Source organism: Bacillus rossius, chromosome 1, assembly GCF_032445375.1.
Source record: "Bacillus rossius redtenbacheri isolate Brsri chromosome 1, Brsri_v3, whole genome shotgun sequence".
In the NCBI taxonomy this organism is placed as follows: Eukaryota; Metazoa; Arthropoda; class Insecta; order Phasmatodea; family Bacillidae; genus Bacillus; species Bacillus rossius.
Window position 1 is genome coordinate 143,424,131 of NC_086330.1, and position 72,089 is coordinate 143,496,219.

The window sequence follows — 72,089 nt, forward strand, 5'->3', positions numbered from 1 at the left end:
AATATTTTTGGCCACGGCCCTGCCGAAGGACTCCGAGGTCCTGCTATAGAGGGTGGTCCACGACCTTGAACTTCTGTGCCGCGCCTAGTCTCCATGGCGACCGCGGACGGGGGTCGCCGATCAGAGCTCCTCGCGGTCCGGTGGGCGCGGCGGTCTCCGGGAATAGCCGCGGGGAGGCCGTGCGCGGGGAGGGCAGGCCGCTAGCCCGCCGGCGTCAAAGAACACGGATGTCTCCCGTCTTACGTCTCGTTGACAGCGAGCTATTGATATTGTACCACTAACGCACATAATTGGGAAACAACAAAAAAACACGTGTCTATTCAAAATAATTTTTAATGGTCATACACCACTCGTTGTTACAGAAAAAAAAGTCTCGAGTATCTACAGCAAAGATAAATACACAAACACACAAAGAGCAAGCTAATATCAGCCGATTTTGAAATTTTATCTGCTTAAACATAACACAGAGATTTTCGTGGACGGAATTTTGTCGGAAAGAAAAATACAGAACATACGAACGCAGTGGGCTGACAACGAAGATAGAGTTGACACAAGAAAAGTAAATACAGAAAGAAAGAAAAACAACCATTGGCCACGTAGTGACGCAGAGACGAACCCAGCCATGAATATAAAATTATACCTAGTACTATGGGCGATAGAACGACGACAGCACAGGAGAAATGTGTAGGCTTTCGATGACAAAACAGATGCTGCATTCCGTTAACTAACTCTGCACATTTTCCATTGCTAGGGGAAGCGTATGAGGTGCTGGTGGATTGCTGGAATTACATTTTATGTACTTTTACATAAGATTACTTTGGAAACCAGTTGCCAATAAATATTTTGTAATACTACAAGAAATGTATTGTAACTTTGTACAGAAAATGCATATGGTTATTATTGCCTATTTGAAGTGCTTTTGCCAAATAATATTAAATATTTATTACGGATATTTATGCATAATTTTATATTTAAATTGATATTCCATTCAAGAATTTTTTTCAAACCATGGAAAATATAATCGAATATTAAAATATTTGACTTTATTCTATTGCATCGCGTTTGTTATGTGTGCTGTTAATACTGTAAATGTATTAAGGGATCGGGTTAGTAATAACTGTGACTATCGGAGGTAGTACTGGAAACAAGTCAAAGCTTAAATTCATGGGTAAGAAACTAAACCCAGGATTACTGCGTACACTATTTTGTAGTGATACAGTTTGTTTTCATGTAAATGTAGAAATTTATAAATATATGCAAGTTTACATGAATATTTATGTTCCATTTACAAGAAAAATCACACTGTGACGCACGACCATGGACATCTCGCTTCCCACTAGGAAAACGTCTATATTCAACCCATTCGGAAGTCGACCCCGGAACGCCGTGGTGGGTGTCGAATACCCTGTTACCCTTGACATTTATATAATTTTACAAATCACGTATTTTAAAACCTCAGAAAAAAGTTTTGCAAAATTTTTATACTAATGTTAGGTTTTTGTGTCGCAAGTAACATGGTTTGAGATTTTATTTGTATTACTTGTTATTTTTTTCTCTTCAAATATTTTAAGTATGAGTAAGTCGATTAAAATTCCATTGAAATTTGTTATCCTGTCTTTGATAAAAAGAGAAGCATTTTATACAAAGAAACTAAAATATTTATCATCCGCGTGTTAAAAATACAAGATTATTGTAGGTATTAACTAGTAATGGGGCAAATCCTAATTTTTTTGAATCCAAGTCCCGAATTTGAATCCCAGAGAGTACCTCAAATATACCCTTCGAATTCGAATCTAGGTGTCAAGTGTCAAAAATAAAATATTGTACAATAAATAAAAAATTCTAAGTATGGTGTGGAAACATACTACTCATTAAATGTTTGTTTCAATAACTAAATTTCCTCAAGCAATACATTCTATAATTTTATCTATATAATTACTTATTAAAAGTAAAAAATATTGGGTAGTGGTAAAATGATAGGTAAGAAGAAAACAATTGCCTTAGTGAATTTCAGATGTCATGTGTTGAATTTTTTAAATTTACTTTATTTCCTATATTATTTGTCTTGGAATATTTTTTATTTGAGTAAAGAATCCTTAGAATACTAAAGATTTGATGGGATTTGAGGATTTGAATGTTTGACTGGCCGATTTGTTTTACCAAAATTATTATTTTTTTCTCTCGAGGAATTACGGTAATCAATGTCATCACTAAGGAAGTTTCGTAACTGTACTGGGTAGGTACTCGGATTGGATACTGTAAACTCATTTAACATTTGGCGTTGTCATCGACTGTTTATTTTTCGAGATTGTCGTCAGGTTGCTATCGTCCGCATTATTATATGGCGTAATTCGGTTTGATGACATCGTACGCTATACTCCCACATTATGTAAATTCGTATCTCATCTCTCATGCATGGAAGGCGAATAGGTAATTAATAGCAAAACAGCATTTTGCAGTTGAACGACCTGGCTTGTTAATTAACTTCTTATGAAGCAATAACGATGCAAAACGTTTTCAATGTCACCACATGGCATTGGACTGCGGGGGAAAGAAAGGTGAATACGAATATTACCAATTAACTTTTAACACGTGAAATGTCAACTGTCTGATGTCTAATACACTTAGATACCTGAAAAATTCGCACTATTTTCTTTGGCATAAACGTGTGCGTAATCAAGTCGATGTCATGCGTTCAATGGCTGCTGGCACATTTCACCCTCTCTCCAGGTCGTAATTTCGTCTGACCCAAAGTGACCTAATTTTATCTGATGACAAAATGGTTCGGGGACGCAGATATTTCGTTTGTTAGGCTGCCTATGATAAAAGCGTCACGACCACAAAACCCACTTTTTGAAATCCGCTTAATTGATTCCCTTGTTTCTCGTCATTCTGTTCGTGAAACAATCCCCGAGCGCATACGTAATTAACGAAGCGCAAGAAAATTATCCCAATTAAATTTTTGGTAGTTATCTGTGATGAATGAGCACACAAAGAGGTAAAGTGAAAATATGCCTCGGCCGGACCGAATTAATGTAAACAGCAGAAGCCTTCATGTGAGTATAGGGATGTGTGTGTATGTGTGTATGTGTGTGGAAGGAAAGGGGGTGGGGAGAGAGTAACTTTGGAAACAGGAAAGTGTTGGTGGAGGAGAAAATGTGTGCGTATTTATGCGTGTGCCACAGCTTTACGTTTTCTAATTTTTTGTTTTTAAAAACTTACGTTAAAAATAATTATTTTACGAAATGATCAAAGTCATTGCTGGTGATGATGTAACATTTTTCTTCTTTGATAAAAAAAACATAAATCAAATAAATTTGATGAACAAAGGAATTGTAACATTACATTTGTAGTTATAAAATTGTTTCGTGTATGATATATATATATAATTACTATAAAAATATCGGAAAAACCTTTCGCGTGAATCTATCACGTGATTTCTTGCACCATAGTTAACAAAATATATCGTCGCTTTTACTGGCACATTCATTTACTGAGATGAGCGACTCAGTCTCATGGAAAGACAATTTTTCTACGCCACACGATCCCACCAGTAGGCTCAGGGGACGGGACTTCTTCGAATGTTATATTGGAGGTACGAACCACTTGGCCCCGACACGTGATTCACGCTCGGTGTTGGACTAAACCCGTGAGCCGTGACGCATCAGCGGTCAAGGCCATCTACGACTCCCAAGATCATGGACGTGTAATTGTTTGGTAGAAATGTCTAACGCAAAGTTATATTCTACTGTTGACCATCATGTTTTTGATGTGTAACATCTTAGCTCTCGGTATACGACATTTGGTATAAGTAATTTCGTGAACGCGACGGAAGTCGAATGGAAAGGAAATGTGTGACCACGGTGCTGCCATGGCGCGAACCATAGTTCACAAAGCCAAGGGGAAACTTTATAGTATTAACTGTTTAGTGTATTTTAACAAGATTGGCAGCATTTTGACATAATTACTTTTCGGAAATCAGGTCAAAAGCCGGGGTGTAACATTATTTTTTTTCCAAGTCTTTCTCTCTTGTATCGGAGCCGTTTCATTTTATAGTTTAAAATTTCGGTCTGCTAATGGAATGATTCGATAGTCGACGTAGCTGCTCCGACAGCGGACTATAGCGGTAGGTGCGGTAACTACGTGTGATTCTCGTCCATAAATGTAGTTGAAAACACAATTTGCTTATATTTATCACGCTCAGCATTATTTTAAAGAATTATACGTTAAAATTCATGAACGAGTTTCTTATTATAAGTGTGTTTCGAACATGATAACACAAGAATTTGCTCGTTACCGAGGTAGGTAGTTTCATATTTCTTTGAGTACTGAAAGACTCGCTCACATATTTTTTAAATTTAAATTTTGTTATTTACAGACAAATCTATAGAAAATTAGTTTTCAATTGAATGAAAAAAACAATATTATTTTTTTACGTAGGTATTTCTTGCCATAAAAACGTGTGTGGCAGGTGACAATGCTAAAGAAAGAAAATTTCAACCAGGCATTACTCAAAAGTAATGTATGCGATTATTTTATTGGCGTGAATATGTCTTATAAGTAGGGATGCCAGTTTGAAAATTCGAGTGTAACGATAATATGATAATTCTAGAAACGTTATAAAATATAAACCAGGATTAGTATATTGGATACTAGCGTTGTCCGGACAGAACAAGGGGTGAAAGGGAATTTTTTCGAAATCAGATGTAGACAGTACCTAATTTTCTTCTTAATTTGAATGTCAAGTGTGCAAATTATATCACTTGCAGATCCCGGCAGACGTTGTTCTTCCAGTGTTGTCTAATAATTGGTAGTTTTTATGTAATCTTGACTCTATAAAGCACTATAGAAAAACGTGGAAAAATAAAAAATTACTGATAGTGAAAAGATTCCATTATCTAGCTAATGATCAGCATGCGTTGCAATGACTCATCCAATTTTTTTTTTTGTAATTTGTTTGAAATAGGTACACACATACAAAGCATCGCGCTATCTCTCTAAATCTATATCTTTATCTCTCTTCATCTCTATCTACATATATATTTCTCTCTATCTCTACACTATCTATATCTCCCAATATCTCTCTATCTGTCCTCTATATACCAATCTCTATACCTCTATACAGCCAAGCCTCTATATAGCTCTATATTTATATCTATATATCTCATTATCTAACTCAATTTCATTCTCTATACCTCGCTCTAACTCCATCTATCTCTCTCTATCTCACTCTATATCTATCACTATATCTCACTCTGTCTCTATTTTATATTAATTCAATTCAATTGTGTCTTGCGCGTGCACTCATACAACGAAAACAGACGACCTGCCGCCAAACAATACGAATTGAACACATTTGTTGAAACGACCTCAGGCTACCCATTGTTTATGTCACGCACGAACTGAAATGTCGCAGTTTCTATGTAATTCATTTCAATTCTGTAATGTGTGCGCACTCAATCATCAAAAACACACGAAATGCCGCTAAACTAAAAGAAATACAGGAAAGACCCGTCACCATTTTTGCCCTTACCGAGGATTTCAATGATCATGATGTGGGTTTTAGTTAAAATTTTAATTAAACATATTTTATTAATTAAAATTTCTAAGAATTTTTTGGATGATAATTAAGGTTTTTCAATAAGGTATACATTATGTCATAATTCAAGAAGACATAATCCAAGATGGCGGAAAGTTCTAAACCACAAGCTGGCAGAATCAAAAATGGCGTTAACCAAAAGGTAGAATTGACGTCATATTCCAAAATGGCGGAATACAAGATACCGCCCGGGGTCAAGGTCAAAGTCAAAGGTCCTTCCAGAGACTTACTGGAGGCTGGTAAATGGGAAATTTGAGCCTCTTTGGGAAGCCATTTAGTTCTTTTAAGGCAAAAACATTTTAAGGTGTTTAGAAATTTTTCTTAGAAAATGGAAAATTTTTAACTATCTCATTTTTTGAGATTTTTTGGTACAAGTTGTCCTAAAACCGGGAAATTTTAAGTAATTTTATCGAATAGTGGATACATTTTGATGAATTTCGAGTCGGTTTTGGTGAAATTGGGCAATTTTGATGGTCACGGTGAAGGTCAAGGTCAAGGGTCAAATTCAATATCATCCAATATGGCTGCCGTGAAGTCATAATCCAAGATGGCGAACATTGGCTCCAGTTCCACACTCTGTACCCCTTTACCGGCTATTATAATATACTGCTAATGAAGTAGATTTATAAAGACATTTTTCACGTGTAGATACAGTTCCCGAATATATTTGCTCATTGGACTTAAAAGCTTACCTGTCAATTCAGAGTGGAATTAAATTCAGCCGCCAGAAATAAATTTTCAAATAACTATAAATTAAAATATTATGTTTAGTAAAACTATATGATAGTATTATCAAGAATCGTTAAGATTTGCTAAAGTGATATTCAGTCCTGTGTCATTTGTGGATTTGATAAAGATTATTATTTATTTAATATTATGGTAATTTTTATATACTTGCAAGAATTTTAATGACCTTTAAATCTTACTACGTTGATCGATACGGAAAGAACCAAGACAAAATTCTTCAAAACGATATTTTTATCTATTTGTTTGGTATGAATTGCATACCCTGTACCACCTGTTTTTTTGTCGTACACACTCACTCTTTCAATCATTTTGTCAATACGTCAGTGCGGAACTGAAAAACAGGAAATGGAAGAGTAAGGAGATCGTTTAACGCCTATGAAGTGCTTCGGCACTCAGGAAGTGTAACTCTTGGAAATACGCAGGATTCAATTCACATATGAATGAGAACATCGATGAACGTTGCGACGCCCTGTATTTCACAGGCAGGAACTAGCCGAGTGAACGCGGTATTCCAACTTCAGGGAAAAGCGGGGAAGCCCAGAGAAGATTGAGGTCGCAGGGACGAAAACGCGGAAGGGAAGAGAATAAATGGAATGAATGACATAATGCAAGGAAATGAGTTACACTTTAATAACACATCGTTTCTGCGGCTTCCGCGTCATTCCATCCTCTGACAGTTGAAAGAGAATTTTGAATGCCTATATGCATATACGGTTCCTGTAAATGTTAACTCTTCATGGTTTATTTCGTATTATATGTATTCAACATTTCCACATTACGAGTTTTTATATGTAAATAAATATGCCTATAGCGTAATTTTAAAGAAAAGTAAGTTTGAGAATTTGTAAGCACTGAATTTTAAACTAATAGGAAATAGTTTCAGATACATAAAAAAGGGTGCTTATACTTACGTACGCGCGTTAGAAGTTGGCGTATTAAAAAAAACTGACTTTAATTTTGAATGCAAATAGAAATAAATAATAAAATGACTTTGAGTAATATTATAACTTTCGTTGGGAAAGTATAAATTGAATCAAATTAAAAATTTTAATAAATACTTAGTATGTAATATTTATATCAACACGTGTATAAAATAAATTATTTAATTTAGTAAAATTATCGAGGTACATTTTATTAATAGTGAAAAAATCAATAAATATGCTAAATATTTATTCTAATATCAACGTTTTAACTACAAATTAAATAATAATGAAATAATTTATATATTCGTGAACATAACCTCACAACACACCCATGAAAATGGTCAGGAGACTAATAAACCTTTCACAGACACATCCTGCCAGCGACCATGGAAGCTTAAAAGCAACCTGACATCGTTATACATAAAAGAACTTAACCTCACATAAATAAACTTGAAAACAGGCTTGGAAAAAATTATAAACATAATTTCTATCACTAATAGTCACAATAAATAAATGTTTTTAACTTTATCGACCAGTATTCAATATCAATCACTAAAGTGATTTATATTTAAAGTGATTTATGATGGAAAAGCACATTTATAATTTTTACGTACCCCTTTTTCCAACATATCAATTTTTGTTGCAAGCTGCACGTGCATCATAAAAAATCATTTATATCATTTTTTATAACGCGTCTAAGGAATTATATCCTTACCTCACTTATATAAATACCCTTGAAAATTAACTTGAATCAATTTCTATCACTAATATTAACAATAAAATTTTTTTTAAAGTTATGGACCAGTATTCAATATCAATTACTAAAGTATAAGATTTAAAAGCACACACTCTCGCACACATACATATATACATATATAGTATGTAGACTTTTTCCATCCTATGAAATTTCAATTGCATGGTGCACGCGCAATTAAAAATTCACGCTCATCAGTTTTTTTTCATAACGCCCCTAAAGAAGTATAATTTCAAAAGAATTTGGATTTGTTGAATGATGTACCTAAAGTAACCAAATTTAATGATTATTGGTTTACCGTATTTAAAGTACTTGTAGTGTGAACAGAGCATCGTTACATAGTGTTTCAGAAGATTACTTTACTGTTAACGTCAGAGAAAAATACGAGGGCTGTTTTTTTTTCCAACCTCCGAAAGGCTATATAAAAAAAGGAAATTTACGTAACATAGTAATTCTACCACCAAAAGTACAGTAGGGTCTTACTTATTTTAATACATAAAAGCCAAAACTATCGAGGCATTTGTCATATCGTAACACAAGCTTATCTATGCATGTTTCGAAGAAGTTAGCCGCCAGTGAATAGAGATAACAGGACAAGTGCTTTGATCTCCCGCTCCCTCACGACACCACCGTAAGGCGGGTGGACTAATTGTGCGGAGTATTGTACCTCATTAATTATATTCTTGCGATAATTCTTGACGCGGGAGCCAGTGCGCCGCGCGATTAGTCACCCGCAACAAACACACGTCTCGTTGCCAGGCGACGGTAAAGGTAGACAAACCACACGTGTCTGAACCTCTGTGATAAGGCCTATTATCACAGTAGTTAATACAATGCAACGAATAAATGTGACGTATCAACTAACAATATTCTGCTCTTACCTTTATAGCTATTCGCTTCCTTCATTTTCATTCCGTGATCAGCCAATGTTTACAATACGCCACTCCATCTACCACATCAGAAACAGCTCTGGTGAGAAAAACAAGAAATTTCAGCACTATTTAACCTCACACTACCAGATCGCGCTGGTGTGTCATTTCATTTCAGATACACATTTAGAAAGCAGATGCGGGAATTACATTAACAGGTGTATTAATTAATTAAATTAAACAGAAGTAAATTAATAAAGCAATTATTTTTTACTTTTAATCGCTTCTTTATTAAAACAATGTTATTTTAAATTCGGTTATTTTTTGTTAAAATACTATTTATTTTGCGCCAAAACCCAAGTGACCCAAGCCGTTATTATTTGAACAATGTGGTACGCGAATGTTTTTAAATTTAATTTCAGGCTATTCAAAATTTAATTTAATGTAGTTAACATGTCTTTCGATATAAATTAGTTTTGTAAATTGATTTAAACGGGGAAAAGTTTTTTGATTTAAATGGTAGTCAGTTATCATTTAACCAATAGAAAAACTACCTTATTATTTTGATTAACATGCAATCTTATGGAAAAACATATTTGATTAGAGCTGTTTTAATGAGCGCTCTGTTTTATTGAAATGGATTAGAATTGGAGCGTTACTTCGAGAGGCGGTTGTATACAAAAATCAAGCCATTTCATTGAAACATTTTGTAAACTGTGGTTAGCTTTAAAATTCTTTGTACCATATTTTGATTCTTGGTTCAAAACTAAACTTGAATTTCATTGTTGTGTTTTATTTTTAGGGCATAGTAGAAAATCAGAGAGGCACGAAGAACTGGCAGAACCAATTTCCTCCAAACCGTCGAATAAACAGGATGAGATTAAGCCTACAACTTCCTCTTCCTTGTCTACTAGTTCTCAATCTACTTTAAGTAAAACAGACCTGATTAGTAGTGAGGTGCCGGTGCCAGCAATTTTGTGTCAAGATCGTGACTTTGGATATCTTTTGGACAGTGAAAGTGTTTCAATTTCACTATCAAATGAAGACATATACCAATGGATGAAGAACTCGTGGATACCTCCAACTGACTACAACTTTCATTTGATTCTTGAGGGAAAAAAGAGTATGTCGTTTCAGTATAACTGGTTGAAACTCTATCCATGGCTCGCGTATAGCAAAAAGCTTAACGGAGGATTGTGTAAAAGTTGCGTACTCTTTGGACGATCTGAGGGTGGTGCGAATTATGTTCATTTAGGTAAACTGGTTGTAGAGCCTTTAAGTACTTTCAAAAAGGCAACAGAAACTTTAAAACATCATTCGAACACCAAATACCATAGAGCAAATGTAGTAGCAAGCCAAAATTATGTAATGGTGATGGAGGGAAAATCTCATGATGTGATTTGTCAAATCAGAAGTGCAGAAAAGGCTCTTATCAAAGAAAACAAAAAGAAATTGATACCTATCATAAAAACGGTAATTTTTGTGGTGTCCAAAATATTCCTCTTAGAGGACACAGGGATGATGGAGACTTATAAACAGAGCAGTCGTCCTATGGAGAAGGGAATTTTAGGGCTTTATTGAAGTTTCGAGTAGATGCTGGAGACAAGGACCTATTGTCACACATAGTCATGTAGCAAAAACAGCACCTATATAAGCAAGACCACTCAAAACGATATAATTCAGTGTTGTGGTAAGGTAATAACAGACACAATTTAGCTAACATCAAGAATGCAGTATATTTTAGCTTGATTGTTGATGAAACAACAGATAATTCTATTAAGGAACACGTGTCTGTCTGTATTCGCTATTACGACCTTGCTACTTATTCCATTAAAGAAGACTTTATAAGGTTTGTTGACGTTGTAGACCTCACTGGCGAAAACATTTGCCGTACAGTATTAAGAGAACTTGCCAAATTGAACCTGGACATTCGTAAATGTCGTGGACAAGCATTTGACGGCGGGTCAAATATGAGTGGAAAGTTTAAAGGCGTTCAGGCTAGAATAATGCAGCTAGAGCCGCTGGCCCTCTACAGCCCAGCATAAGGAATGCTGTAGGGGTGATTTCTTCAGTAGCAAACTTTTTTCGTGAATCCGCTGGGAGAATTCATGCATTAGACCAAGAAATGGGAGACAGGCTGAAGAAAGGGAAACATACTCTCAAGGAACTGTGTGAAACAAGATGGATTGAACGGCATGATGCTGTACTTACCTTTATAGAGGCTCTCCCTGTCCTACCGTCAGCACTACAAGCAATAGCCCAAAAATAATCTCAAGGGAGCAATGCATTTGCATTGTTACATTGCATGCTATCATCGGAGTTTATCATCTCTGTTGTTGTTCTAGGCGATATTTTAGGGATCACTTTATCCCTGTCTCGAAAGTTACAGGTTGAGTACATGGACGTATTCAGAGCAATGCAACTAGTCAATGACACAATATCAAGCATCCAAGAGCACCGACATCACAGCAACAAAAAGTTTAAAACTATCTTCGAAAAATGTGAAGAGCTAGCTCATGATCTAGGGACTAATATTAAAAAGCCAAGGGTAGTGAAATTGCAACGAAACCGATCAAATGTTGAGGCAGAGTCTGATGAAGAGTATTTTCGAATCAGTATTTACGTACCATTCTTAGATTATCTAATCTGTGAACTCTCTTCCAGATTTCCAAAATCACAAATGACGCGAATTTCCGAACTAAACAAACTTATGTCACCAGACTTTGGAGAGACTTCGAAGAGTCTGTTCTGCGTGGAGTTCAGCTTTACCGGGATGATTTACCGTGTTTTTCTGTTGTGAAGGGAGAGCTGAATATTTGGAAACAAATGTGGTTATCTAAGCCCGATGATATGCCAAAACATCCTGCTCAAGCATACAAACTGGCAACAGATTTGCCAAATCTAAGAGTACTTTTTCAGATCATCTGCACTCTCCCAGTCACATCCAGTACAGCAGAACGTTCATTCTCAACACTAAGATGACTTAAAACTTACCTAAGAGCCACAATGACTGAAGAGAGGTTAAACGGACTAGCACTACTACACATACACCAAGATCTTGTATCTTTGAAGACAGCTGAGGAAGTTCTTGAGGTGTTTGCCAGAAAGCATAAAAGAAAACTATCCCTAAGACTAGATTAAATTACTATGTAAGAATTAAACTACTCTTGTATAATTTATTGATGTCCTTATAATTTTATTAAACATATAAGTTTTATCAAACTAAATGGTATTTATATGGCTACCCGTTAACATTAAAAGAAAATTCTGTTGGAGCTTCACCGGTCGCCGGTTTATTTTTTGGAGGGGGGGGGGGAAATCCAGACTCCCAGTACCCCCCCTCCCCCAGAAGTCAATCTTGTATCCGCCCCTGCCATAGAGTAAAGCAGTTCATAGAGCGGTAATATTTCAGTATTCATAAAATGAACACATGAAAATCTCGTCAAATAGAAAATACTTAAATCGTGAATAAACAGTTTTGAATTGACCACTGTTACTCGTTACGTCACAATACGATTATTATTAGTTTAAGAATATGATATATGATAGGGTACGTGACATGAAAATACTTAATTTTCATATAGACGGAGATGAAAATTTTGGTACGAGTTAAATTTTCAATGCTAATCGACGTTTTCATTTCAATCATTAAATTTTGAGGAGGGGACGGTAAATTGTATTTAGTGTGAATTGACTTGTTACGTGAAATTTGTGAATTTTGTCTAGAGAAACAAATAAGAAAATAGTTTTTTTTAGATTTTTTTTTAACTTATCTTGGTTTATGCTGTTTTAATTTGCTTTTAGATCCTTACTTTGAGTTTCTTAACAGTTTTCTGATGATTTGATTTCTCTACCTGTAGTCCAGAAGAAAAATAGGTTGATAAATAATAAAAAAAAATTAGAGAAGAGAGCAGTTGCGAAATCATAGTAAACGGAGAGACAATTCCGCTGTGAAAATTATTTCGTTTTGATTCCGGTTGCGTTCATACGCGTAGTCCGTGTTGAATATGGATTCCCGATGTTGTCGGAGGGGGGAGGGGATGTGGTGTTGTGTCAGTTAGCGTTGCGTCCGTAGCCGCAGGGAACAAATAGAGCGGAAGTAACGCGATCACCTATAAACCGGCCAGTCTTGGGCACGGGTGCGTGAAGGCAAATGTCCGCCTCAGTTCATAGGCCCGTGTCCGGTCGATGGCCAAAGGTGTTAAGTTGGCAACGCCGATCGGACATGGAGGACAGTTTAAAGAACGATCACAGTCGCACGAGACTAGGCTGAAATGTGGACAAGGGATTTTTTTTTTTATGAACACCAATATTGTAATACAATACCCCGTTGAAATATAATTCATAATCAAAACGGTAAATTATTGTTATTCATTGCTTATCAAACTTTGTGCTGCTCTTTGAATTTGTAAAAGTTTACTTGGCTTTAATCAGGAGAGTACGCACAATTAAACGATTATTCTAATATACGATTTTTTTTATTTAACTACATACAAGTGTTATTACACTATTTGGAACAATGTTAAATTACCCACTATTATTAAAATAAGTTTCAAAAACTTACAAGAAATATAGCGTGAGCCTAAAATCACCAAGTCACTTTTGTCAGAATTGCTGGGAATGTTCTGATAAAAATATTGTGAGATTATGTTCAGGAATTTGACTTGGACCACTTAACCCTGGGGGGGGGGGGAAATAAAGTTAAATATTCCCTACATGAAATTGAAGCAAATCACTCTAATGTCAAAGGATAAAATCTCTTAATTCTTTAATAAAACATACCAATAATATAGGGAAATTTCATGACATGCAATAGTAAACTCTGAGAAGTTTTGAAAAACAATTAGCAATGTATTTCATTTCTCACTAATATTCTATTGCAATTTGGCATCATGCAATGAAAAGAAGAATCCTGACTTGGTGTTTCGTAAAACGTGCTATGTTTCAAACTGATGGTTACCAACATAGATTAACTTTTCTTTCAGACTACTGACAAACAGCCTAGTAAATAAAAGCCGTCCCCATTTTCACCCTTTTGGTCTGAGATTGTTTGTGCTTCACCGCATTTTTCCGTCAGTATATTTTGTACATTAAACTGGAAGTAATTTAAGTTAAATTACTTTAGTAACCGTGTTCATAAACTGTGTATGTATAAGGTAAGATGCCCGAAGTTCGTCCCCTGACCTAATATCGTCCCCCATGGTTTCCGGACTAGTAAGAGCCGCATTCAATCGGCAGTCGATGGAACTCGGAGAGAACAGCGCAGTAGACATCTAGTAAGGCGCGCAAGCGGGTCGCTTTCTGCGCTGTGTAGTAATTTAAGTTTATATTTTATAGCAAAGAGAAAAACCTGTTAATTGTACTTTGTTCAAGGACATTTTCCATTGAAAGGTAAGTTATTTTTTTCGCTTCAACATAGAAATGTATCACTTATAACCTCTATTTTCATATTCATGTGCCATTTCGTTCTGTTCGTGCCATTTTGAAAGACTCGACCTGTCCAATTTCCGTCCCAATGCACAGTGCCTAATGTCGTCCAGGGGACGAAATTTAGACCAGTTTTTCAAAGGCTGTTAAAAAATAAATCCAGTGTCATCACACAGACCTATGTTCCAGCATAAGATTTATAAATAATTATTAATTACACATCATTTAATGGGCTTTTGAAGAAATATTAATTTCCAACTTTTTTTTAAATGTTATTAAACAGCACAGAGCTGCATTTTTTATATAGAACAATGTGAATTTCTTTACAAGCTATAAGGTTTTTACATACATAATTATAATTTTGTATTCTGTAATCTGTTAATAGACAGCTGCATTGTATTATTAGGGGGAAAATATCTCTTATATTAACGGTTGTTTATTTGCTTTTCATTGTATGTCCTTACACAGCTTGAATTGCGATTTGTGGCCTATTTCATACATTTCAGATGGGAAAACGGAAAACATGGAATAAAGACTCTATGATCGCTGCAGTGAAAGCTGTAAAAGAGAAGACTATGGGCTATAAAACAGCATCTAAGTTTTTTAATGTTCCAAGAGCGACGCTGAAAGATTATGTCAAATCAGAGCTGTCTGCTGAGGAATGTGTACAAAAGAAAGTTGGAAGACACCCAGTGCTACCAGAGGCAATGGAAAAATTGTTAGTCCAATACTGCTTGGAGATGGAAAACAACTACTATGGATTGACGGTCAGTGATCTGAGGAGAATGGCTTATCAGTTAGCACTAAAGAATAATCTACCACATCCCTTTTCAAATGAGACAAAGAGCGCAGGGTTGAAATGGAAGAGACTTTTCTTTAAAAGGAACCCATGCCTTACAATAAGGCGACCTCAGAATTTATCAATCGCAAGAATCCAAGGTTTCAAAAAAGAAAACGTAGACACTTTCTTCTGCATTTTGAAAAAAGAGCTGGAAAAAATATATTGTGATGGAACAAGAATTTTTAATGTAGACGAGACAGGTATTTCCATCGTCCAGCACAAGGCAAGTAGAATTGTAACAGCAAAAGGAAAGAAGCAAGTGCATTAGCTTTCTTCAGCCGAACGAGGAGCGACAATAACTGCTATAACATGAATGTCTGCTGCAGGGCAGTATGTCCCACCACTGCTTATATTCCCCAAAAAAAACTGGCAAATTGAACTACTTTATGGAGCTCCTGCAGGGACGTTTGGTGGGTGTAGTGAGTCGGGCTGGATCACTGCAGCCCTATTTTCTAAATGGTTTGACCATTTCATTTCAATTGTTAGGCCATCGAAGGAGAAACCAGTGGTACTTGTTCTCGACGGGCATTTTACCCACACATGGAACATAGACGTCATTGATAAAGCTCGTGAAAATTGTGTCTCAATCGTGTGTCTCCCTCCTCACTCGACAGATAAGTTGCAGCCATTCGATGTTGCATTCATGTTTCCCTTAAAGTCGTACTACGCCAAAGCCATTGAAAATTGGTTAGCCAACAACCCAAACAGGGTTGTGCGAAAGCTGCAGGTCGCGAAACTGTTTGCAGAGGGTTACCAACGTGCTGCAACCTTGCAAATCGCAGTAAATTGTTTCGAGAAAACAGTAATCTTTCCGTTCAATCCAGAAATATTTACCGAGGATCAGTTTCCAACCCTAAACCCAGAAGTCGTAACTGAAAATAGGAGAGCAGAAGAAACTCCAGTACAACCAGTGGTCAGTCCGAAAGACTTGCGAGATGTGCCAATAATACATATATCTACACCAACCGACGTGGGACAGCAATTCTGGTGACAGGAACTCCATATAAGGGTAACGTACAAGAAGCTCAGCAAAAGAAACGAAATGCAAGTAAGACATCTCAACACAAGGAACCAAACAAATCGCGAAAGAGACTTGCTTTGGATCTTTCTTCATGTGATCCATCATCTTAACAGGGTAAGCTTACATCAAAATCTTCAGTTGAAGTAATAAAGGCATCTACAGCCACTCTCAAAGAGAAGACTAAGAAAACAGCGAAAGAAGCTAAACGATCAAAAAAGAAACAAGTTGTCTCTGACTCTTCTAGTTGTGATAGTGATTGTGTTTCACTTGTTTCAACTTATGACGAAGACAGTGAGAACGATGTTAATTTACCTTTTTGTTGCAAACCTTTTTCTGCTGACCGTCATGGAGAGAAGTGGGTAAAATTTACAAAATGTTTTCAGTGGTGCCATGAACTTTGTACATCCCATTGTGAATATGCAAAATTCATTTGTGATCTTTGCCTGGATAGTTAAATGAAATTCTTTAATTATTTCTTGAAGTAAGTCAAAAATGCAAATTTTTATTCATTTTTACCACTTGTCTCGAATTTTCATTGTTTTTGTTCTCTTTTTACAGATTTTAGTATATTGAATATTCATTAAAAATATTACATTCCTATTTTATACAAATATACAATAACGTGTGTTGCTTTAACCCATTTCTTAACAATGTTTTGTACTTTCCTTCATTTTTAAATGTTAAGATACGACATTTTGCAAATTATTGTAAAATAGATCATTTGTATTTCAATTCCAATGTTTTGTTTGCAAGTTATATTGATGGCACAAAATTTATAAATGCGTGTATTGTATCATTATGTGTACAAAAACATTTATAAGTGTTTTGATGATGACTTCCGAATGTATTTTAAGTTTTTACCATTTAAAAATAGGGGGACGAAATTAGGACGCCATTTTTGAAAATGGAAATTTTTTTTTCTATTTTTATTTATATTTTTATTACACTTTCACTTAAAATGCTTTCTGCTTACATATGTAATAGGCAGGTAACCAAGTTACCAGTTCATATTTTTTCTACAAATTTCCAGCCAATTGTTTGGATTTTATAACAAAAAAAAAATGGGGGACGATATATGGGCATCTTACCTTATATATTTATATATACACACATACATATATACATACGTGATTAGTCTGAATTTAACTGACAAACTTCGACACATACACACAGACAAATGCACTTTGGAGTTAACGATGTTTTTCGGGTAAATGCAACATGAGACGAACAAAAAAATAGTAGTAAAGACTACTATATATAGTTATTTTGTATGGAGAAAGCCCGCTTGGAGTGGTTTGGCTGAGTGCAAATTGTTTGCATGTCCTATTTTGATATTGAGTAAATTTTTGCTGTTCCGTGTGGCTCAGTCAGATCTCCGTTGACGACTGCCTGACAGGCACAGTTGCAAGTGGTGTTCAGATCGCAACTCTGCCTAACTCCTGCCCGCGTCAAACTAGGAAGTCCAAAGTCTGGCCGCACATTCGGGTGAGGAAATCTTAGCAAAAACCAAAGTCGCAGGTTTAGAAAATGAAGTGATCGTTTCCTGTTCCTCAAGCCACGACTGAGTATGCCGAATTGCTCGGCAGCGCACACACGGACAATTCCGATAGCGCGTTCGTGCGACTTCGGAGATTATGTTATTATCGGAGACCTGCAAAATTCAGGTTGTATTTTGGTGCCAGGCCAGAATCCTCGGAAGGTGTTTTCGTAAGTGATTTTCATTGGCTTCTAGTGCTTCAGAAACCAGGGAACATTCAATTGTACGAACTACGGCATTCTACAAAAAAGTGAATTTAGCAGGTCTCTAGTTATTATGTATTATGCATGAAACATGACCTATGATTATATTAGTCTGTTAGGGATCAACAAACATGTTGTTCATTGCATTTAACACATTTTTCCAAACCACCACCTGATCACATTGCAACCCTGCATCTCCCCCCCCCCCCCCCCCTCCTCCCCCGCCAAAACACCCAGCCGGCTCAAACCGTATACCTAACTGAAATTGTCCGCCTCTATGCACTTGTAAAGTTTATTTATGTGTAAACATATTAGCTATCGGTATACGGCATTTTGTAGGAGTAATTTCGTGATAATGGAACATAATTCCATGAACGGAAATGTAACTCAAAGATGGCGGTCCCACGTTTAGCAACATATGTACCCGTCTATAATGACTTTCGTAAACATAAGGGTACATACCAAACGTATTGGTGTGCCAAATGAAACTTCATGATAGAAAAACCACCCTGGAATATATTTAGCAAACTAAAATAGTCACTGTAAAAAGTTATTTCAAGTTTTAAAGTACTCAGAAAACTGACATTACAATGATTATAATACATATTCTCCTTGGAATATATCAATGGATACGGTAGCACAGCGGTAGTGAGCGTGCTTGTTAACATCAAGGGGTGGGGTTTAATTTTCGTCACTGGAACTTTATATTTTTTAATAAATTTTTAATAACATAATAATATATAATAATATTGAATCATCTTAATAATCGGAAGGCTTGTTTGCCGTTATTAACATATTGCATTCAAGTAGTTATAGAATGGCATTTTGGAACAGGCTTCAGGCGGGGGAGCAGAGAGCAGGTCAGTGACCCGGACACCATCTTGGATGACCTTTGGCCTTCAAATATTGCCAAAAATTTCCAATCAATTATTAAAAGTTTGCTAAAAATTCGCCAAAATTTGCCCCAAATTCCAGTTTTTAGGGAAAAAGTCGCCAAAAATGCCAAACATTTATAAAAATAAATATTTTGAGGGGAAAAAATGTCAGAGGCTTGAAATATTCCCAAAATTATTTGAATTCCATATCGACAAGCCGCCCTAAGCCACCAAGGTCATGCCACAAACGATTAGGAAGTCACGGCCACCATTCTGACGCCACCGTCGCAATTATATTTACGATATGCATTTTGGTAATCCGTAATTATTACCAGAAAAAAAATTCCAAAAAATATAATTATAAATAAAAATATCAAATACATTTTTTTTTAAAATTTAAACTTAGAAGAACTCACATTATGGAGTATTACTAAAACCCCAAGAATCTCTGAAATTTTTTTTATCAAGACCAAGAGATTTTGAATCAGTAAATATTCATAGCTGACTACTGACTTCACTACACATATTAATTTAACGAATCAACACACATTCAACAAGCGAAAAGGACACGCAATCCACACACTAGATACTCTATGTACACGCAATGCACACTCTGTACAAATAACGAACACGCAATTCACACACAATGGACACATAATTGTGCAGATAATGCGCCATTTTCGCACCATTATTTCTAATAATAATAAAAATTAGATTATGTCCTAAATTAATTTTTTTATCTTAAATAATATAATAATATAATAAATAAAATAATAATAATGCGCCATTTTCGCACCATTATTTCTAATAATAATAAAAATTACATTATGTCCTAAATTAATTTTTTTATCTTAAATTAAATGATCAGTTTTTAAAAACTTCTTTGGCCCAGTGTACGGCCGGGCCAATTCTTTTTCAGCGTGTTTTTTTACTTCTCTCTACCTCCCCCCCCCCCCTTCCTCGCACCAGGTTCAAAGCTTCGCCAATGCTACGTTGCGACTTGGAGTGCTGCTTGAAGCGCCCCGGTCCCATAATCTCCGCTTGCTGTCATGTACTAAGTCTCGTTACACGAAGCCATTTCGTGACCAGACTTGCGGGGGCAAGCAGACATTCAGCTCCTGGTGACTTCCCCGAAGTTTCGCAATCAGCAAGCTTGGACAACCAGCCTGGTCAAATTCTCGGTGCGACAGACACGTCGCGGTGTTTCGTCGCCTTGGTTTTCACGAACCTTGTAGCATTTCCCCCGCACTCGCCAGTCCCCTCGTCCAGAACCCAGGCCGTGTCAGTCACCGGTCATAACCTCCCTCCTCCTCTCAGGGACATGGAGGTCATTACCCACAGCCGCTCTCACACTCTCGTCCGCACACCCTGCCGGCGACGAGAGAAATTAAGATGCGCCGGACTGCTAAAAGACGTATCCGCGATCCATCTAGCGGAAGCGATAGACACTAACCCATCCCAACTATTCTGGCTGTCCACCTGAGGGCAGCACTGTCGTGCCCATAAGAACAATGTTCAAGTTGAATCGACCCTCGACCTGACTGCTCGCCGGGCGAGTTGCTTCCCCACTTCTACGTCCAGAGCGCGCTGGCCAAGGATGCCAACTTCTAGTGTCTATGGCGACGAGCGCCGATGATTACCGAAGGGCCCCCCCCCACCCTCTTTCAAGGGAGACGTGGCCATTTAATTTAATGCCCCAACCGCGCCAAGAGGTCACTTTTCTTAGGGCAGCCAACCGCGAACGTCTCCGGTCAGCGACTCTCCTGACTTACGCGAGAATTAGAAGACCGCTGATCAATCAATTGGAATGTAGTCTACTACAGTTAAGTCCTCAAGTGCCGATTTACTATTTTTAGCTTTTAGTCTGCCCTAAGTAGTCGCAAGTTAAATTTATTTTCTTCTTCCAACTTTCTTCGTATCCATCATGGTTTCCAAAGCCAACCGTGTGCTACCGCGTCGGTCTACGAGGCGGCAGCCAGGCAGCTGAATTCTCCCCGCATTGGTGAGATTTTTTTATGTTTTTGCCCCATTTCCACCAATCCCGGTGGCGAATTCCACCACCCTACCTAACGCCTGCATCCGAGGTAATTCGTACCGAATGGCCTTTGTTGCATTGCGGGTTCGAGAACACCCCTGGAACCCAGTTCATCCTAGAACATCCCACATCAAGATTTTGGCCCAGCAGTTTCACAACACTCGGTGAAACACCTTCGTCATTTTGCTATCTCTCTCTTCTCGTCGTCTACGGCTCACTATGCTTGACCACCAACATATATCAAGTCTACCTACCACCCGTGCCAGTTTATAGAAGTTTTTATTTTTTTATTTTATTGTTTAATTTCATATTTCATAATTGTAAATTTATAATTTCAAGTGCTAGCCAATGCAACGAAACAATTTTATGTAATTATAAGTTAACCTTCATAAGTAAAGCTGGACTCCCAATCATCCGTTTCATCCGTCCGTCCATCAATTTCAGTCCGTTATTTCTCTCGGCAATTATTACCGAATCTCAACCATCCGCCATCCGTCCGTCCGTCACTATTCTAAAATATCAGTGCTACAACTTTCCGCCACATATTTTCTCAATTGTAAGTAAACTTTTTGTGAAAATAATTTACTTGGGATAATTAACGTTTGTTTTTATTAATGTGATAATAAGTTTACAGGCGGGAACCGTGCTTTGACAAGTGGATTAAACGGGTGCCGTCTTAAAAATAATATTAGTCATGCCAGCAATAAATAAAATTATGCTTCTTTTATTACTGCGTCTAAGGAAACAGAGAGAAGCTATTTCTATCCAGGCATTTTCCCTCAGTTGCTTATCCCGATAGTCTTTGCTATATATATATTATACAAATGCTCCTTTTCCCGGACGTAATTTATCAGCATTTCTTCCGAAAAGCTCATTCTCATAAGCAATCTGTACCGTTATTATGACAATAAAAATCGGTCAATACGACACAGCCTTCTATATATTGTAAATTTAAAAAATCGAACACTGTTTTCGGAAAGTCGTATTGAAGACGATCGACTTAACAAGGCGGTGGACCATCCGTTGGTCCGTCAAAAGCTAAAGCTTGGCAAGGTTTTGACGGACGTACAGATGGAATTTTTCGGGCCATCTGATTGGCTGCAGGTCACGTGACGGACGGACGGGTGACGGACGGATGAAACGGATTATTGGGAGTCCAGCTTAACCCTGTTGAGGCCCGGGCCGATAGTCAATTGTTTTTGACCTTTTTTTAATAATGTTGTCTTAAATTTGTAATAGGCAAACCATATAAAAATTATGAAAGCACAGTCAAAATAAAATATAAAATCAATTTTTAATCAGAATAAATCGAATAGCTCGCCAACTAAACCTCGACTTATAATTTAAAAGCCTTGCGATCCTCTCCGCCATCTGTAAAAATATATATTTTTTTTCAATTTTATACTCATGCAAGTATTGTATGTAGCCAGTTTCCCTCGGTTATTTAAGCGTGGAGGGTACTTCTTTGATGTGCGAGTAATTTCTTCCACTAATCGAAGCCAGTAGCATTCTCCGACGATCGACCAATATGTTAGGAACTTACTATGATGTATAATCAATTTGTGGAATATTTATTAATATTTTTAATATCTAGGAGTGTCAGTAGTGTAGCCAGGGTTTCAATTTGGGGGGTGGGGGTTCAGCATTTACTCATACCCAAAATTCATCTATCCCTACTTTTAGAGCAGGGGATCTAGGGTGTTCTCCTCCGGAAAAATTTTGATATTAAGGTGCTAAATGGTGCTATTTAAGGCCATTTTCGGTAGTTTTTCAGAGGTTTTGAAAATGTTATTTTATAAGCAAAATTATATCAACATTAAAAAATCCACATGATTTTGTCACTTATATATTATCATAATTTGAACCTAAATCCATATATCTTACAGTCTTACTACACTACATTCAATGGGAATCACACCATCAATTTCAATTTTTTGTTTGTAGTCTGCACATTTTCTGAAGTACAAATTGAAGTCGCCTAGGTTTTTTTGTTAGTTCTTTCAAAATTTCATCCGTAGATATTTGTACACTGTGGTGAATTGAAAGCATTGCCAGCCCATTCAATCTGCCCTGAAATGAGAAATCAGAAATGTGATTAACTTTGTAAAAGTTACATATGAAAGTCAAACCATAAACAAAGTATTTTTGCATAGTTATTCTATACTTGAGTTGAGAGTTCATATACTTGGGTATCTCTTAGCATCTGATTTTTTAAGTTGATGAAGATGACATGAACTGATGAGGTGTATATGAAGCAAAGATGGAATGCTGGGGTTGGAGGAAATGGGTGATTCCCTATAAAACCCACTGTCCTGTAGCAATTTCCTCCTATATACTATTCACTTTAATTGCAGAAATAGTTGAAAAATACACACAAAAGTTTTTTAGCTGAATTGTTTGAGCTTCACAGCAATGGTTACTACACCGTGCTATAAAAAAAGTGTTAAAATACAACTCTTACCTGAGAAAATGTGTTTCGGAGATACGTCATGATCCTTTTAAGGGTAGAGAAGGACCTCTCCACAGAAGCTGTTGATATCGGCAGTGTGGCTAATATCTGAAGTAGCCGAAACACATTCGGAAACGCCTCACGATTGCACTGGACTAATGCAGCCATGGCATTCTGAGGCTTCTTCTCGATATGTTGCCACTTTCTATACCAGAGTCTGATTTCTGCCATGATGGTCGAATTTGGGGCATTCAGATCCCACTGATAGAAACTAAGAAGTTTCTCAATATCTTCCTCAGAGTCAGCTTCTAAAGAGTCTATACCTGCAGCACCAGGAATGATTGCATGGAATCCTTTCAGCAGTGAAGAATGACAAATAATTATACTGTTTAATTTAATTAAGAATGTGTCCAAGAAAGGAATAAACACAGCGATTCTGAAATAATTTTCTGGGGATGCAGAATTCTCTTGGGGATTTGGTCTGTGGTTTTGACGGCCCATGGTTCTCGGTAGATTCAACACTCCATTTTTATCTGCAATGGTTTTCGCTTCTTCGAAAATGATATGAAAATGGTTTTCTGCTTCATCCCTCAAAACTTGGATTTCTTGAAGAGTCAGCTGAGCCATATCTACTGCTTCTCTCAGGTCAATATTATTTATCGGTAAATACTTACTGAATGGCAAACCAATGCTGAATACTTTTTTCAATATCATCAGAGATATCAAAAAATTGGACTGTTGAATGGCACTTTTAATAATTGCTGCTTGCTGTGATGTATCGGACGAGCCTTGCAAGTGAGTAATTTGATCAAATGATTCTACTATTGGTTCCAGGAGCTCACATAAATCACTCACAGCATGATAACGTTCAATCCAACATGTTGCACAATTTCTCTTAAGTGTTCGGGCCTGATGGTCAGAATCCATTTCTTGTATGGCATTAGTGAGAACAGCTTTCCTCATTGGGCGAATAAAAAAGTTATGTGTCTTTCCAATAATCCCGATACAATTTCTAATATCCTGGACTTCGCAACATTTTGAAATTACAATATTAAAGGAGTGAGCTGCACAATAAATATAAATAGCTGTAGGTTGGTTGGTCTTCACATGTGCTTGAACTCCATTAAACCATCCTGACATTGCAGCTGCTCCATCATATCCTTACCCTCGAAGATATTTTAAATCAATTCCAAATGATGTGAGACTTGATAAAATCAGTTCTGAAAGTCCTTTACCTGTGAAATCTGATGTATTGACAAATTGCAGGAAGTCCTCTTTTAACATCATTTCTTTTAGGTCTACATATCTAACACAGATGGACACTTGCTCCACACCAGAAATATCAGCTGTCTCATAAGCCAATACAGCAAAGCATTTTGCTTCATTGACCAAGTCAACTATATTTGCAAGAAGCACAGAACTACGCGAATCAATTATCTCGTTCTGAATTGTTGGACTGATGTATTTGTTATTTTCTCCGGGGTTGCTAAGAACAATTCTTAAGCTATCGTCTCCTCTGGCTCTAAATCGTAGAAGTGCACGAAAATTTCCCTCATTACCTTCAGGTTCTTCTGCAAAAACGATTTTCCCCGAATCTCTGTGACCACGGAGAGTTATTTCTTGTGTTCCGCATAATGTGACTGCTTCAATTATCGGGACTATAACTTTCCTGTTTGCCTCGATCTGCTTGGCACGCTGTTTGTCAATTTGGTTTTGTACCGAAAATTCTGAAGAACTGGTTGAAACAGCCAGTAGGTGCTCTGCATCAGCAACACAGCCAATGTGATACTGGAGAGATTCATGTTTTGAGAAGGATTCAGTAGCTTTCCTCCAACAATCAATTTTTTTTTGCCAAAATCCCAAGTTCTTGTGAGTTGATTCCAGCTCCTGATTTTGAAAAAAGGACACAACACATAAAAACCCATTTTCTTTACCTGAATAGCATAGCCATGGTCACCGAGTTAACCAATTATGCTGGAATTTCAGAAAATGCTTTTTCTCTGTACAGCTTCCTTTTCTACATTCCGTTGCAGGAAATTTGTAGGTTTGTGGAGGCACAAAAATACTTTTCAAAACTTCCTCTCGCTCGTGATCATTCAACGGTCTTTTCAGGTAATGTGAAATATATTTTGCATCTACGCTCTGAGTTGCAGTAACATTCGTATTTCTATCATGCATAACATCTGTATCTGAAGCTACTGCATTCGTATGGTGTTCTGTATCATGAGATGTTGTTGCGAATTGTTTTTTTGGCAAATAATTTTGAAATAGAAACCTGGCACTTACGCTTTTCTTTATCTATAAAGAAATGTCCAAAATTTGTTTCTGAAAAAATAAAGAAAAACGGAATTTGTAGAAGTTTTGAACCTATTCAGATTATATATTTAAATAAAACATTTGAAATAAACAATAAAATCCTACTGTAGTGTTATAAATATTATGTTGAACCAGAAAATAATTTAAAGCATAATAGAAGAATGTAAACGTAAACATCGCACTACTGCAATGCTAGGACTCATTTTACTTTTTTTTAATCAAGAACATTCCTCGTACTCGATTCATAAGCAAAAAAAAATTTCTAACTAACCTAGGTAGATTCTGTCAAAGGATGAAATGTCATAAAGTAAAAACTATATTAATAATATGATAAGTTAAAAATTGGATATGATGATTTATCGCAAAAATGTTTCAAGCCGGCATAGTTTTCAAACTAACATAGCTTACTTTTAAAGTTTTAACTGGAAACGGGCATTTTGTCACGACATCCTAATTGTTTGATGGCCAATTACAGACGTATTGCATTGTAGTAGTGGCATTCTTGCTACACACACGCCGGCCAAAAGTGAAATGAAAATCTCAGTCAGTCGTGTATTTTCAGTTTGCACAGCATATTGCAGTCTAGCAAATAGCCAATTTCTCCGCGATAAATCACCACCTCTACAAATAACATTTATTCGAGTGGCATATTGCATGCATACAATACTTTCATCATTGAATGGTGGCACGAACATCGAACAGTTAAAATTATTTTGAATTACTGTAAAAATTACATTCAGAATGGGAATATTGTGAAAGTCCGTAATCAGGGCCCTATGTAAGCTGTTTTTAACTTAAATGGTCAAGTACGAGCGAATGTGAAGTCCGTGGATAAGGCGGACCGACTGAACAAGCAGAGAAGACTGGTTTATAAAGAAATATCTTAATTATATTTATGTAACAGCAAAGGAACTATACCTGAGTCATTCACAAATCATTGTGGCTGAAAAAATTCCGGACAATGGAAGAAACCATACAGGTTACAACTGCAGCAGACAAACGCACCCAACACGCACTGGCACTGTACTGTTACCGTCAAGTCCTTGGCAACAACTGTGTGCTGTGTGAAACGAGGAAAGGAGCAGGTACGCTCTGTCCAACGCACGTCAGGTAGTGGGTGTGCATACTTATCCCGTGACGTCACGGCCGCATCGTCTACCGTTAGTGCACCCCCCCCCCCCCCCCAAACGGGCCTACGCCACTAAGGAGTGTCTTCTGTTTTCTCGTCAACCTCAAAGTCACTGTCGCCATCATCATAGCTATAGTTTCATAATCATAAGCTTGATCAGAATAATTTATTTTATCACGTCGTTTCCATCGTTTTGATCTCAGGCCGTTATCACAGTCTTCGATCTTGCCAGCTTTAGGTGCTTCGTCACAATCTTTGTTCTTGTCACCAGCTTCAAAGTCACTGACACCATCATCATAGTTTTCAAAATCAAAACATGGATTGCTGTAAGAATTCTAAATCGTTGACTTCGAAGCTTATTCAACATCTACAAGCTTCCTTTTTAAGTGTCCATTATTTTCCCAAAGTACGGAGGATCTACTTGAGATGGCTTGAATGTATTCTCTACTATATATAGTAATGATAATTGCATTTTCAGTCTTCCTTAAATCATCAACGTCTTTCAACATAAGTTTCTTGACGATATCAGGAGAGCTATGAGCATAATCACGTTCAAGAAAAGGAAAATTATTTTCGTCATGCAGCACACTTTTCTTAAGTGTAGTGACTTTATCGATGGCCTCTTTCATGTCTATCTTGTAAGTGGGCACGGCTTTACAAGTTATACCATGTCTTTTTAAGTTATAAATTCCTGTAAACAAACTGCTACACACATCACAGCTTAACATTTTACATAGTGGATGTTTAACACAATCATTCTTCTCGTGGCGTCTAGCATTCTTTCTCAGGACAAAATCCTTGATGCAGAAATAACACCCGTGTACTTTCGTTATCGCTGCAGGCATCTAACTGGGATCCTAATTAGCTTCTGCGACTAATACCAGCTGCAAACTGAGAGTATTAAATTGGAACAATTACTTAAAAAGAATTTTTAATAGTTTGTCAGCGAGGGTTTAATTACATAATACAAGAAATTTGTTGTAAATAGTTCCTATTCCTTCCAACAGATGGCGCCACATGTTGTGTTGAGGTAAATATAATTTATTTTTTACGTGGGATGCAGGATGCTCTCTCGCGGTCTTAAGAGAAGGAGGGCTTCGCTAGATATTAAGGAGAAGGAAGTTTGGTAACAAGAAGTCGCCAATTAAACGAAACTATACAATTGTCTGTCTCATTTTGAAAAAAAAAAAATGAATGCAGCGATTGTTTTCTCAGAAATAACCTGAAACACATGGAGGGCACCAGTAGTATTCTTGCCGAAAATAATCAGGAGCACACGGAGAAAACCAACAAAAGTCTTGAAAATCTACACTGTGAATCCATTTAGATTTATGGTTGCATATTTAATATAATAATATACCTAGCATAGATATATACATTTTAAGTATATGAATATTTGTAACATATATTCTAAGCATATTATTATGCAAGACACTATATCTGTAGTTACGAACGTGAAAGACCAGACTACGATAACTGGTTAGGATCTGGCTGGTGGCCTTGCACGACCACTGGCTTCACGAGCCGAGTACATGTCTTCCACTGACGTAGGACAAGCCACGCGTGCCTGGCAAGATTACAAGGGTCGTTATTACCCTCTCCCTCCACCACTTCTATCGAATCGTCCTTCCTCGGCGTTGTTATCTATCACTGAGCGGTCATGGGAATTCCACGGGCTACCACGTGGAGGGGCGAGAATAAACACTGCCTTTCTTGATGTTTCGGGCGTCGGGTCAGCCCGGATGACGTTTCGAGAAGGGCATTCCAGGTACTTAAGCAGCGACGTCGGCCTTCTCGGGTATGCGGCGAGAGTCCCGCAACGAGTCCAGCGAGAGTACCGAGACGAGTTCCGCGACAGTGCCGAACGAGTTCCGGGCGAGTTCCGAGAGTGAAGGGAAGTGCGACATTGGCGAAGAGGGTGAGAGACCCCTTCGAGAATGGCTTGACGCGGGGCGAGAGAGTGTGACTTAGTGGCGCGAGACAGCGTGTATGGACAGGCGTAAGGTAAGGGTAGAACCACTGTTGAGCCTAGCTCCAGTGAGAAGTGCAAACTGTGGAACTTAACAGACATTGAGTGACTTGAGAGTAAACATTTTTAAGTGGCAGTGATTTGTAATTGGATATTTTTTAAGAACAATTATTTATTATTAATGTAAATATTAGTAATTAATAAAACTGTAATACAACTTAATTGGGAATCCCTTACGAACCCAGTTTTCCCCACATTAGTTCTCAACAATATACCTATATTAATCGTTTAAGTGTAACATTAACTGAACTGGTATTATTCCTACTATTCAACTGAAACGTGAATAAGCTATGAGTTTGGAAATAATATTAGAAGTTTTTTATAATTTTTATTTTATTATGAAATCCTCTGTAATAATTAAAATTTACACAGTTGTTAATTAAAACATTTCATAAAATAAAATGTTTTTGAAAGAATTCCTTGATATTGTGGCATAACTACACAGTTAATTGCTATTTCGTACATTTATGTTAAGCAACCGAAAACACAATTATATTTTTGTGATATATACATTGGCACTGCTACCAATCTTCAAAGGCAAGACGAGTATCTCCTGGTTTGAAACAGTAGTCGTCTGGTCGGCAGCGCGCGAGGCATCACGCGACGTCTCGCCGCATGCGGTGCACGGCGGACCACACGTCGTCGGCCAGCAGCAGAGGCTCCTCGAGGGCCGCGAAGTGCCCGCCGCGGGGCATGCGGCTGCACTGGACCATGTTCAGGTACTGTCCTTGCACAGGGACTCGGGTCTGAACACGATCTCGTTGGGGAAGAGCGCGCACGCCATCGGCACCTCCACTGGGATCCTGGCCAACATCCACACCAGCAAGTGAACACATTTGGTACACATCCATGTGTGGCAGAATAACCCAAAGAAAAAGGGGGGGACCACGAGCCACTGTGAGCTCAAAAAAAAACATCAACTTTTGACCTGAACCTATCTCTAAATCAATGCTCATGAACAGAATTGAGGCCCCAGGTATTGTAATAAGAAACCCCTAATTAACGAAGGGTGTATCTGGGTTAGTGAGGCGGGAAAATAAGTGTGAAACTCGCTGGGGCTTAAAGCACGTATTGCCTCTAAGGGCAAGGCTCTGAACTAGCGCGCAGTCTTCTCATCGTGCACAGGGAAACTATGAAATTTGAGCGGTGACCGTAACATTATATGGCGGATAAATGAAGATAAAGATATAACGCAAGTCCCTTAAGTGATTTCAAGCATTTGGATCGGTTGTTTTATGCCTAAATGTTTTCCTGAAAACACGCCTTTTAGCCATTTTAACGCTTCTAAAAAAAAACAGTTTAAAAACCTACTGGTAACAAAACTACTTATCGACCCTCAGCGAATTTTTAAATGCTTTTCGTAAAAAGGCCCCACTCTGATAGATATCTTGAGTAGTTTTCAAATCACGTGGTTTTGCCTGAATCTGTGCGTACCACTGGCCGGTCCGCCAAACGGCATGAAGAGCTCCAGGTGTTGACGACCCATTAACAAACCACTCAAGATACATTAAATGTGCCTGAGCCATTGCTCTTGTCAATAAGTTCCGTTTCATGGTTTCGTCCTTAACAAGTATTTTTTTGGCAATTGAAAAGGCTAAAAGGGGTGTTTCCAGGGACGATTTTAGGTATGAAAATTGTAATTACATCAATTTAATATATTTAGGGACAAAAAAAGGTACACTTCTCTTTAATAATCCAGCACAAGTCCCATAGAGGCATGTTACCAACGCGAAGACTGTAATGTAGTTTTGTGCCTGGTGCGTAAAGGCGAAGAGGCGTGTGATGCTTAAATCAATGTCACCCTTAGCGACCCCATGCCTTTTGAGCCTTTTCGAACTTTTAAAGTGCACATCCAGGCCGCACCGTTAATGTAATCATCAAAACTTATGAGAGGCTGATGTCACGTACAAATGATGATCTAATACCTCCAAAGTAACGAACAATTAAGTTATATTCTTTCGGAAATTTGTACAAGGTATATTACATTTAATAGCAATTCAGTTAAGTCGAAGATTTCATTATAAGGCGTAATGTACCAACGAGTAATAACGCCTATCTAAGGGAGATTTAAAATAAAATAAAAAGTATGTCATAGTCAATCAACATATTATATTACTAATCAGTCTTGCAGAATATTTGGAATAACGCGTAAATTTAAAATGGCGTGTTTTGCCATAAACAAAAAAATATAAGTATATACCTTCTCTGCCAGCAGGCATTATTTTACTGTGGCAGGATAATAAGGCCAATGACTTCAAATGACAAAATAAACAAATTATAATCTTAATATTTTAATTTTTATAAGTAATAAAATAAATGCAGATACGTATTTAACGTGCAACACTTATAACAAATCTATACATATCTTCACCTGACAGCCGCCAGGGCTCTCAAAAGCATCAGCATCTTTCTCTGATAAACCGACACACTCCTCGTGATACCATTTGACGCATTTTCTGCATTGTTACATGTCAGCCATCATGTACTCCTCACAGGCATGACAATACCACCCCTTTTGAGTTGTAGAAGCACATTATTTGTAGGGGCTGATTTCTTAGTGGAACTAATATTTGTTATTATTTTTTTCTTCTTTTTCTCAAAAAGATCCTTCATACTGGAGTTCCTCTGTAATTTATGGCCTTTATTTTCTTGTTGGCCTTTTTTTCTTTGGTTTTTACCGGCGTCGGCATTAGCTGCTGATATGGAGTTCTCTCTTTGTTATGCTCATAAACAATGAAATTGTTGAGTTTCTGAGCTCTAGCAGGTTACACAAATTTAGATTTCATTAAGAAATTATAGGGTTTCTCTCCACAAATGTTTTAAACCCTTTTTTGCCTGCCAGCTTGATGGTTTCGTTGAATTTATGATTAATGTTATTCTGCACACAAAATCAGTACACCAAGCGAAGAGAATTCTTCGTGTCACAGGCAGTCCTATTTCAGCAAACCTGATTATCCTGTTCACAAGACCCTCCTCTTGTTCTTCGTTCAGGATGACTTTTAGACATAGATTTTTTTAATGCTTCCACTTTGGAGATGGTATATTATGGTTCTTCTAGGGACTTTGTACCTCTCTGCAGCTTTATGTGTGCTAAGGATACCCATTTGTACTGCTCTAACAGCCGACACCAAGTTTTCTTCAGATCATAATGCCCATTTGGGAGATATTGTCGTCGTTGACACTAAAAAACAACGTAAAATGAACAAAATAGAGCAAAAATAACAAAATAAACACCAAAAAAATTATTAATTTATTATTTACGTTGGTAAAACATTTAAGCATATAAAAAATGATATTAAAATTGCAAAAAACAAATAGTTAGTTAAAAAGGCCTATGACCAAATCTGATAGGCCTTAATATCCGTCCGCCACGTAAGTAAGAAAAACAAAATGAACAAATATTTAGACTGCAATACTAAATTCAAACTTTAGGCTTCAAAAGAACATGAATTTGTAAACAAATAGAGCAGAGGGTTACGTAATCAGCTGTTTGCCACAGAATGTTATCACTCGCGCGACGCGGCCTCTCCGGAGGAAGGCCGGCTCAGCCGGGGAGTGGGGAGCGCGCTTCTGTGGCGCGTACTTCGTGTGTGCGCGTGTCGGCCGGACGAGCGTCATTTCAAACAAGGCAGGCCTTATTACCCGCGGGTACCTTAACCGGGTTTCCCACGTGACTTTGCACCTGGAAAGGTGGATTAGAAGGGGCGACCAATACACTTTTAAAGAGTGTATATTCACTCTTTTTGTTGCCTTGACATCTTTCACTCTCATGCCATAACTTTAGAAATCTAAATGTGGCGATGGTGTTTCAAGCATGAATTTCCGTTGCAAATAGGTAAAAAAAAAAAAAAAAAATCATCTGAGTTGTTTCTTCATGCTTAATTTTTTCAGGCGACTTTATAAAAATTTAAAAAAAAATTAAGATATTTTTATAATCAAAACACCAATTTAAAAACAATTTCTTCGAGCCTAGCAACATGCTTTTCCCTCTTCGAGAATTAATTCATTGTCTCCCATAAACACTTAATACCAAAGTTCAAGGATTTTTATATACTTTGTAACATAACTTTAACATAATTGATCACTGTAATTCCTGCATTTACGGGAAAAAGAAAAGAAAATTTTAAAAATTTTAAAAAAAATTGAACTCTTCCAGTAGTCGCCAGTGATGTGTAAACATCTAATCTCGGTAATGAGCAAATTCGTGTGATCTCGTGTTGTTCATGTTGCAAATAAACTTATAATACGAAACTTTAACACGAGCTTTAAAGTAAAATTCTTTAAAATAATGCCAAACGTAATAAATATACTGATGAATAGAAAAAAATATACGCTTTTCAAGTACTTATATACCAACATTTATAGACGCGAATCACACACAAATAGAATGTTAAACTATTGGAAACGTCCCCGATAAAAGCGAAATAAACTTGAAAAAATCCTAATTCCCGGCTTTAGAACTAATCTCGACAAGAAATATTTTTAAAGTAATTTTAATCTTGTTGAAATTCACTAAACAAATAATACTTTAAAGTTTCTGCGCACGTTAGAAGTTATACATGTATGGCATTACTAAAATATTAACATGAAACATTAAAATAACATATTATAACATTAAGTAGGTGTTCGTATATTTATTTTTTCTCAAACGACTGAAATCATTCTGTAAATAATTACTGCAAACAAATCTCAACATTTTTGAGCTGATTCAAAATTAGTATTACAAATTATTAAATTGTCATGGTATTAAAATAGTAAAAAAAATTCTAGTGAAGAGATTTGAACCATATCCGTTGAGGTTAACAAGAATGCGCTCTACAGCTGTGCTACCGAGCACTTTGACACATTGCAAGGAGCATATTCTTTATATTAAGCATTGCAATGCTAATTTGATTATGTTATTTAAAACTTGAGATTACTTTCTACTATGACTTTTTTAATTTACCAAATATATACCGGGGTTGTTTTACTATCATGACGAAACATTTGGCGCGCCAGTACGTTTGGTATGTACCTTAATGTTTACTAAAGTGACTATATACGGTTTTAATTTGCTACACGTAGGTCCGCCACCTAAGTGTCACATTTATGTTAATCTACTTCTATTCCATATTAACGAAATCACTCCTACTAAATGCCGTATACCGAGAGCTAAGATGGTTACACGTCAAAAAGGAACGTACAGTTCAGACAGAAAGGAACTCACTTTTCCAAATTGAGGGCGCGGTACTCTCTGCAGAGGGCCTCGCTGTAGAGCCTGACGGAGGTGGTGATGGAGCCGGAGATCCAGTAGATCATGATGTTGTCCAGCAGGTCGTCCAGCCGGTACTTGACTGTGAGTCCTCCATCTGTCCGCGACTCCCACTCAGGATTGGTCCACATGGAGAACTTCTCCAGGATGTAGGCGGCGAGACCAGCCGGGGAGTCCCTCAGGGCCACGGCTGGAAGGAAACACGTCCATAGAGTCTGCACTCACGGCACAAACATACTTCAAACACTCTTAAAATTGTCGAGGCACGAAAGTTATGGAGCTTTATTGGAGATAGAGTGAACAAAGTCTAACGATACATTGACTAACGCTATGCCAGTACACCGAGAGAAAGGTTTGTTTTTAATGAACAATATATTTGTGTATGGTGAAATACACACACACACATATATATATCCCAATGTGCGACTCACTGACTGACACTCATCCATACAAATTCCATCCCACTTTCAAACGAGCTAGAAGCTCGACATTTTTACAGGAGGTATATCTCGACCCGTACCGACGGAAAAATAATTCCAAGCCCCTAGCATTAGCGTTTATACAGACACTGTTTGGTTTGCTAACCAATTGACTACCAGAATGACTTAAATAATTATAGAACAGACAGGCACCCACTCCATTGAATAATAATTCCTTGGTGCCAACAGTGGCCGTAATGTGACGTATGTATTCGGCAGTTCCATTGTCCATACAGAAATGGGTCACAGGTAGATTACTGCACAGCTTGTCTGTGAGTAGGGTACACCTAAAGGGGCCTCAGGCGACGAGATTATAAGTTCTCTGGTGGCTTTCAGCATAAGAGCGTGGACTTACATTGTTGAATAAATCCTTAAAGATAAGTTAATATAATGTAACCATGAACGTTAACCTAAAACTTTGCATTTATTTTGATCCCAAACGAAAATAAACAAATTTTAAAACGTACCAATATTAACAATTAAAGGTTCAAAAAGGATTTAGTCAACATGCTATCAATTATTGGTAAAATAACTGTATCTTAATAAGCATGAATTTTCGACCATGCTATTAAAAATAAAAATAAATCCGAATTATAATATTATAAATAAAAAGAAGCATTATATTAATTTTTCGCAGTATGCTTTGCCACTCTTCTTAACGACCACCAGTTAGTTCCGCACTTGTTCAGTGGTATGCTATTTATTTTTGGAAATTCAGAAAATTGCCTTAAAACTGTACATATTTGCGCCAGAATTTAAAAAAATTGTAATTTTCAACCATAAAATAAAATTACTTTGTTCGTTCAGACAGTTATACTTAATCTAAGAAATTGGGGTTAAGTTAAATATGCCTAACCATTATTTAACACTATAGTTAATGAAAAAAATATTTAAGCCACATAATAAGCTTTAGCACATAGCAGAAACACAAATCAATGTGATGATTATTTTAAAAACGATTTTAGCAAGTTCATCAACAGACACCCTAGTGAAACAGTGCTGCCTGCCACCTTTGAGTAGAGAGAACTGGATGACTCTGGGACCATCTAAGTTCATCCGCATAAACCCACAACCATTATCTCGCAACAATTTCTAAACTCCCCAATTTAGTCTGAAATTCTAGCTTTGCGAATTGATGGTTTATATTGGTTTAGAGTTTTTAAATTTAGTAGGTAACCTTGAATGAACGCAGGCACTATCCAACCATCCATACTTATTAAGAGCAGTATGTATTAATCTTTTATTTATTTGTCCATTAATAAATAAAACAAATGGTAATAGAAAGGGTAGGTACTAAAAAAATTCATGAATGTGACTTTTTGATGAATATTCATTTAACTGCTTTTTTTCAGATTGCACAATCCAGGTATCTCTAGAATGCACTAAAGAAAGTTTCAAGATCGAACATGCAAATAATTGATCTTGAAGAAAAAACCGAATGAGAAACTGGTAACCACTCCAATTCCATCGCATAGTGTGACACAGACCTATCTGACGTATTAAAAAAATGATCTCATGTAAAGTTACCACTCTAATTATGTTTGAATACCTCCTCGTAATGGAAATAAATGACTAGCAAACAAAACTGTATTTGTAAAAAATACTGTAATGTTCGTACACTTCGTGTGAGCTCCTCGTTTCTCCACGGGATGGTTAACCAGCCCAAGTTTCCTTCACCTGCTTCGTCCGCAACCCTTGCATTCCTGAGCGCGCCAACCCTTGACTTGTTTAGCAGCGCAAAGACACAGAGAACTGGCAAAGAGTGCCGTTACTGCATGTTGCCGCGAGGAAAGAGAATTAGACTCACAGACTGTGTCTGGCTTGGTTGCCTGGAGATGCATGTAGCCGAACTCTTTGATGAAGTAAGCCAGCCACTTGCTGATGGGATACAGCTTGTGTTTGAGTTCCTCCTCCACTATCAGCGTGGGCCAGAGACTGCCGAGTATCCACTTGAGAGTGCTGACGGTCATTCCTGAGTTGCACATGTTCAAGTGCATTCCTAGAAGACTGGAAACAGAAAATTTAATTGAAGCGCTATAAAACGCAACTTATACTACGATAAAATAATTTTGTTGCAATAGATTTAAGATTTAGGAGATACGGAACATACTATTCAAATTAGTTTTTGGTAAATAGTTATTAATTTTATTCAACATAGTTTTATTACCAAACTTTGCCCACTTTCAGATAATTTCACAACTGTGAACTTTCTCAGAATACATAGAATAACACTGAAAATAATTATTAGGGCCATGTATTTTTCTCAAAACATATTTCAGTCCAGCTGTGTGTTAAAAGGTCACAGCTTTGTCTGTATTTCTTTGTTAGCTTGGTTTATTTCAGGTACATGCTTCAGTGCGGAAGAAATCGCGTCCAAAATGGTTCGGCCAAATTACAGACGGCCACCAATTACAAGGGAAAAATCACTAGCGCAGGCATTCCTTATTGCAGTCTAATGAGCGATCAGAACCTTTTTCGCGAAAAATATATTCCCTTTGGTATTATACTTCTCTACAAAAAAGTTTCAATAAGCAAAGTTATGCGCTGCAGTGTTTATTCACGGGCATCGCACTCCGGAATAGCTGGTTAAAATTTTTATCTAGCTTTCTCTTGGTCCCCTGAAATCAATCCAGATAACTGCTGGGTCGGACTCTTGCAGTAGGCGACGACCATTTTCTTCTCCAATAACCCTGAATATTTAGTGTATTTTCAACTTCATTTTTTAAAACAGTTAAACAAATAAATCTAAGAGATTACAAACACACGACATTTTAATTTTGTGTATAGAAAAAAAATCATTGACTCTATTTATGACAAAGTAATGTAGTTAAAAACGAACATTTTCTGTTCTCGGACCTGTAGGTTAATAATATTAAAACAATATTTCCTTAATCTGTAGTGGTTTACATTTTTGAAACGAGCTTAAATGTTACACAAAATCCATGTTGTTTATTTTTCGTATGTACTACATAAAATAGTCTTTCGTTAATTACACTGATTATGGAATTGTTTGACTAATAAATTTGCTAATTAACTAAAGCTCCATTATTTATATACCTACATAGAGTCTTAAGATATATTATGTTGTATTTTCATAACTAAGATGTTTAAAATATGATTTTTAAATTTTTTATCAAACTTTGATGTGATGCTATAGTGTACCTAACAAGTACAAACAACTTATATTAAACGCAACATTGAACATGTCCAGGGTTTATTCCAGGTCAAAACCTTAAGGGAACTTTTAGAACAAGTACTTTTATCAAAATTTCCTTCAAAAATTAAATCATCATCAATGCATAGGCTTCTAAGGTCAGAGCCAGGGTTCAGTGATATAAAAAAAAGTGTGAAATGGGTCAAAAAATATATCGGGGAATACAACTGTTTTGGTGACCGATACTCACTTTTCTTTGCAGACTATCCCCATGCTGGTGGCTATGACGCTGCCCCAGTCTCCTCCCTGGACGTAGAACTTGTCGAAGCCCAGCTTGCTCATGAGCTTCTTCATGACGACCCCTATCTGGGCGGGCCCCAGACCTCGCTTGGAGGCGCCCTGCGAGAACCCGTATCCCGGCAGAGAGGACGCCACCACCTCGAACACAAAGTCCGCCCCAGCACGAGGGGTCGTCAGCAGGGGAATGAGCCCGTAGAACTCCCTGACGGAGCCCGGCCAGCCGTGCAGCAGCAGTAGCGGTAGCACAGGTGTGCTCGCCGGCACGTCTCTGGGCTTCACGTGTATGAAGTGCAGGTCGAGCCCATCCACGCGCGTCTTGAACTGCGGGAGGCTGTTGAGGAACGACTCCCTCTGCCGCCAGTCGTACTTGTCGAGCCAGTACTGGACCACCTCGTGCAGGTAGTTGGAGTTGAAGCCGTACTCGAACCCGACACCTTCCAAGGGCGGCGTGAGCTCGGGGGTCCTCTTCAGGCGTTGTCTCAGGTCTTCCAGTCCCTGTGACGAGAACACTAGTGAGTGTTGCGTTATTCCTTCAATTTCACGTAACAACAGGGAAGTGCATTTTGGAAAGCACAGAACACAAATTAAATGCAGTAATTTACTATCATACTACATGTAAATTCATGGAATGCAAAAATTGTATGTATTAATTGAATTATATCACAAAAAATATTTATCTAATAATACTGAAATGGCTACCATGTGGGTTTTTGGTTGAATACATTTTGCAGGAATAATTTCCTATGTTGGGGTCGGAATTTCAGACGACGTTCAATAGTCTCCGCCATCGGGTATCATAACCACAAACTTGCAAGATCATTTAACAATAAAATTCAACAAATTGTTCCTACTGCAGTCTCTCAAGTCAACGATTTGGCACATTTGATTACAATTGTGAAACAAGTTACCATTCAGACAACAAATAATTGTCTTCACTTAAAGTGAATTATAAGAAGCACTCCAAATCCTCTACAAATAACTTGGTGAAGACGAAGTGAGCATTGACATAGATGATCATATATAGTACTGTGTATTCTCGATTTTTTTTAAATTTAGGAGCAAGATATTCAAATATAGTGGAGGAACTATCATGGTTTCACCACTCTTTCCTTATTTGGCCAAAATTTTAATGGCTGACTTTGAAGAAATGTTAATAAATACCTGCCAGCTGAAACCAAAAATGCTGTTACATACATGTGGATGGCATTTTTGTAATATGCAAACATGGCACAGAAACACTTCCAGGTTATGATAAAATATATAAACAGCATTCACGCAAACATAAAGATCATCATGGAAGTGGGGGAAAAAATGGAAAATGAAGCTTTCTGAATGTGCTGGTGACATGTAAAAAGGAAAATCCCATCTGCCACAGCGTCTACAGGAAGTTAATCAACAACTAGGTATTTCCAGGAAATTTTTCATCACTTACAGCAGAAGAAAAGAACAGTTATTTTCACTTTGGTCAGCAGGGCTATTAAGTTAAAAATTAAAAACCAACTTTGGGGAAGAGATGGAACAACCCTTCATATTTAAATTCTTTGTTTGTTTTTGCCCGGATATTGTCAAGGACATAGTCTATAATGGTACAAAACGCTACACGTTTTCCAAAAAAATTACTAATTTTTTAAATAAAATGATTTTTATATCAAAAGGTTCGTCTTCTCATAAAGCATGTATGTTTATAAGTACCATATTTTATACCCACAAACAAGATTGAAAGGACATTGACCAAGGTAAATGTACGATATACTTATTACTAGGAGGTAGTAAGGCGCCTAAGGCGCCCTTGAAAGATGGTGAATACAACACGACTTTAATTTAATATACACAAAATTTTTGTAGTCACATTTCTTTAGGTGCATTGCAAAAATATGATGACAGTGAATTTATAAAATGTAAGCGCACCATGCAAAGAAATGTCGCAGGATGAAAACAAGGATACATACAAAAAAAAAAGGCTAAAAACAAATTAAAATTATATATGTATACAAAAGGCAAAAATACCAAAGTTTTTTTAAATAAAATTTTTAATTTCACAAGAATAAACATACTTAAAAAAATAAAAACATAGATTTTCGAAAGGGAAAAAGTAAAAAATTGAAAATGTCATCCACCTTTTTTCGTTTATAGCTAAAACAATTTAAAAAATAAGCCTTTTTAGTCTTTATTATAAGAATAGATATTCGAAAGGTGCCTAATGATAAATAAAACACATATTTAACAATTAAGCGTATTCCACTTACGTAGCTGTATTTCGAATGTTACTCTATTGTTACACTTTCATTTTTTTTATTTTATACAAATCTCTATGGAGTAGGCTAATATTTGTGCTTCATGATACGCTTGTCTCCAAGGTTAACATATCTCTTTGGCGTGACAGATTCAGTTAGTGAGTGTTGGACGTAACTAAATATTGGATAATCACTGTAATGCCAAATTTCTTGGGTATTTTAAAATTTGAGATTACTTTTTACAATGATTATTTTAGTTTACCAAATATATTCCGGGGTAGTTTCGCTTTCAAAAAGTTTCATTTTGCACACCAATATGTTTGGTAGGTACCCTAATATTTACAAAAGTGACTAAATACGGGTGTATGTTGCTACACGTGGGTCCCTTATTATTGTGTCACATTTCCATTCATCGACATCCGTTTCTTTTTCACGAAATTACTTCTACCAAATGCTATACACCAATATCTAAAATGTTCACACATAAAAAAACTTACATTCGAGTGTATTGAATATAATTTTTAAACTTTTAAAGATTTTCTGATGAATGGGAAACCCTAATATAGCATGGTACTTATTTACTGAAACGATTTTATTCCAGGTACATATTTTTTTCCGTAGAAATAATGTGCTTGGCACCATATCTCTCTCTCTCTGCCCCCCCCCCCCCCCCCCCTGATAGGAAGATAGGGTTTTAAAACGATCCAAGGAGAAATGGGGCACTGAAAGTTTCAAATAAAATGACAAAAGGTCGTGGTGTCCACTTAAGCTAAACAAAATGTGTTGACAGTCAATTGACTCACCTGTTCGGAGACTTCAATTTTGAAAGGTCTGATCGACTCGTCGACTTCTCTTCGTTCTCCTGGGCCCCACCAGGTGTCAGGCAGAACTGGTATGGGTGGCACTTGGGTTATCTTCAGGTAGACGCGTCTGAGTACGAAGATGATAGCCGCTAGCACACTCAACGTGAATAACAACCCCATGATTATCTGTAAAATATTCATCCTACGATATCATACATGACTACGGGTGCACAGCATGACTTATTCGTAATATTGCTGCAGGTTCAGTACAAAAGGAACTTGAACACATATATATGACATAATGGTCTATAGTGCTTTCCTAGACTGGTATACGCCTTTGAAGTTGGAGTTGACCGACATTTATTGTAAATAATATAGAAAGTATTTGAAATGGTACACTAAGGGTTTGAATAATACTTAATTGGAGAAATTTCTACAACCACCCCAAAAATGGTCGCTTTGAAAAATGAGTTCATTGAAATAATGTGTGGTAGCAAAACCCTTAAAATGACTTCAACTTCCTGATCTTCTTCGCTGAGCTTCTGTAGCTCCTTATCTTTATAAGTCTTCAAAAAGGACAAAATTTAATTTTAGACCGTGTTAAGGTCCCTAAATTATCCTGGGTGGAATATCTTGAGAGGGACGCGACGACTAAACAAGGATACCTATTCTAAAAATAAAATAATGGTAATGCCCGAGGAAAGCGGATACAACCATTTGTTAAAACGTGGAGGATAGAGTATGTGGTCATTTTTATACCACATAGTCATTAGTGTGAATAGCTTAAATATATGGTTTTTATACAAACATACATGACAATAATATTTCATGGCTTACTACTAGTCATGATTAAACTACTAAACAGTAAAAATATAAAATGAAATTATACGTATAAATAAGCATTTAAATTTGTTTGCTTTTTAAAAAAATCTAATTTTGGTTCTGAGTTTGATGAAATTATGCACACTTGAATTTCTAAAAAAGAGAAAGGTCACTTTTACACGAGGCTTCGTAAAACCACCCCCGTACAGCTTCCCCAACCCTTAAAACAAAATTTTATACTTCTTGAAATTTTGCACACTTAGCATTCAAATTAAGTGAGGAATCACTGCCTTCAAGTGATAAAAAAAAATCCTTCTGTAGGTATACATATATCGAAAAATCACAACCATCGTCTTTTTCCACCTCTTAAATTAAAATTGTAGTACTTTTTGGCGAAATTGCACACTTGACGTTAAAAATACGTCTACGTCTGATTAAAAAAAAAACTACCATTATTGTTCTAAATTACACTGTAAAATATTTTTGTGAATTTACAAGATAGTCCTTAAACACTCAGTTGCCAACGATATCACTTGTAAAATTGTAACGCAGAGCTATGTACCATTGGCAATTTTTTATAGTGCAATTTTTTTTTTAAAGTGTAGTGCCCCTTCAATATACGTGAAGCCTGGGCAACGCCGGTTAATGCAGCTAGTTAGCTAATATAACATAAATTATCCGTTCATCAAAACTTTTTATAGAGGGACAAGTTCCCCTACCCCCTTTTTCGAACCCACGACTTATGTATAAAAATATATTCCTGGCTCCATCTTCAGATCAGTTCGATGGTATCAAATTATTGTATTGCCATCTGGACTACATACACTTGCAAAGTTTCCAATCGATACGACAGTTAGAAGTGAGTTAAAGTCGACTTCCAAGATTAGTTTACATAGTTCGTTAGTTAGTTTTACAAGTGGAGCTAATGAAAGTGTATTAAAAGGTAAGGAATACTGATGCACGCACCAGCGAGGCTGGCGTCCGAAGCCAGAAGCAACACACACGCGGCACACCAGATTTACGTGATCCAGCGGCGAAGGCAAAGCGACAGAAGAGTGTAGCTAAACGCTGTGCCGCCAATGTGACCTTTCCATAAACGACTTTCATGAAATAATCAGCAGACGTAAACGTTGGTGAGGGGAAAATTTTCCTTTTGATAGTTGGTACATAGCAGCGTTGATTTAATATTGCGTTTGCAGAACTACCACACTGTTAAACATTTTCACCTTAAATTTACGGAAAACGCTGGTTAAAAATCATCCAGTGATTTCCGTAAGTCTACCGTTATCTTCAAAGATTTACGGGTACTAAGTTCACTTAGTTTGAGCATGAATCCACAAGAATAATTTTGGTATAACAGCAAAACTTCAAAAACTTGTAAATACTAAAAGCAAAAACACTCTAATGTCTTCCACGTTTATAAGGAAAAACAGAGCTCAAAATTTAAATACGACGTGGTTTATTCGAAGATCTTGTTATCTGAAATTACGAAGAACTCTTCGGTTATTTAAGGCAAATTTTTCAGTGATATGTTTGTAAATTTACTGTAATTTAGAACAGTGCAAACTAAGAAAATACTTAATATAAACTAAGCGATCTTTGCTAATTAAGCCAGAATTTCGGTTTCTGAATTCCCTGTTTTGTTGAAACGCGTATTTGAACGAAAGAAGTAAATTTTATAGACTGCAAGTTTTCTAAAGTTTTGTTGATACTCAAAATTAATTTATTCTTCTCAGCTCACGCAAAAAAAAAAGTAAACTGTAAACTCAGACGTAAATTTATGCATAAAAGAACTTTAGATTTTTTAAACAATATTTCTTCATATTTTAAGGTGCAATGTATTTACAGTGCATGAGCGGGAATATAAATAAACCGTTCCTAAAATATATGAAGAAAAGAAATTGTGACAAAGTATAGGGGAAGGTAGCCGAATTTGGACCGCCGCCTAAGTTGGTCCATGGAATTTTCCGCTCCCCTGATAAACAGAACTGTCTGTGTGGCCAGTGCGCAGTGTAGCTACCCCCTCCACGCGTGACCGTGCTGAAAGTCGAGTGTCTGGCGCCACTGGTCGGCGCGCAGTGTGGTTTGATGTGTTTTCGTTGAAGCTGGTGTAAATGTTGTGCGACAGTTCATAGTGATTTACAAAACCACTTGGTAAGCAAACAAATTTAACATAATGTTATTGAAAACTACATAATGTAGGCTACACATTCAGCAGGATGGTTAATAATAATAAATGTTACTCATTTATGTCACGTGTATAAAAAACAAAATGTATGATGTTGCCGATGTTGGACCATTTGAGGTTTCCGAAATTGGACTGGTCCAACTTAGGAAATGTATGATAAAAATTGTTTTGCCAATAACTGCAGTCTTTTCTCCGGGCCGCAACCAGGATTTTGTTTAAAAAAAAAAAAAAGGGGGGGGGGGTCCATTACCCTAGGGCATTTTGGGTTCAAGCATTAAATTAGGGAAATTTAGGCGCTTTTTGAGTCAAATTTTTAATATACAGTTGTAAAAATTGTAATATCTTTGTTGAATGCAGCATATGGACGTGCAGCAACAGTCGGGACTGCCCAAAGTGTTTTTCGTGCAACAGGTGTTTGGCCTGTAAATAGGCACATATTTCAAGACCATCACTTTACTGCTTCAGAAAATGTAGGCCTTTGTAGGCCTATTGTCAACGATATGCCTTTGACTGAAAATAAAGAACCGGAACAATCCCTATCAAACCAAAGAACACCTTGTGAACTAGACTCTCAAAACAATGATGCAAATGAAATTGAGGCTTGTAGCAATCAGAAGTCTTTAGACAACAGTCGCCGTACATTCCGCCACCATCTGAAGGAAGTGTCTCCTCTCCCGAAAATGAATGAATGCTCTACATCGAAATTCCGGCCTAGTCGACAAGCTCAAAAAGCAGAACTTCTAACCAGCAGCCCCTATAAAAGAAGACTTGAATTATCTCAATCTGGAAGGAAGAAACGACTTTCATTTGGGAATAAATCTAAGCAAGTACAGTATTCACCTAGCAAGAAAGAAATTGATAGTGACTGGTATTGCATCATGTGTGACGTGGCTGTTCAGGAGGACATGATCCAGTGTATAGGCTGTCGTACGTGGGTACATTCAAAATGTGCCAATGTCAAACACCACGTTAAGAAATTTTTCTGTGTAATGTGTGTATAGACATTTTTGTTAGTAAGGTTTTCTATACAAGGATAAGTATCTTTTACTGCGACAAGTGTTCAAGTATTCAGAAATATTTTTTACTTATTAATTTTAATGTTTTACACAAATTACATTAATAATTTCAAGTTTAAAGGAGACTTGATTTAGTTGCTTATATGTAATATCATGAAAGGCGAAACCAAATTGTAATTAATATGTTTACTGAAGATGTTAAACAATAGGTCCATTATAGAACACCTGGTCCAATTAATGAAACCTAAAGTCCAATTTAAGAAACCGATTTCCTAATTTGGACCATTTGTTACAGTGCAGAACAACCTTTATATTATTTTTGTTTATCGCTTGTATATTATGCAAGTTTTGTATATCAGGAGTAAGCCCATTAATTGTAGAAGATGTTAGTTTGTTAAAAAAAATTTTTGCTATTCAGGTAACTGAATTATAGAGACAAATAGTCAAAACGGTCCAATATAGGCTACCTTCCCCTATCAGTACTCGCCCGAGATGTGTAACATTTAACCTCGGAAAATACGAAACTCGGACACGAAATTTAACGTAGTATTATTTAAGATGATGTCGAGTGTGATAAATATTTGAAGATTGTGTTTCAACTACATTTTTAGACGCGAATCACATGTAGTATCCTCACCCACCGCTAGAATTCGCTGCCAGAGCAGCTACGTCGACTATGGAATCATTTGATTTGCAAAGTGAAATAATAAACCATATAATTAAACAGTTCCGAAGAAAGCGAAAATGACTTGAAAATGTACTAAACCTCGGCTTTGGACCCGATTTTCGACAAATATTTTTTCAAATACTGCCCATATTGTTACAATTCAGTAAACAGTTAATACTTGAAATTTTCCCTTTTGTAATTGTGAACTATGGTTAGCGCCAAAACGTAAGTTTTACTATCTAATAAACTAAGGGTTGATAACTGAAAATTAAAGGGTAATTTTACACGAATGTTGGTTGACAACAAGAATCTCCTGGAATTTTTTTTTACATACATGGGTATGTATATTTTAACCTGAAAATCGGATGTAAAAACTATACCGATGTAGTTTTAATTTAGACGAAACATGTTGTGGTCAATTTAGCTTTATGTCGTGGGTTTTCAAGCTTCTAAAAGTAAATTTACACGTACACAGACTGTGAAAAATTAGCTTTGGTTTTGAAATTTATCACAATCTTTGTGTAATATTGCATCAACACTGACTGTAACATAAGCTTGAATATTCTATTTTTAACACACATTATGTCTGCAATCACACAAACACTGACAGTGAAAAATTAGCTTTTAATTTTAATTTTAGTGAGCCTTTTATGTAAAAAAAATACACTAACATATTCTGTATGAAATTATTGCACAGGCCAACGAAGAAAAAACTTTTGAAATAATTTTAGCTAATTACTGTGTTATTTGGTGTGCTGATACTGTAAATAATAATAAAAAAAAGTCGTATCACCCAACAATTTCTCACATTTTAATATTTAAAGTAAATATAAATTATTTATAAAAATAGATATAAAAATATTTGTAATCATATAAATATCAAGTTGACAATATATTTCAGTGTCATGATGCTACCAATACAATCAAATGTTATAAGGTTGGTAGTTCTGAACACTACACAGCAGTTCGTTTTCTTCTAGTTAATACAACCTCGAATTGCAGTGCTTAACCTATGTTCTTTTTATTCACTTTTTAATAATGCTAATCGTGGTTGTAAAAACTCTCCTAATAGTTGTCTCGATGCTTCTTGGTCAACAAAAAGGATTTACTAAGTTTACATGTTTTATATGTGAGTGGGACAGCAGAGAAAAGGATCAACTTTGGTCCAAAAAACAATGGCCCTTAAGAAAAACTTTGACACCTGGCATGAAACATGTTTTGTATAAGACTGTAGTAAACCCCTTTTGCCATCACTCCACATAAAACTGGGAATGAAATATTTGTTAAAGCTTTTCGTTGGGCCTTATATTCGTAACTAATGTTCGATTTTAACTTCATTTAAAAATGTTGTTATTAAATTTTTGCGCAATGTGAAAACCCCTGACTATGAATTTATTGTAGCTAATATGTTAAACAAGTTCAAAGTATTTGGTTGTCTGATGAGCCTTAAAGTCTGCTTATTGCATAATCATCTTGCTTTTTCCCCCTGAAAACATAGGTGATGTGAGCGAAGAGCAAGGGTAACGGTGTCGTCAGGACACAAAAGCGATGGTGAAACGATACCAGGGACGCTGGAATACCAATATGTGTGATTACTGTTGGTCACTTCACAGAGAACAGCAAAATGCATCACATCGAAGAAAAAGCTATGCAAGAAATTTTACCGAGAAGAGGGAGAGAAAGTACAAAAAAATATAAGTACCTAATACTCGCATTCATTTATTTAATATTATTGTAAGTGGTAATTGTAACTGAATAAAAAACTTATTTATCATTTTTTTCATCTAACATTTTCCCTAGTTTTTGAAATAAATAATTGATGTCTTATTGGGAGTGAACTGTTGGTGATAAAAAAAAGGATACCAAATATGGTTTCAGCACCCAAACATACATGAAATTTTGTTAAATTGGTTAAAAATGTTTTTACAAATATTTTTTTCGTTGGCCTGTGTTAGCTTATATGTTTGAGCTTTTAAACACACTGCGTGTAAAATCCCACGAATACAGACCGTGGATAAGCACGCAGCTTTGTTTTTCGGTACATTTCCCTCAATTCTGCCCTGCACTAGAATAAAACGAAATTCTTACCTCGGTTGCAGCAATAGACTGCTTCGAGTGTTGGGAGCCCTCCTCTTCCTGCCGCGTGTCCCTACCTTGTCACTCAACTCCGGACCGACGCGGTGTCTAGGCCCGAGGCGATAACTGCTTATCAGCATGAGACAGCCAACTTTTTTCTTTACAGTGACTGCTTCACCACTATTCCAGCCGAGTCATGCACCGATGATTTTTTCCCGTTGTGCAACTCGTAAAACGTAAGGGCTCCGCCTACCCGGGCACACATGCGGTGAGCAGAGCTTCGGGAAAAACAACGCGATTTCAAATCTATTCAAGATATCAGAGTGGGGTCTCCTTACGAAAAGCATTTAAGAGTTCGCTGAGGGCCGAAAAGTACTTTTGATTTTGGATGAAGTTTTAAAATTGTATTTTTAGAGGAATTAAAATGGCTAAAACGCATGTTTTCAGAGTAATTTTTAGGCGTAAAACAACCATTACAGATTCTTGAAAGCACTTAAGGGACTTGCATTACACCTTTATCTTCATTTCTGCGCAAATTAATGTTACTGTCACCGCTCGAATTTCACAGTTATCATGTGACGACGAGAAGATTGCGTGCCAGTTCAGAGCCTTGCGCTTAGAGGCTATACTGCGCTAGAAGCACCAGCAAGCGTCACGCTTATCATCCCGCCTCACTAACACAGATACACCCCTGACGAGGCGGGCCCCTTAAGGCAGTGATGCCAGTTACCCCCTCTTATTCCGTTTAAAAATCAGAAATTTTAAATTGCTTATAGTTAGACCATCGTCAGATCAATTTTGATAAACAATAAAATTTGTTTAATCTTAAAAATATCTCGTATTAATAAACATTTTTAAGTTTGGAATAAGCTTTCCTTTCCCCCCTCTCTACGAACTTTTAAATATCCTAAGAAAAAATACCAAAGTTTTTCTTACTTCATTCATTGGATTATCTTTGAATCATATTTGATCAAAAATAAACATATATCCTTTTTTTGTTTTATCTGTAAACGAAATTGAAAACAAGGACTTTCTTACTGTCGTTCTATCGATTTTTGGATCAGATCTGATCAAAAACTAAAATAAGTTTATTCAAAAATTAAGTCTAGTAAAATAAGTACTTTTCTTTTCCTTTTATTTCAATTTTTAATATATATTTTTATTTTGTGTTTTTTTTTAAATAATTGATTATATTTCAACAAACAATTCTAAATTTTTATCAAGCTCATAATTTATTTTATTTACACAAACCGTTTTCGAAATACTTTAATTGTATACATTTGTAGTTTTAAATAGTTAAAACATCGTTTAATAATATTTTATTGATCAATTACTTCGTTCTAACAGTATCTTGAATAAATAAATACATTTATAAGGCTTGTTATATTAAAATGCGAAGTTAGACTTACTTTTAAATTTCAAATTCCTTACCTGTTAGATGACTTTTGGATCTAATTTTATAAATTATACAATTATTATTTGAGTAAGTTTTTCAAATGATCATACTTATCAATCATAAAAGTACCAAATTACATTTTCAACCAACTTATGTAGATATATTGGTTAGGTAATCAGTTTGGATAAACCATAAAATTAGTTTCATTAATGTGTTAAAGAATAATATAATAACATATTTAGCCTAATGTTTTTCCTTTTCTTTCATAACATAACATTCCTAGATGTATATTATTAGAACAATATTTTATTTGTCATTAACATTTATAATAGTCCTCCAAATTAAATCAACGATATATTTTTTCTCAAAAAAAAAAAAAAGGGCAGGTTAGTTGTTCAGTCCTTTTTTTTTTTATAATTTTAACCTTTCCTGTACACGACAGATTTGATCAACATGTGTAATAAACGTGTCTCATTAAGTTATCTAGTGAGTCAATTTTCTAGACATGTAAAATTATAATGTTCGAATTATTTAAAATAAAGACTTTACTTTCCAAGCTGTAGAACTTTTTTGCCTTAGTTATTTTCGACTAATTCATTTGCAGAAATACTGATTCATCAAATACTTGAATTACTTGTGTCAATATATTAATTAGTTATTTCAGTAAATTAAACAAGCTTATTATGTGATTTTTAATGTACACAGCGATAAATTGTAAGAATACTTATTTTGTTTACAAAACAAACTAGCCGTTGCATTTTGATAAGTGACATCGATAAATGAAAACCCACTTCTCTCTAACCTAATTTTTCTACCATACATCGCTGAATTCAGCGGTACACTCACTACACTCGTTATTTTAATACTTATATCTAGTCTTTTTTTTCTATTTGTCACGTGGTCGAGAAAATCGCGGCTGCCGCGCTATTGTGACTCCAGCATGAATCCACGAGTGTTGCGTGAGACATGCGTGTGACAGCGCTCAGATCCGAGGCCCTGTCGCCAGAGTTACGGAATGCCCGTTCCCACGCACGAGTGGCGGAACTCAACCGTGGTGCCGCACGGCGGATCCGACCAATCCGTCGCTCCGGAAATTGCGTAACCCCCGAAATCCTCGACGAGGATGAACGCCCTCTGGAACGCAGAAAGAGCCGGGCTGCGATGTCACGACGATGTCTTTACGCATTACCCCTCCGAGGGCAATCTAGTCTCAAAGTTGCCCCCCTCCTTCCCCCTCTCCCGCGGGGCTGACGTCGATTATTCTGCCTCCGGGTCTGACGCTGGGTTAACGATCTGCGCAAGGGACGCAACGACGCAACAGCGTAACACACAACCAACTCAAGAAAGTCACAGTCGCCTATAACGCACGCAACTATCAAGACGCCACCAACCCTACAACTTGAAAACGTAAAATAGTAGAAAACAAATTGTTACAGCAGGCTTTTTAGATAATTCGTTTTATCACTAAAACAAAACAAAAATTTCAATTATTTGATTAAAAAATTTTGTTTTTATCGCTGTGTGAAAGTTGAAGTGTCAACATTATATATAATACAAGCTGCAGTACCCGGCGTTTACCGAGGTGAACAGGGGTGAAGGGGACTATTTTTCGATATCAGATGCACAGTAATTGTTTTCTTAATTTGAACAAGTGTGCAAAATAATGTCTATCACCGGCAGAACCCGGCAGACGTTGTTATACCAGTGTATAGTTATTTACCTCTAAATATCTAAAAATGTACCGTATGGTCTGTATGTAATATCAAATTTATAAAGCGTTGTAGAAAAAAGTGGAAAAATAAAAGATTACTGTTACAGAAAAGATTATATTATCTAGGTAATGCCCGGCCTGAAATGCCTCATTCATTTGTTTTCACTAAATTTTTTGAAGTACGTACGCATATGCAAAGCATCTCTCTCTCTCTCTCTCTATATATATATATATATATATATATATATATATATATATATATATCCTACTAACTATCTTCATGAAAAAAAAACACTTCGATGTGCCAACTTTCATGATGATCGGTCGAACGGTGACGGAGTTTATCTATCTCAGATATATTTATACCAACATCCCTTTTATACGCATAACGAGTGTGTCTTCAAAACTTTTCAGAACACTTATCTTCAAATATGGCCGTCAAAAACGAAAGCCGAAACTTAAGAAAGTTGTTGAACAATTCTTGATTTGCGTTATTGAACCTAGCGTAGTTTATAAACTGGTATTCTAAAATGTGATTTCTGAACATTTTACGTCTTGCGTTTCTTGCGTAGTTTATAAACGCCTTAGAAACGACCCCCTGGATGTTCTACAGCCTCCGTAAGCTCTCGGCCAACCGTTCCTGCCAGCAACCAATTACAGAGGTCACGAACTCTGACTATTCAAGGTCGGTAAGGACGAGGATGAAGGCCCCATTTCAGGTCTTTTTGCAGCGCAAAAGACGCGAGGTTAATTAACGGACTTTGAAATCAGATTGATGAAGCTCCCGTGAGGTTTATTTTACTTGGAAATACACGGCGCAGCCTTTATTTTTATCGAACTACGTACTCTGTGCTGGCCCCATAGCTGTACATTTTCTCGTGAAGCAGACTGTTCTTTAAGTCACATCAGCTTCTTCACTTTGAACAGTGTAAGATGTTATGTTGCATAGTCTCAATAACAGCTCGTCAAACCAAATACACATCACTGTTCTTGAAAACTCTTTTAAAATGTTATAACGCTAAATGGTTGATGATGTATTGCTTAAAAGTATCGTATTTTTTACCACACTCTAAAATATAACTCAGAAACATATGATGTATAGTTTGTACCTATTTTAATTTAGTTGCCAAATTTCTTTGAAATTTTTTTAAAATTAAAGTGATGAATTTTGCTGAATGCTGAAACAAATCATTCACACTGATGAAGCACTAACTATTTGTCGTTATACTTCAGATCTTTAAACACTAGATTAGTTTTTGATTATGTTCCAGAACAGTTTGAATGCCCAAATGCCTATCTATCATTACTGGTTTTTATTCACATGTTTTGTGAATATGTATCTTTTTTACGCAGCGAAGGATAAATGGTGATATTTAGGGAGACACCAATAGAAATAAAAATATATATTTTTAACCTATGTTGAATAATAGTAAGTTCATGTGTTAAAACACAAATCTTTACTGCGGCTGTAAGGTAGATTGAACAAATTTGTTTTGTAGCGAAGACACCAATACATGAAACGCATGCCTCAAATAACTGCTCACTTACTTGTGAAAGACAATCGTACGTAAGAAAATGGTGTGAATATTTGAAGGTCACGAGTACATTTTTATATATACATTAACATAAACATCTTACGTGGTTTTATTCAAAAGCACCTATTTAAAACTGTAAATGTAAAAAAAAAAAAAAACTATTTTCGTACCAGGAAGAAAAATGTTTTTAAGTGACGTGGCTGTCCGAGAACAACGTCTCCAGGTTCAACACTCTTTGGCAACCTGGGACAACAAAATCTGCAGACGAGATGTTTGCCGCTGTTTTCCCAAAGAAAGCATTTTTTTTAGCAAGGGGAAAGAATTTCTTCCAGCCACCTGTGACGACAACGTAATTAGTTTTTGATTACACCGGAAGTTTTGAGGACGACGATGGTGAATCAGAATGAAAATTAATAGCATTTTAATTTCCTCTTTCCTCCCTCCCCCTCGTCTTAAAGGTTATGCGACAATCGGGACACGTTTTGAAATATATACATCCAAAATTCAGAAAAAAACTCAAAAACTTTCATGCCTCTCGTTAAATTTATAAAAATTTGGGCGGCTTGGTTTGGAAAATAATGCAAAATTAAATGAAATTACTTATTTTTGTTTTCTTTTTAATACGGCGGTTATAAACGTATATTAAATAATTTAAAAACGATACTGCAAACATTTGCAATAAATACAATCCATTTTTAAGTCATATAAAAATAGTTCTCCTGTATTAAAAATTGTGTTCTTCGTTTGGTTACAATCTTTTGATTTAGATCTGCCTACCATAATTAATGGAAAAAAATAAGTTCACAGTTCCTTTCGTGTAGTAGTATGATACACCTAAAAAAAAATGTGCTTTCATTTTACTTGTACGGATTTAAAGAAAATTTAAGGACAAAATTATAAGAGATATCTGTGTCAAGAAATAAGGACATAGTGAACACGTGTGATATCAGATGAAGATATCTGTTTATTTTTCACCAACTCTCCGCTTTTTTTTTTACTTTAGCACTCACGTAAATTAAGTTTGGAATCACTTATAGAAATGAAGAAGTAGGTATATATAGTATGTCCTGGTGCACCGGTGGGTGGTGGGGGATCCGGGGATCCGCAGCGGCCATCTTGGATTACGTCACTTCCGGCGAACATCTTGGATTACGTCACTTCCTGCGGCCATCTTGGATTGCGTCACTTCCGGCGACCATTTTGTTTTTATCCGCCATTTTGTTTTCTAGAACATCCCGACATTTCGAGTTTCATCCGCCATCTTGAAAATCTTTATTTATTATCCGATTTTAATGAAAAAAAATTTTAAAATTTATAAAAAATTAAATAATCAAAATTTTAAAATAAAATTTAAAAATATATTATTTAATAAAATTTTATTTAAAAACCCTATGCATCGAGTACCCCACTCCTCTACATTGCGAATACACCATCTAGCCCACCCCCTCCTCTGTTACAATGATATCGTCATCGAAAACCCCACTCATCCCTGTTACAATTTCTCGTTACACCGCATGCTTTAAAATAAATTAATTATCAAAATAAAAAATATATACCATCGTTGCCTGCCGGAGGCAGCCATCTTATTTAGTGGAGACCGCCATCTTGATTTCATCTGATGGATGTTATCATCGGGTGTAGGTTTCTAAAGTACGTTAGTGTATGTAAGGTCGAGTTCCTATCCCGTACCAGCATTATTATGATCCTTATAGACAAAAATCCACAAAAATCCACAAAATCCACAAAAACTACAGTCATTTCGTTGTTGTAACCACCCTTTTTTTCTTAAAGTCTTATCATTTATAGGTTTTAACTAAAATATATGTTATCAATACTATCGTTGTGGATGTGATAGTTAAAGTAATGATAATTAAAAAAAAACATTTACTAACCCATCTTAGCGGACCAGAAATTTTTCAGAGTCCTAACCCACAAGTAGACAAGTATCTCTTCTAATTAGGAACATGTTTGCGTACTCGTGTTTAAAAGCTGCATGGAAGCAGATATATTAATGTTTGCGTACATGTTTTCACTAACTCTCGCATGTTAATACCTTGGAAACAATAACCAGTTACCTTGAAACATAAATTCAAAGAAAAAAAATAAATGAAAAGAATTTATTTAACACAAAAACACATCTCAAAAATATTTACATCAGACACTTATTTTCCTCCAAATCGCTCACGCAAAAATATATTGAGGAGTCGTACCTCCACGCTCAGGTTACCTAGTATGTGTTCTAGACTGTCGTACCGGGAGTTGAAGCCCTCTTCCATCAGGGCTAGTCTATCGCCCAGCCCAGCACACCCACACACGCTCACTTGCCTGCAGTCACTTTAAAAAAATTAATTTCAAAACATATTTAATTTTCTACAAAAACCACTAATTTAAAAAATAATTTTCACCCCATATCACTTCTTGCCATAATAATACCATGTATTATATTTCTACTCAGCATCCTTGCCGACGACACTTCCACCTCACTCTCTATATCAGCAATAATATTTTCAGCCCATTCGACTACCCGCTCACACAAGTCTCTAGTAGACAACTCTGCAAACAACGTCAACAGCCTCCCTACAGTCACGTTCACTTTACCCTCCACCGTCACATTAATGTAGCTCCCCTCGTCCACGAACACCTCTTCAATCCCGTAGCTCGACACCTCCTCTTCGACTACCACGATCTCAGGATCTTCCACATCATCGCTCGTCACCTCCATATCGTCTTCAAACACCTCCCAGCTCGCATTGGACCCCTCCTCAACAATCTCTTCATAGGTGGCACGACACATCTTACTATCTCTGTTGATAACTACGAATGAAACGTCCTAAGGGTGAAATGGTTCAACTGTCCCCACCCCTCTACCCATTCTATTGCAGTCCTGTCCATGCATGCCAAGCGCACACCTCTGACGCACGACCCTTGACGTCAGCATACCTACCCCCTCCCCCTCTCCCTGATCCTTCCCAGCCCAAATAGCTGAATCATTTAGACCTGTCGCCACGCGTCCCCAGCCTCCTAATACCATTTTAAGTACCTTCGACGAGCATCCCAAACTCTGGTAACTAGTGAAAAGTTTCAAACAGTACACGAATAAATACATTTTTTATTTATTCTAGACTTGCATTTATTAATATAAAAATCTACAACATTTCAAAACATTAAAATTTATATGGCATCAGTAGATTTTATGCAACTGATTTTCACATTTAACGAATCCTAGCCACTTCACAAACAAGGGATCATCTTTCTAATGTATCAATTTTTCTACTTAATAATAGTTTGGGTACTTGGTAGGCTGAATTTCTTCCCCATAGAATCCACCACATATCATCGAACCTCGTAAATCTTCCAAGTAGTAACATCTCGGATGGTAATTACTTATTTTAACAACACGGAATATTTATGTCGACCATTTATAAATACACACAAAATATTCATTTTTAGCTCTAAGTTTTATTACGCCTAGTATATTTGCATCAAAATAAACAGTTTCCAGGAGTGAGCTATATTTTACATTAAAAGGAACCATGCCAAATTTCTGTGTTTTCTGTAACTTATAAATCCACATGCTGCGAACTCCCTTTACATGACTTCCTTTAGAGCAGGAATAAATCAATCATCCACCCATCCTTTATCTCGGTGAACATAGTTGAATTTTTTATTTCAAACAAGGCTACAAGACTTCTTGGCTACAAAGCTACAAGCTACAAGGTTCCAATCGGCTACGAGTCTACAATACTACCAGGCTACAAGACCACGAGGCTACAAGGATACATCAAACAAATAGAATAAAAATCTTGGTAAAAAGTACCAACTCAGCAAATTTAAAGCTTAATGTAGAGCCGAAACATCCCTGAATTATGTATTTTATGCTTCCTACAAGGCCAAGGGGTTTTTTAACCATTAAATATTCAGCCCTGGCTACAGACTTGACAACAAACATTCAATGAAACAGGCACACATTTGATAAAACATTCAACTCAGCAGGATGCGATATCTAGGATACATTAGCTAAAATACTAAGGGCGGAATTCATAGTGGTGATATAAGCAATACTTGAAAAAAGTACTGCTTATATGCATGCTTAAGTATGGCATTAAATTCATAGCGAACAAAAAGAGTACTTTTTATTAGGACTACTTCAAGTAATACTTCACGAAGCACTGCGTCAAATAAGTACTGCTCAATACGAATTCACAGTCATGAAATAAGTTTGCCTTGTTTCGCAAGTATTCATTATCAAATAAGCCATGCTTATTCATTGATATAAGTAATACTTCATGAAGTGGGCTATCTAGGTGACTCAAGTACTGGTACGGATTTGTTTGTTGTAAGGAATAGGTTATGTAAGGTATTAATTCCCGTTAATTTTTCCATATATTAAATTAAAATTGAGAGAGTAAACAAATTCAATTTGGGGAAAAGAAACGAAACAAATCGTTGCCGCTTAGTTTTGTAAACAATACAGGCTACGTACATAACCTCTTCTGCAGCTAGCGTGTTGTTTTGCTACCACGTGGTTAACTTCACCTGCTTATAGATAGAGCTGTAGCAAAACGTATGTATTCGGTACTAAGTAACGGGTGCGCCATCTAGTAACGAGTAACGAAACGTTACACACGAATGCATTTCGTTACTCGCATTTTTCGTATGTTTTACGCATGCGAGCGCTTATTCGTTACAAAGAACGATGTTTGTTTATTAAGTAAAGTATAATTTTGAAATTCGTCGTCCAAGTTTTTTTACTGTTTATTAAAGGTATTGTGTGTGTAGACAAAGTTTGAGATTGGGACAGAAACAACGTAAGAAAGTATTTTTTACAAATTATAAATATGTATGTTTTTGTTTTTTACTATCGCGTATTTTCACGTTTTTTTTTGTTCTTATATTAAAAGAGATATTATAATAAGGCCGCTCTAATGAGATTTAATTGTTTCTTGGTTAATAAAAGCTGTTAATTATCAGATATTTTTAATTGTTTATATTCGATTTATTATTATTTACGCGACGTCATACTGTACGCGTACGCAATACGACTCGATTCGTTTCTCTAACATAACATAGCATGTTATGCGGTATCAGAAGTAACGAGTAACGTAACGATACGAAAGTAACAAGTACCAATTGTTATAGTAACGAATACATACGGGTACGCTTTTTTTCGTTACTTTTACACCTCTAATTATAGATCACAGACACAAGATAGCCAACATAATTTAACAACACAAACATTCGAAACATATTTATGTAGTTGTCAATTCGTTTTTAATACATGTTCATATTTATGTTATTCAAGTTCACTATCAAATAAAGTATAATTATCATCTTACGTATTAATTTTATTATTTTAATCGCAATTATGGTTTGAAATGTGGGCTTTTTTTTAAAAAAAACAGGTAAACTATGTATTTACAGCGGTATATTTGCTTGCGTTACGTTGACACAAAATTCGTCCTTTACTTATTGATATACTTCATCAAGTACAGCATGGCCAATATAAGTAGTGCTTGTTCAAGTATTACTTCGTCAAGTATAGGTTTATGAATTCATTGCTGGAATAAGTACTACGTGAAGAATAAGCACTACTTTATAAAGTATTACTTATTCGCCAAACAAGCCTTCGACTATGAATCCCGCCCTAAAAGAAACAATAGGATCCAGCTCAAGCCGACTACAATACCTCCATCCGCATTTGACTCCAAATGATTTTAGTTACAATGTAGCGCGTACCCGCCAAAATTGTTAGTCATTTATTACAAATTTTACATCTTTAAGTTAGAAGTTGTACTACGAGAACCCAACCGTAGCTATAAAATAGATTACAATAAATGAAAACAAACTTTTTTATCGAAAGTATAATTTTGTTTTTCCCTTATATACACATGCAGACAAAACAAGTTATTATTGTATGTAGCATACATTTCTTATTTCACGAAGTATAGACCATATTTATTTGGTATTGGGTAAATTTTCTTCATTTTTGCGAGGCAAGTAGAAGACTTAACCTATCTACCAATATATTAGAATATTTCCATGTGGTGTAATAAATCTCTTCAGCTTCTAACATATTATGTAAATTTTCATTACTTATACTTTTAAGACCTCTGAAGTTCCTTTTTTAATACCAGCCCCAAAGTCATTGAAATTGTAATCGCCCCACTGATCATCATAAGCCTAATCTGAATAATTTAGTTTAATAAGTCGTTTCCATCATTTTGGTCTCAACATTTATCACAGTATTCGATCTTGTGAGCTTCAATTTCTTAATCATAGTCTTAGTTATTGTAAGCTTCAGGTGAATCATCGCAGTCTTCGACATTTTCAGCTTTAGGCTGTTCTAAAGTGCTCACAATTTCATGGAGGCGACTAGAACTTGGCGTAATTTTTTTTAATTCCCCATGAAAATGCTACTTTCTTCGCTAACTTTTAGTTCCAAATAATTAACAAGACCTGGTATAGTACTATTAGAATCATCTTCACATTTTTTGTGATCATTATAGTCATCTAATATTTTGCTATCATTTCACTTCCTTGCTTTTATAGACACACCATTCTTAACATTAACCAGCCTTGTTTTATAGATAGAGGGTTTTACCAGACCTCAAGGGGGAAGAGAACCATCTTACAAACGAGTGTTTCTCGGCAGTACTTAACCTATTTAACGAATGAGTAATGGATATTTTTATTCAAGTGCCATTTGATTAAAATGCGGAAATTTATTGTTTGGTGTCAGAAATTCAAAATACAAACGGATATCTCTCAATATATTCCAAGACCAATACAAAAAATAAAACCCAATAAAAAATATACGACACAAGAAAAACTGGAAGCACATTACAATAAATTAATTTATTAACTCAGAATCATTCCTCTATAAGAATACAAATGTGTTTATTACTAATGTGAACACACATTTAAAACACTACTACTCATATTTCAAACACAATTCATAATATTTCAAACACAAATCAGCATATTTCAAAACAATAATCTACACAATTCACCAAAACCGCATATTTCAAGACCAAGAACATAAGTTTGAAGTGATGTTCTTTTCTCTTCTAGAGCGGCACATGATGTTACAATCATCTAGTTTGGTCGAAGCTATAGATGTTTATGCAGGTACGAGGATTCTGTTTCTCGAACAGAGGGATCTGGCGAAGTGGATTGGAAAACTCGTTGTTAGTGAAGTTGAACCTTCCCTCCAAGTCATTGTAGCACTGATTAACATGCTCAGATGCTCACCCGCATCTAACTTGGCCAGAATTGCACACTTAAAACGTATGTGCTCATCTAAGTATTTACAGATTGACCACCGCATATTTTTCTTTGATGCAGGTAGGTATTTCGATGTAGGAGCTAGCTCGAAGTGGATCAAGCTTGTTAATGTGTAGTTGTAGTAACTTCACACCACACAAAGACCATCCGGGCCCCTTTCATAATAAGTATTCTTACTCTTTACATATCTTAAAGATGTATTCAGTAATGACATCCTCCAGTTCACGAACTGCAAGGAGTGGAACATTCGTGGTTTTGAAGGCCCTCTTGTCTTCACACGTACCCATTGGCTTTTCGCAATTGCAATCAAGCAGGATGTAATACTTGAGTGGACCATCCTCTTCAATTTCCTCTAGAAGTTGGCTTATTAGTTTAACCTTGATAGAGTCCAAGTATGTACATGTGTCCTTGACAGAACTGGTATTATTTTCTACCACACAAGTCTTCAAGTTACCCCAGATTCACACTTCTGCAATGATGAAGTCGTGGATGTTGGCCAAAACCCGCCTCTGTCACCAGCAACGTTCAGCTGGTGCTTGGCTTAGGTATGACTACAGGCTTAAGTGCGGCTATTCTCTGCTTCTTAGTTGATAGTGGATCAGGACCCTTACACACTTTATTATGTGCTTTCAACTTACCAGCCCTGGCGAACACTTTAGCATAGTTCCCACACAAATACATTTTATGGCTAGGGTTGAGACCGCAAGCCATCTTCTCATGATGTGTGACATGACTGGAGTTTTCGAAGGTTTTGAAGCAGAAGCTAAACCAGGTGACTGAAGTCGTGAGGCAGCACCAGTACATGTTGTAAGATATTACCGCAATTTATCACTGCGAGCAACCATCTTTCCACACAGATGACATTGCTTGAGGTCATGCTGCTGGTTGTCAGCACACTGACGTTCATAACGGCAGCAGTTATTAGCTGCCATATAGGTAGCAGGGCAGAAACTTCATTTCTCTATGGTTTATGTCATCACAACAATCGGTAGTCTGTGCTCAATGCACGGAACACACGAAGAAAGCCCGACGTACGGAGAACTATAACAGAAGTCTTAAGAAAACAATGTAGCTACCCATTACATGAAAATGTTTGCATACATAACTTCAAACCTACAAACTACAGCTTCAACAAACCAATCCTTAAGTTAGCACTACCTTACCCCGAAAAAATCTTAAAAAATCACTAAAATGTTAAAGTACTGTAACTGACAAGTTACACAGAAGTAGTCAAAAAATATTCAAAGTCCTGGTAACTGGTAACTTTAACAAATTTTTAAGTACAGAGAAGCATTTAGCTGAAAAAAATTCAAAGTCCACACAACTCCCTATCCACACAAATGTTTAAGTACAGAGAAGCATTAAACTGAAAAATATCCAAAAGCCCGCACAGCTACATTTTCACACAATAGTTTTAAGTACACAGAAAAAGCTAGCAGAAAAAAATTTCAAAGTTCTGATAGCTAACAAAATTATTTAAAAGATCATATAGATAGCTATCTACAAAAGGAAAAAAAAAATGAATACACAGCCTCAAATCCACTCATTTACACGAAATCCAAAAAATTAACCCACAAACTACAACTAATCATACTACCCCTCAATATAACAAAGAAGCCCCTTGCTTGAAACCAATCAAACCTAAAAATTGTTTCAATTTTAGCACAAAACGTAACTCATGTGCAGGTTTTCATAACAACTCCTGAGTTTCGGTAGGTCTGTGATGTGTGAAGGGGTACGGGGTAAAAACATGTAGCAACCATGCAACAAGTATGATTAACCTCTATAGCTTGGACCAAGTACAACCATTATTGGCTTTGCCAATTAGAAATGGGGTCGCGAGGTACTTTCACAATCATGACTCATCTCTCAAAAATGTCCGAGAGCCTGAGCTATCCACAACAGTCTCAAGCAATTCACAGCATCGTGGACCCATGAGTCCGTCAGCACACAACCATTATCTACACACACAGTTAAACTTCTACATGACAATACTTGACATGGTAAATGTTATAGTTGTGAAAGGAAATAGAAAAATTAAAATCTAATACTTTTTCGGATTCAGAACATACACATACATGTGTGAAACTAAGCATGGGACTTGAGCGAAAACATTCGTTGCTCACGAAACATTTTGTGTAAATAACTTCATAACTACAAACCCCCCATTAAATCCATAATTCATAGTGATAAATTATCAAACCAACCCACAACACCATCAAATTAATCCGCACATTACCATTTTTCAGCTACCCCCACCACCATGGGCGTAGATCCCGGGGGGGCCAGGGGGGCCCGGGCCCCCCCTGGAATTCATGGGCCCCTTCTTGGGGGGGCCCACTTCGTGATTTTAAAGTTAATGGTGTACACAACCTATATATCAGATTATTATTTACAACGATGACAGACACTTTGACATGCTTTACATTCCTACCTTCGAGTTCCGTAGTTATTTTCCCCTACCCCTTCTGAGAAAGCCATGGTATGGAGTTTTCCAGTGAGAACTTTGAAACCCTTAATTCCTAGAAACCGTTCATTCCAAAGGACGAAGCTAGGGTAGGGTTCCGTTAGCATTTCCTCCCCATTGTTACCCACACTACCTTGTCCTCTGAAACGACAGCATTATAGGTTTCAGGTAGTCTGTTTTTAAAGTGGTTTTGCTCTCGTCTGCGTTAGTCTTCTGCTTTCTTGGCAAACATCAACATGGATAATTTCGTGACGCGGAAGAAACGGAAAACAGAATCTGATTCTCACCTGGTAAGCTTGATTGTTTTATAAGTAGTGACTATTATTTAGGTAATATATTTTATTTAAGTGATTATGTAACGTTATTTTTTTCCAGTAAATAAACAACTTAATACTTTAACAGTAATTATAGCAGAATTTAGTTTATTTACGAACTGAAACTTATATACCATTTTCTGGAATTTTTTTAGCTCATCTCCATTCTGTAAGGCTAGCTGCTCTGTACGTTACATGTGAATATACAGGGAATAATTTTTTTCCTCGTCAATATGGAATTTAAAATCACTCCCCTTTTATTATCAAACGATAATTTTCACAATTCATGGCCGATAATCACTTTATAACATTTGTTATTTGATAACTGTAACACTGCACGAGTAAACAGAAGTAAGATTGAGAAAGAAGTATTTAAACGTTACACATCCGTATTTAAGTTAATAAGGAAGCAAACTTGTCTCTTTAATAACTAATCAAGCGGTATATTTTAACTAAATAATATTCACTGCCAAAATACTGATTATACTAAAAATAAGCCGAGAAATGTATGTGGTTCAATTAGCTGTAGGATAAATTTCATAGTTCTATCACCGAGATTTTTCATTTGTGTCATTAAGTTTTTTTCTTTTTTACCTGGTTGATGCCTTTACTAAATAAAATAGTCTTTAAGGGTTTTAATATGATTCGTTCATTTCATGTTTATCCGTTTATTAGCTTTGGAGCTTTGGGTTTTTAGGGTGCATCAAAAACTGTGAACAAAGAATTTCACGAACAGCATTTGAATCGCAGTAATTATGTGATGAGAGTCAAACTCGCGCACGAAGGGTTCTGTACCATTATCTATAAAAACGGCAAAAAAAATCATGTCTGTTGTATGGGATTGGTAGCCCCACTTAAATATTTATTTTATTCTGTTTTAGAATTTCTTGTTATAGCGGCAACATAAATACATCATTTGTGAAATTTTATTCTGTTTTCACGTTTGTTGTATGGGAGCCCCTTTAAATATTTGTTTTATTTTAATTTAATCATTTATTTTAAAGTGAATATATAACTAAATATTCTGTGAATATTTCAAGCGTCACCTGTTGCCGTTTTCAATATCGAGCAAAATCGAAAAAAAAATCACGTTGGTTGCATGGGAGCCTCCTTAAATATTTATTTTACTATGTTTTTAGTATTTGTGTCTAACTATCACGGTTCATGAGATACAGCCTGGTGGCAGACGGACATACAGACGGAAGGACAGCGTTATATTCACGTATATTATTTTAATAGATTTTTTCATGGATATTTTATGTATTTAGGTTAGCAAATTATTCAAACATGTTTGAGAGATCATTTCTTATAGTCATTAATTAATAATTACTAAAACATATGTTGCTCTGCTTTATTGTTAATATCACTTACGTAAAAATTAAGTGTATAACATACGAGCTTATCATCCAGAGAAGACTTGTTTCGGTTGACCTCTAGCGCAAAATTTTTAAACCACAGAATTCACGGGCCCCCCCTGGAAATCCTACAGATTTGCGCCCATGCCCACCACCCTTTGAATTCAATCTAACACTCAATGTAAAACCCCTGTCACAATAACAACACCAGTGACCTTTTCATAACGTTAATAGCACCGATCCAGAATCCATATTAGTTTCTACGACAAATGTCAGAAGCAACCTGAAAGTTAAACGCAAACACTAAACTTAAATAGAACATTAAAATAAACTATCAGCGAGAGTTAATTCCGAATTTTAAATAATAGGTACATAGTTAAGTAGTTCCGCTTCTCACCAACATATTTTGCAACATGCCGATTTAAAGTAATTAATTATTTATTTCTAATGAAGTAAACCTTATACAAAGTACATAATATTAGTTAAGTAAACATAAATGTTACCCACATATGGATCTTCAACCCACTTCGTTTCAGAGTATGATGGGTGCATTCATACTGATTATAAAGCTATGTTATTATGTAGCATGCAGGATGTATACTTGGTGTTCGCAAGAGAAGTAAGGATTCGATAGGTCTCAAGGGAAAGAAAATCAAATTTGTGTTGTCCTCGTAACAAGCTACCTTTTGCTTATATGTAACAAAATAGTGAATTTTAATCAAGTGTCATCGTTATTTTCATTTGTTTAAACTATCCGAAATTCTCAGCACATAACCAGTCAAATGTAGAAATAATCTGACTATGGTGGATTATTACCACAGAATTCACTGAAAAATGCTATGTGAGAATCAACTTTATTTCTAAATAAGGTCACATTCGCCAGTTCTAAGAGTGAACATTATGGAGGATGTAAACTTGGTGTTCGCAAGAGAAGTAAGGATTCGATAGGTATCAAGAGAAAATCATCAAATTCTTGTCAGGTAAAAAGCATAAGCACACGAAAAAAAATTCTGACACAGTTAAGTTGAAGCAAACTTAGAAATCCATCAAAATTTCACGTGAAAAAATAGGAGCACTCAGATAAAACCATCAGGGAGAAGATGTCGTTTATAAACATAATATATTATCAGTGCTCCTATTTTTTCACGTGAAATTTCGATGGATTTCTAAGTTTGCTTCAACTTTACTGTGTCAGAATTTTTTTCGTGTGCTTATGCTTTTTACCTGACAAGAATTTGATGATTTTCTCTTGATACCTATCGAATCCTTACTTCTCTTGCGAACACCAAGTATACATCCTCCATAATGTTCACTCTTAGAACTGGCGAATGTGACCTTATTTAGAAATAAAATTGATTCTCACATAGCATTTTTCAGTGAATTCTGTGGTAATAATCCACCATAGTCAGATTATTTCTACATTTGACTGGTTATGTGCTGAGAATTTCGGTTAGTTTAAACAAATGAAAATAACGATGACACTTGATTAAAATTCACTATTTTGTTACATATAAGCAAAAGGTAGCTTGTTACGAGGACAACACAAATTTGATTTTCTTTCCCTTGAGACCTATCGAATCCTTACTTCTCTTGCGAACACCAAGTATACATCCTGCATGCTACATAATAACATAGCTTTATAATCAGTATAAATGCACCCATCATACTCTGAAACGAAGTGGGTTGAAGATCCATATGTGGGTAACATTTATGTTTACTTAACTAATATTATGTACTTTGTATAAGGTTTACTTCATTAGAAATAAATAATTAATTACTTTAAATCGGCATGTTGCAAAATATGTTGGTGAGAAGCGGAACTACTTAACTATGTACCTATTATTTAAAATTCGGAATTAACTCTCGCTGATAGTTTATTTTAATGTTCTATTTAAGTTTAGTGTTTGCGTTTAACTTTCAGGTTGCTTCTGACATTTGTCGTAGAAACTAATATGGATTCTGGATCGGTGCTATTAACGTTATGAAAAGGTCACTGGTGTTGTTATTGTGACAGGGGTTTTACATTGAGTGTTAGATTGAATTCAAAGGGTGGTGGGGGTAGCTGAAAAATGGTAATGTGCGGATTAATTTGATGGTGTTGTGGGTTGGTTTGATAATTTATCACTATGAATTATGGATTTAATGGGGGGTTTGTAGTTATGAAGTTATTTACACAAAATGTTTCGTGAGCAACGAATGTTTTCGCTCAAGTCCCATGCTTAGTTTCACACATGTATGTGTATGTTCTGAATCCGAAAAAGTATTAGATTTTAATTTTTCTATTTCCTTTCACAACTATAACATTTACCATGTCAAGTATTGTCATGTAGAAGTTTAACTGTGTGTGTAGATAATGGTTGTGTGCTGACGGACTCATGGGTCCACGATGCTGTGAATTGCTTGAGACTGTTGTGGATAGCTCAGGCTCTCGGACATTTTTGAGAGATGAGTCATGATTGTGAAAGTACCTCGCGACCCCATTTCTAATTGGCAAAGCCAATAATGGTTGTACTTGGTCCAAGCTATAGAGGTTAATCATACTTGTTGCATGGTTGCTACATGTTTTTACCCCGTACCCCTTCACACATCATAGACCTACCGAAACTCAGGAGTTGTTATGAAAACCTGCACATGAGCTACGTTTTGTGCTAAAATTGAAACAATTTTTAGGTTTGATTGGTTTCAAGCAAGGGGCTTCTTTGTTATATTGAGGGGTAGTATGATTAGTTGTAGTTTGTGGGTTAATTTTTTGGATTTCGTGTAAATGAATGGATTTGAGGCTGTGTATTCATTTTTTTTTTCCTTTTGTAGATAGCTATCTATATGATCTTTTAAATAATTTTGTTAGCTATCAGAACTTTGAAATTTTTTTTCTGCTAGCTTTTTCTGTGTACTTAAAACTATTGTGTGAAAATGTAGCTGTGCGGGCTTTTGGATATTTTTCAGTTTAATGCTTCTCTGTACTTAAACATTTGTGTGGATAGGGATTTGTGTGGACTTTGAATTTTTTCAGCTAAATGCTTCTCTGTACTTAAAAATTTGTTAAAGTTACCAGTTACCAGGACTTTGAATATTTTTTGACTACTTCTGTGTAACTTGTCAGTTACAGTACTTTAACATTTTAGTGATTTTTTAAGATTTTTTCGGGGTAAGGTAGTGCTAACTTAAGGATTGGTTTGTTGAAGCTGTAGTTTGTAGGTTTGAAGTTATGTATGCAAACATTTTCATGTAATGGGTAGCTACATTGTTTTCTTAAGACTTCTGTTATAGTTCTCCATACGTCGGGCTTCCTTCGTGTGTTCCGTGCATTGAGCACAGACTACCGATTGTTGTGATGACATAAACCATACAGAAATGAAGTTTCTGCCCTGCTACCTATATGGCAGCTAATAACTGCTGCCGTTATGAACGTCAGTGTGCTGACAACCAGCAGCATGACCTCAAGCAATGTCATCTGTGTGGAAAGATGGTTGCTCGCAGTGATAAATTGCGGTAATATCTTACAACATGTACTGGTGCTGCCTCACGACTTCAGTCACCTGGTTTAGCTTCTGCTTCAAAACCTTCGAAAACTCCAGTCATGTCACACATCATGAGAAGATGGCTTGCGGTCTCAACCCTAGCCATAAAATGTATTTGTGTGGGAACTATGCTAAAGTGTTCGCCAGGGCTGGTAAGTTGAAAGCACATAATAAAGTGTGTAAGGGTCCTGATCCACTATCAACTAAGAAGCAGAGAATAGCCGCACTTAAGCCTGTAGTCATACCTAAGCCAAGCACCAGCTGAACGTTGCTGGTGACAGAGGCGGGTTTTGGCCAACATCCACGACTTCATCATTGCAGAAGTGTGAATCTGGGGTAACTTGAAGACTTGTGTGGTAGAAAATAATACCAGTTCTGTCAAGGACACATGTACATACTTGGACTCTATCAAGGTTAAACTAATAAGCCAACATCTAGAGGAAATTGAAGAGGATGGTCCACTCAAGTATTACATCCTGCTTGATTGCAATTGCGAAAAGCCAATGGGTACGTGTGAAGACAAGAGGGCCTTCAAAACCACGAATGTTCCACTCCTTGCAGTTCGTGAACTGGAGGATGTCATTACTGAATACATCTTTAAGATATGTAAAGAGTAAGAATACTTATTATGAAAGGGGCCCGGATGGTCTTTGTGTGGTGTGAAGTTACTACAACTACACATTAACAAGCTTGATCCACTTCGAGCTAGCTCCTACATCGAAATACCTACCTGCATCAAAGAAAAATATGCGGTGGTCAATCTGTAAATACTTAGATGAGCACATACGTTTTAAGTGTGCAATTCTGGCCAAGTTAGATGCGGGTGAGCATCTGAGCATGTTAATCAGTGCTACAATGACTTGGAGGGAAGGTTCAACTTCACTAACAACGAGTTTTCCAATCCACTTCGCCAGATCCCTCTGTTCGAGAAACAGAATCCTCGTACCTGCATAAACATCTATAGCTTCGACCAAACTAGATGATTGTAACATCATGTGCCGCTCTAGAAGAGAAAAGAACATCACTTCAAACTTATGTTCTTGGTCTTGAAATATGCGGTTTTGGTGAATTGTGTAGATTATTGTTTTGAAATATGCTGATTTGTGTTTGAAATATTATGAATTGTGTTTGAAATATGAGTAGTAGTGTTTTAAATGTGTGTTCACATTAGTAATAAACACATTTGTATTCTTATAGAGGAATGATTCTGAGTTAATAAATTAATTTATTGTAATGTGCTTCCAGTTTTTCTTGTGTCGTATATTTTTTATTGGGTTTTATTTTTTGTATTGGTCTTGGAATATATTGAGAGATATCCGTTTGTATTTTGAATTTCTGACACCAAACAATAAATTTCCGCATTTTAATCAAATGGCACTTGAATAAAAATATCCATTACTCATTCGTTAAATAGGTTAAGTACTGCCGAGAAACACTCGTTTGTAAGATGGTTCTCTTCCCCCTTGAGGTCTGGTAAAACCCTCTATCTATAAAACAAGGCTGGTTAATGTTAAGAATGGTGTGTCTATAAAAGCAAGGAAGTGAAATGATAGCAAAATATTAGATGACTATAATGATCACAAAAAATGTGAAGATGATTCTAATAGTACTATACCAGGTCTTGTTAATTATTTGGAACTAAAAGTTAGCGAAGAAAGTAGCATTTTCATGGGGAATTAAAAAAAATTACGCCAAGTTCTAGTCGCCTCCATGAAATTGTGAGCACTTTAGAACAGCCTAAAGCTGAAAATGTCGAAGACTGCGATGATTCACCTGAAGCTTACAATAACTAAGACTATGATTAAGAAATTGAAGCTCACAAGATCGAATACTGTGATAAATGTTGAGACCAAAATGATGGAAACGACTTATTAAACTAAATTATTCAGATTAGGCTTATGATGATCAGTGGGGCGATTACAATTTCAATGACTTTGGGGCTGGTATTAAAAAAGGAACTTCAGAGGTCTTAAAAGTATAAGTAATGAAAATTTACATAATATGTTAGAAGCTGAAGAGATTTATTACACCACATGGAAATATTCTAATATATTGGTAGATAGGTTAAGTCTTCTACTTGCCTCGCAAAAATGAAGAAAATTTACCCAATACCAAATAAATATGGTCTATACTTCGTGAAATAAGAAATGTATGCTACATACAATAATAACTTGTTTTGTCTGCATGTTTATATAAGGGAAAAACAAAATTATACTTTCGATAAAAAAAGTTTGTTTTTATTTATTGTAATCTAATTTATAGCTACGGTTGGGTTCTCGTAGTACAACTTCTAACTTAAAGATGTAAAATTTGTAATAAATGACTAACAATTTTGGCGGGTACGCGCTACATTGTAACTAAAATCATTTGGAGTCAAATGCGGATGGAGGCATTGTAGTCGGCTTGAGCTGGATCCTATTGTTTCTTTTAGAATGTTAGCTAATGTATCGTAGATATCGCATCCTGTTGAGTTGAATGTTTTATCAAATGTGTGCCTGTTTCATTGAATGTTTGTTGTCTAGTCTGTAGCCAGGGCTGAATATTTAATGGTTAAAAAACCCCTTGGCCTTGTAGGAAGCATAAAATACATAATTCAGGGATGTTTCGGCTCTACATTAAGCTTTAAATTTGCTGAGTTGGTACTTTTTACCAAGATTTTTATTCTATTTGTTTGATGTATCCTTGTAGCCTCGTGGTCTTGTAGCCTGGTAGTATTGTAGACTCGTAGCCGATTGGAACCTTGTAGCTTGTAGCTTTGTAGCCAAGAAGTCTTGTAGCCTTGTTTGAAATAAAAAATTCAACTATGTTCACCGAGATAAAGGATGGGTGGATGATTGATTTATTCCTGCTCTAAAGGAAGTCATGTAAAGGGAGTTCGCAGCATGTGGATTTATAAGTTACAGAAAACACAAAAATTTGGCATGGTTCCTTTTAATGTAAAATATAGCTCACTCCTGGAAACTGTTTATTTTGATGCAAATATACTAGGCGTAATAAAACTTAGAGCTAAAAATGAATATTTTGTGTGTATTTATAAATGGTCGACATAAATATTCCGTGTTGTTAAAATAAGTAATTACCATCCGAGATGTTACTACTTGGAAGATTTACGAGGTTCGATGATACGTGGTGGATTCTATGGGGAAGAAATTCAGCCTACCAAGTACCCAAACTATTATAAGTAGAAAAATTGATACATTAGAAAGATGATCCCTTGTTTGTGAAGTGGCTAGGATTCGTTAAATGTGAAAATCAGTTGCATAAAATCTACTGATGCCATATAAATTTTAATGTTTTGAAATGTTGTAGATTTTTATATTAATAAATGCAAGTCTAGAATAAATAAAAAATGTATTTATTCGTGTACTGTTTGAAACTTTTCACTAGTTACCAGAGTTTGGGATGCTCGTCGAAGGTGCTTAAAATGGTATTAGGAGGCTGGGGACGCGTGGCGACAGGTCTAAATGATTCAGCTATTTGGGCTGGGAAGGATCAGGGAGAGGGGGAGGGGGTAGGTATGCTGACGTCAAGGGTCGTGCGTCAGAGGTGTGCGCTTGGCATGCATGGACAGGACTGCAATAGAATGGGTAGAGGGGTGGGGACAGTTGAACCATTTCACCCTTAGGACGTTTCATTCGTAGTTATCAACAGAGATAGTAAGATGTGTCGTGCCACCTATGAAGAGATTGTTGAGGAGGGGTCCAATGCGAGCTGGGAGGTGTTTGAAGACGATATGGAGGTGACGAGCGATGATGTGGAAGATCCTGAGATCGTGGTAGTCGAAGAGGAGGTGTCGAGCTACGGGATTGAAGAGGTGTTCGTGGACGAGGGGAGCTACAATAATGTGACGGTGGAGGGTAAAGTGAACGTGACTGTAGGGAGGCTGTTGACGTTGTTTGCAGAGTTGTCTACTAGAGACTTGTGTGAGCGGGTAGTCGAATGGGCTGAAAATATTATTGCTGATATAGAGAGTGAGGTGGAAGTGTCGTCGGCAAGGATGCTGAGTAGAAATATAATACATGGTATTATTATGGCAAGAAGTGATATGGGGTGAAAATTATTTTTTAAATTAGTGGTTTTTGTAGAAAATTAAATATGTTTTGATATTAATTTTTTAAAGTGACTGCAGGCAAGTGAGCGTGTGTGGGTGTGCTGGGCTGGGCGAGAGACTAGCCCTGATGGAAGAGGGATTCAACTCCCGGTACGACAGTCTAGAACACATACTAGGTAACCTGAGCGTGGAGGTACGACTCCTCAATATATTTTTGCGTGAAGGATTTGGAGGAAAATAAGTGTCTGATGTAAATATTTTTGAGATGTGTTTTTGTGTTAAATAAATTCTTTTCATTTATTTTTTTTCGTTGAATTTATGTTTCAAGGTAACTGGTTATTGTTTCCAAGGTATTAACATGCGAGAGTTAGTGAAAACATGTACGCAAACATTAATATATCTGCTTCCATGCAGCTTTTAAAACACGAGTACGCAAACATGGTCTTGGTTTGAAAAGTGAAATGATTTTATACGCAGACATTAAAAATATCTGCTTCCATGCAGCTTTTAAACACGAGTACGCAAACATGGACTTGGTTTGAAAAGTGAAATTATATTATACGCAGACATTAAAAATATCTGCTTCCATGCAGCTCTTGTAAACACGTGTACGCAAACATGTTCCTACTTAGAAGAGATACTTGTCTACTTGTGGGTTAGGACTCTGAAAAATTTCTGGTCCGCTAAGATGGGTTAGTAAATGTTTTTTTT

General features: G+C 36.3%; 1 protein-coding gene across 1 annotated transcript; it reads right to left on the reverse strand.

Annotated features, from left to right (window-relative positions):
- Positions 1–29,108: 29,108 nt before the first annotated feature.
- LOC134529538 (juvenile hormone epoxide hydrolase 1-like) lies at positions 29,109–47,839 on the reverse strand. The gene is given in 7 exon segments (XM_063363739.1): positions 29,109–29,478; positions 29,481–29,557; positions 33,961–34,195; positions 36,292–36,491; positions 37,889–38,433; positions 40,976–41,161; positions 47,757–47,839. Coding segments are annotated over 6 exon segments (1,365 nt in total). The 5' UTR covers positions 41,156–41,161; positions 47,757–47,839; the 3' UTR covers positions 29,109–29,350.
- Positions 47,840–72,089: the final 24,250 nt, after the last annotated feature.